Below are 71,023 nucleotides of genomic sequence, written 5' to 3'. Positions count from 1 at the left end.
CGGGGGCGGGGGCGGGGGCGGGGGCGGGGGCGGCGGGGGTGACGCGAGCGCTGAAACGGGGCTGTGAGGGGAACCGTCTGCTTTTGGGGCCCTGTTTGATCTGCGCCAGCTGCGCCCGGTTTTTTTAAAAAGCCGGGACGTTTTTTTTTGATTGGTGGCGTCGCTTTGGTGATGTCATGGGCCCGTCTGGGTTCCTGCGGGAAGCCCTGGGCATCTACGGGACAGGGCGCAGTGAGGTCAGAAACATAATCCCTTACAAGCGTAAGCGTGTTGCCACGGTGACCTCGTAGTTCTGAATGTTTCCCCCTGGTAACAGTAATGCTAGCTAACGTTAGCTAGCTCGCTTACTCGAGCAGCTTCAGCTGGTTTAAAGTGGACACACTGGGGCAGTTGCAGAGGATTTGGGATAAAAATGTAAAAATGGGGGGCGGGCGGGTGGAGTGAACACGGGGGGGTGGGACGGAGAGCAGGGATCACGGATCCGACCTCCGAAACCCAGCTCTCCAGGGAAGAGTCACAGACCTGCCCGTTTCACCACTCATGCGGTTTTGGGCTTGTCTGACCGCCTGTGCGCCCCCCCCCCCCCTCCGCCCCCAGGTGTGGCGGGAGTTCCCTGACAGGCTGGTGGGGTACCCGGGCCGGCTGCACCTGTGGGACCACGAGATGGGCAAGTGGAAGTACGAGTCCGAGTGGACCAACGAGGTCTCCATGGTGCTGACCGGAGCGGCCTTCTACCACAAGGTACCGAGCCCCGCCCACTACAGAGCCCCGCCCTCTACCACAAGGTACCGAGCCCCGCCCACTACAGAGCCCCGCCCTCTACCACAAGGTACCGAGCCCCGCCCACTACAGAGCCCCGCCCTCTACCACAAGGTACCGAGCCCCGCCCACTACAGAGCCCCGCCCTCTATCATAAGGTACCGAGCCCCGCCCACTACAGAGCCCCGCCCTCTATCATAGGGTACAGAGCCCCACCCTCTACAGCACCCCGCCCTCTATCATAAGGTACCGAGCCCCGCCCACTACAGAGCCCCGCCCTTATCAAAGGTACGAGCCCCGCCCCTATCACAAGGTACAGAGCCCGCCCTCTATCAAGGTACGAGCCCGCCCCTACAAGCCCCGCCCTCTATCAATCAAGCCCGCCTCTACAGAGAGCCCGCCCTACAGAGCCCGCCCTCTATCATAAGGTACAGAGCCCGCCCTACAAGCCGCCTCTATCAAGTACAGCCACAGAGCCGCCTCTCAAGGCAGCCCCGCCCACTACAGAGCCCCCCCTCTATGCATGACCATACAGAGCCCCGCCCACTACAGAGCCCCGCCCTCTATCACAAGATACAGAGCCCCGCCCTCTACTGGTAGAGAGCCCCAGCCCCAGCTCCTCCCCCACCCCTAGGTCTAAGCTGTGTGAGGTCAGGGGTGGGGTTAGGTTAGGTTATCCAACCACAAGGAGCGGCCATTCAGAGTCATCAGATCTTCTCAGATGGAAGCCATTTGGACATTTCAGTCATCCCTAGATATTCTCATTGTTTGCAAATGAATTCTACTTGATAAAGAAACTATCAATATGTGTAACTGCTTCCTTGGTCATGTAAAGGAAGCAGAGGACTTCAGGATAATCTGGTCTTGGCGTGAAGCAGTGCTGGATGCTAGACAGATGGTACATGGTGCGTGTAACAAGGCCAGAATAGCCTGTTCTCATTATTATGTGTTAGCTGCTTGTGTTTATGGATAGTATGAAGGTTTTGGCTTGAATTTACTTTTCATTTTCACTTTGAAGTCTTCAGTGTTCATTGGCTTGTTTTAAAGAGGCAGAATCTGTAACTGTGGAAACTTTGCTCAAGACTGACGGCCCTCTCCCTCTCTCTCTCTCCCTCTCCACCCCCTCCCCCTTTCTCTCTCTCTTCAGTACTTTAACTATCTGTACACCTACAAGATGCCTGGGGACATCAAGAACTGGGTGGACAACCACATGAACTGTGAGGACATTGCCATGAACTTCCTGGTGGCCAACATCACTGGCAAGGCCCCCATCAAGGTACGACCTGCGGAGGGAACAGCCTCTCCAGAGTGTGTGTACTGCAGGGAGTGTTCAGAGTGTGTGCGCTGCAGGGAGTGTCCAGGGTGTGTGTACTGCAGGGAGTGTCCAGAGTGTGTGTACTGCAGGTAGTGTTCAGGGTGTGTGTACTGCAGGGAGTGTCCAGGGTGTGTGTGTACTGCAGGGAGTGTCCAGTGTGTGTGTGTCCTGCAGAGAGTGTCCAGAGTGTGTGTTCGCACTGCAGCGGGTGTCCAGTGTGTGTGTGTGCGCTGCAGGGAGTGTCCAGTGTGTGTACTGCAGGGAGTGTTCAGGGTGTGTGTACTGCATGGAGTGTCCAGAGTGTGTGTACTGCAGGGAGTGTCCAGTGTGTGTATACTGCAGGGAGTGTTCAGAGTGTGTGTGTGTGTACTGCAAGGAGTGTCCTGTGTGTGTGCTGCAGGGAGTGTCCAGTGTGTGCGTGTGTACTAAAGGGAGTGTCCAGTGTGTGTATACTGCAGGGAGTGTCCAGAGTGTGTGTGTGTGTACTGCAGGGAGTGTCCTGTGTGTGTGCTGCAGGGAGTGTCCAGTGTGTGTGTGTGTACTGCAGAGTGTTTTTTCTGTGGTATGGAGAGTGGTGCATTGTGGGATACATGTCTGTGGTCTTGGAGGCTGTTTCTGTGCTGAGCAGAGGCAGCAATGACAGGCTGTGTGCTGTTACAGAATGTCCCTATGGGCCCCCCACGCCCCCGCTCAGGTCTGCAGACACTCCGGGGTTACCTGGCTTATCTGTGTTTGAGTGATGTCCCGACTCCATAAACCGTGTCCCCCTAACCACGTCAGGGCGCGCTCGCTTCGCTCTTAGACAAACACCCCCCCCGCCCCCCACCCATCCCTCATCCGCCAGGCCCCTGCTCCCATTCTGGGGTACGGAGGTGGGGGTCTGGCTATAACTCACTGCTGAGGGAGGCACTGGCAAGAGACGGGTGTGCTTTTATACAACACATGCACACACACACACACACATGCACTCATGCTCACATGTTCACACTCACACACACATGCACACTTACACTCCTGCACGTTCACACATGCTCACACTCACACATGCACACTCACACACACACACACACACACACACACACGCTCACACTTCTGCTCACACACACACTCGCGTGCTCTCACACACAGGCTCACACACACACACACACACACTGACTCTCATACATAGATTCATATACACACACACACACATGCTCACATACACACACGCACACACACACACTCACAGGCTCACACACGCACACACACACACACACACACACACACACACACACACACACACACGCTCTCACACACACGCACACACGTGCACACACACGCACACACACGCGCACACATGCACACACACACACACACACACACACACTGACTCTCATACATAGATTCATATACGCACACACACGCTCACACACACACTCGCATGCTCTCACACACACGCACACACACACACACACTCTGGTACAGCGGAGGTACGCTACCTGTCACTCAAACACAGGGCTGATCTCATTAATAAAGCGCTTTTATGAAAGGCCTGTCAGCCCTGTCTTTATTTATGACATAACGGCAGAATAAATCTGCAGGAGGGGAGCTGCTGGGGCTCCTTATGTACTTACAGGGGACGGAGGGGAGGTGGGGGGAGGTGCAGGGAGGGAGGTGTGGGAGTTTTGACATCATGACTGGTTCTGGGCTCGGAGTTTGAGAGGCTGTCCTACACAGAGAACAGGGGCGGTTGTTTTCGCGAAAGGTAGAAGTGCTGTCTCTGCTGCTTTTAGGTGACCCCTCGGAAGAAGTTCAAGTGTCCCGAGTGCACGGCCATCGACGGGCTGTCCCTGGACCAGACGCACATGGTGGAGAGGTACGTGCTCCGGTCTGAGCATGCTCAGTAGCTTCAGTGTGGGAGAGGTATGTGCTCCGCTCGGAGCATGCTCAGTAGCCTCAGTGGGGGAGAAGTATGTGCTCTGGTCTGAGCATGCTCAGTAGCCTCAGTGAGGGTGAGGTATGTGCTCCGATTGGAGCATGCTCAGTAGCCTCAGTGAGGGAGAGGTATGTGCTCTGGTCTGAGCATGCTCAGTAGCCTCTGTGGGGGAGAGTTTTGTGCTTCGGTCTGAGCATGCTCAGTAGCCTTTGTGGGGGAGAGGTACATGCTGTGGTCTGAGCATGCTCAGTTGCATGAAATATGCAGTCAACCAAAAAAATCTCTCAACATGCTATTTGGTACACAAGTGCAGCGTCACACGTATTCCACCAAAGAAATTTACAGAGGAAAGTGTGTGTGAGAATGTGAGTGCACATGCATGCATGTGTGCTTGTGCGTGAGAGTGTGAGCGTGTGAGCTTGTGTTTGCATGAGAGCGTGCGTGTGGTAAATGATGAAACTCTCGGTCTCACAGTTCGCCCCTCTCTCTTCTCTCTCCAGGTCGGAGTGCATCAACAAGTTTGCCTCCGTTTTCGGGACCATGCCCCTCAAGGTGGTGGAGCACCGCGCCGACCCCGTCCTGTACAAGGACGACTTCCCCGAAAAACTCAAGAGCTTCCCCAACATTGGGAGCCTGTGATAACAGCCCCCCCCCCCCAAAAAAAAACGGACACGTTCCAGACTTTTTTTCATTTCAGATCAGACAATCCCCTGCCGTTCCACAACTTTACCCTTTCATTTCCTTTCGCTCGGTACTCTTTCACAGAGAGAGGGGGATGGACTGTCTTCTGCTGCTCCTGAGACAGAGAGGGGGGGAGGGAGAGAGTAGAGAGAGACAGAGAAAGAAGAGAGAGGGAGAGAGATATAGGGAGAGGGAGAAGGAGAGAGAGGAAAGGAGAGATTGTCGGAGTGAGAAGAGGGGTAGAGGTAGAGAGAAAAAGAGTTGGGGAAAGGGAGAAGTGTAAGTATTTGACTTTGTTGGGTTCCAGAGGAAGCGGAATGGGGACTCAGATGTGGGGACTGCTGCTCCTCTGTCCTAGTGGACCCCAGTGTGTACCCACATAACCTGCAGATCATGAAACAGTGTGCTTTTAATGAGGACATCTGCCCCCCCACGACCGGGGGTACCCCTTACCACCAAGTCCCAGTGCCGCAGGACCAGGAGTACCCCTTACCACCAAGTCCCAGTGCCGCAGGACCAGGGGTACCCCTTACCACCAAGTTCCAGTGCCCCAGGACCAGGGGTACCCCTTACCACCAAGTCCTAGTGCCCCTGGACCAGGGGTACCCCTTACCACCAAGTTCCAGTGCCCCAGGACCAGGGGTACCCCTTACCACCAAGTTCCAGTGCCCCTGGATCGGGGTACCCCTTACTGCAAAGTCAGAGAGCACCGCGGCCAGGGGGTACCCCTTACTGCTAGTCCCAGTGCCCCTGGACTGGGGGTACCCCTTACCGCCAAGTCACTGCCACACCCGCTCACCACAGCAGCTGTACTGAGATCAGCGTCCCCACCTGGGCGCTTCTGCAGCTCTGTCCATCTAAGCGCAGAGCGGACTGCGGTGGACACATCCGGCCCGGACAGCGCTCCGCATGGCCACGCCTAACGCCCCCTGCTGAAGAGTCCGGTCCCCGTCAGGAAAAATCTGCTGTGCGATCCGTTCGTTACTGTATATAACGTATAAATAACGAGTTCTAGGACAAGAGGTTTGGCGAAACTGACTTGAAAGACAATGCTGTTTACGCCAGTCTCTCTCTCATTGCTGGCATTATTCACTTACTGCTTGTCTCAGACTGTTTAAATAATTCTGTGGCTTGTTCAGACGCGATAACCAGTGGCAGGCTAGTTCGGGACGTTGTGTACTTGTACATTTCCTGTGACACATTTCAGAGTGGCTGCCTCACAAATATTAACTCGCTTTTTTTCCTGGTGGGATTTAGGCAGCTTGTGTCCTGAAACACTGCCTATCGGAAGGACTGTTGGCAGGAAAATAAAGAGAAGTAAACAGTCCTAATGGCAGAAGTGCATTCCGTCCCACCAATCAGCTTAGAGAAAGAGAGGTCAAAGGGCATACAAGAACAAATGAGGAAGTCAAGGCACAGCTACTGAACGAACCCCCATAATTCTCCACAGGTGGTAAGAATGGAAATTTGATGAGCAGATTCATCACAGCGAGGTCAGAACTGTTATTTAATGCCGCCCGTTTCATTGGAACAGGACAGTTGAGAGGTCGTTGCTGTCTGGCCTCGTTGATACAGGAAGTTGCCAGAGCTTCGTCCTGTTGTCACCGTGGAAACAGGTAAACGGTTGCACCTCTGTCCTGTGAGGTTCTTTGCGCGAGCACAGCTGAACGGTCTGGTGCTGGAGCCGTCTTTGCGAAAAGCCCCCCAGCCAATCACAGAACGGTCACTGCACAGTTAGCCCAGGGTCTTCCATGCAGGTTTAGCACCGAGTTTCAAACAAACACTTCAGATGTATTAAAATTAGTTTTATTTAATGTTGTTTTTAAATGTTATTTTAATGTCAGTTTTTTTTTTCTACTCCCAACTGTATTGCAGTTAATTAAATATGTGTGTCAAAATGTTTCCTGTTGAAGAAATGTTGCCTGACTTTTTTTTTTTTTTTTTGAATAGAAAGTAATTAACTGTGAACAACGGCTCATCATTTATTCTCAAACATTTGCCCTCTGGTCACCTAGAAAGTGATGCATCCTGGTCCGGTAAGCCGATGTCTGCGAAGAGTCTGCGGTTATTCAGATAGGAGAGGCGGGGGGGACGGAGACAAATGCGCTCTTTCCTGGGGAGTGAGCGTGTGGTGAAAAATGCGGCATTTCTCTTGTGACTGCACTGCCCCCCCCCCCCCACCCTCCCTCCCCCAAAAGGAAAATAGAAGGCAGTCAGGAGGTGTCAGCGACAGGTTGAATATTGGAAATGCCAGAGAATGACCAATGGCATTGTGGGATTGCGGCAGATAATGTGTAATGTGTAGCTTGCCTGCTGGAGGAGTGCTTCTAAGAGGGAGGTGAGGTGTGTGTGTGTGTGAGTGTGTGAGTGTGTGAGTGTGTGTGTGTGAGTGTGTGAGTGTGTGAGTGTGTGAGTGTGTGAGTGTGAGTGTGAGTGTGAGTGTGCACATGTGTGCGTGGGTGGATGGCTGGGTGTGTTTGGGTCAGAGAGTGTGCGTGAGTGTATGTGCGATCTTAAACTTGTCCTTGTGTTTAAATCACTGCTAGATCAGACTTGTGCAGTGCTGGGTCAGGCTTGTGCAGTGATGGGTCAGGCTCATGCCTTATTGGTTCAGGCTCATGGAGTGCTGGGTCAGGCTTGTGCAGTGATGGGTCAGGCTCATGCCTTATTGGTTCAGGCTCATGGAGTGCTGGGTCAGGCTTGTGAAGTGCTGGGTCAGGCTCATGCCTTTCTGGAGAAGGCTCATGGAGTGCTGGGTTAGGCTTTTGCAGTGCTGGGTCAGGCTCATGCCTTGTTAGGTCAGGTTCATGCCTTGCTGGGTCAGGCTTGTGCAGTGCTGGGTCAGGCTCATGCCTTGTTAGGTCAGGTTCATGCCTTGCTGGGTCAGGCTTGTGCAGTGCTGGGTCAGGCTCATGCCTTGTTAGGTCAGGTTCATGCCTTGCTGGGTCAGGCTCATGTAGTGCTGGGTCAGGCTTGTGCAGTGCTGGGTCAGGCTCATGCCTTTCTGGGTTAGGCTCATGGAGTGCTGGGTCAGGCTTTTGCAGTGCTGGGTTAGGCTCATGCAGTGCTGGGTTAGGCTTTTGCAGTGCTGGGTCAGGCTCATGCCTTGTTAGGTCAGGTTCATGCCTTGCTGGGTCAGGCTTGTGCAGTGCTGGGTCGCCTTTGGGGCTTCAAGGAACACGCCACTAGGCCTCTGGCCCCGCCCTCTGGCCATGCCCATTGTGGCCTTTTGGGGCTGTGCTGCTCTGCGTTGGCTGTCACCTGTTGTTAATATTGGCTGTGTAATCTACCCTGCTCAATGTCTGCAGTTCAAAAGGGCACTGTTAGTATTTTTGTCGACTTCAATTAGTGTGAGATTCTCAGAGGCTTTCCGACCCCACCCGGGGGGAGTGGGCCTGAAATGAGATGGGAAAGGCTTTGGATTGGGGGAGAAGTTTTGTGGGATTTGGGGGGGGGGGGGGGGCAGTTGGAGGAGATGAAATAGAATCGGGCACAGTAAGTTTTGACTTTTTTTTTTTTTTTTAAAGATTTCTCAAATTTTATTGATGACCAGTACATTTAAAAAATGCTTGCAATGAACAACATCAAACAGAATGAACATCAGTACAAACAATTCCCTCCCTCTGAGCCAACAAGAGAGCGAGGGGGAGGTGGGAGGGGGGGGGCGTGGGGGTCAGAAAGATAAGATCAGATCTTTGAAACAATCTGAGCCCTGAGAATGGGATTATGGGAGTTTTGTTTGCTGCACTGTTGTGGAGGATTATGGGAGTTTTTGTTCTTCTCTCTGCACGGACTGTAAAGCAGACCAAATAGGGCTCTGCTTCTCAAATGTACATTTTGCAAAAAAAAAAGAAACAGGCTCTTGTATTTTTAAAAATAGGCCCGTACGCGCTCAGTGGGAACTAAGCTCGGAGAAATGTCACTCCCCCGCAGAAAATCAGTGGGAATCGCTGTCCCGCTGTGGGATCACCTTATGTAAATACTCACATTCCCGCTCCTCAGCTGCAGAGCGAGGAGAGGGCGGTTTGGTGAAGCTCGTTCTCGAGAGCCGGAGGGGGAATGGAACAGCCCTGTGATTTCACTGCCCGATTATTTATTCACTGGGTTTAAAAAAAAAAAAAAAAAAAAGTTTATTTCATTTCATTTTTGCCATTTACGGGACATCTCTGCCCTACATGCCAACCTGGAGGGATGAGAGGACAACATTTTTTTTGGGGGGGGGGGGGTTGGAGGGTTGTGAGGCTCTCTTAGACCTACTACGGCCCCCAAAAAAATCAGCATTCTGTCACTGTGAAAGTCCAGGTTCATTCTTATCAGCGTAAACGGTCACACTTGAGTTTTTGAATTGCAAGCTGTGGAAAATAACTGTTGAGTTGTCCATTTCAGACAGATCTGGTCCAAACTCAGAGTGAAAATAACAGTTTTTAAAACATTTTTGTAAGTGCAATAACTTATTGCTCACACACGCCAAAAATACTTGAACACAACAAGGTTAAAAGTATAACAATATTTTAAAAGTATAACAATATAGCTTAAAGCCACAAAAAAAAAACTTATTTTAACTTTCATGTACACATTTTTTTTTAAACCAAAATGTTTTTAAGCCATTTAAGCCTGGGTAAAAATCCAAATGTAACCACACACCAAATAACTTTAGAATTCCTTACGAGGATGTAGTAATACTGTACAACAAATTAGTTACATTTTCAAGGATCTACATTTCTCACTGAAAATCAATACATTTACTGTAGACAAAACAAAAAAATGATTATTACCCACGCACACACAACCACAATAAAAAGCATTATATTACTAAGGACCTTCCTGCTTCAGTAGTATTAGAACTGGGTTGAGGGGGCAGCAGAGAAGGTATTAACTGGGAGACCAGAGACGAGATCTACAGCCCAGCTATGAACACTTTGAAGTCCGTGATCGTATGTTGTGGAGTACATTTGCACAAGTTCTGGACTACGCTTCCCATGACCACCTGCCTGTAGAGCGAACCTCAGCGTGTAGTAGGGGCGTTGTGATTGACGTGCTCATAACTGAGATTCTCCAGACAACTCACCTGGAGAGAAAGGACACCATCCCCCAAAATTTGTAATCATACCAATAAATAGTTTGGCTTGGTTTTTGAGTTAGGTTAGTAGGGGAGGGAGAGATCGCTTACATTGCGAATGCTGATATTGTGCTGTTTGATGCTGTGCGTAATTCAGCCCAAAGGCGCATGTGTATGTATTAATATAAATGGTAGCTGAGCTGTTGTTCTGACACACATACGTATTGAGAAATTGAGTGCTTAAACCTGATGCCCAAACCGTTTTTAAGCATTTGAATCATTCTCTCTTTTCTTCTGAACAGAAACTAGTGGGCTTTGATATAGAACACTAAATGAGAACCGAGCACCGATATAAATAGGCAAATAAATGTACAAAACAAAAACGCACAGGAAATGGAGACAAACTGACCGTCCCGCTGGCCGCACACCACGCCCTTTCTGTGCTGCCCTTAAATGCCGTTATGGCCACAGATGGCCGCGACATTAATTAAAAATGCCGGCTGAACCCGGGAGGCACAGGGGGAAGGGGCCGGGGAAGCGATATGAATGGCGGTGGTGTTTGGCGCGCGGGTTTTGCGTCCCGGTGCACCGCGGGGGGCTTTGAAAGCCGAGCTGAGACAGCTGAGAGGAAGCGTGCCCGAGGCGTGTTTGTTTTGCATTTACGCGACGCGCAGCTGCTGCGCCTGTCCTCGTACTGCCAGAGAGAGAGAGTGAGTTGAAGAACGCTCTGGGATTGTCCGAGAGAATAACAGTCTTCAAAATGTGATCTCCTGCTTTATTTAGATGTTCCCCGTTCAGGCCTGCTGTGAACACTGATATTAATAGAAATTAATTTATGATTTGATATCAACAAGTAGAAGTGCTCGCGCTGTGCTACACTGCAGTTTTGGAGCCATCGTCGCGCGCAGGGGCTAAAGCGATAAGTGCAAAAGGGAGGAATATCTGTACGTTATTATTGTTCATTTGGAGTTCTGTGAATTTCATAAATGACAGTTAAATAACGGAAAGTTCTGCGCGGGGTTCGGATGACGATGTTGGCTCTGGGTAATTTCGGCTGATGGGCTGAGTAGCAGGAAGTGGTGGTGAACCTGAAGTGCTCTCCTAAACTCTCTTAACTGCTGTTTTCTTTTCGCTCGGCTGTGTTTGCCAAGCAATTTACGCTCAAGCGTTTCCTCCTCCTCTCTCGTCCCTCTTGAGTGGAGAGGGAGTTTAGAGGTTCACGTGTCAGGCCGGCAATCAGAGGACCGTTAAAAAGATCATTCTCTTTGGTGTTCGTCGCTTTCTCTCAGGCGTTTGATTTGACGTTGTTTGGTTTAAATTTCTGGATTTTCCGGCAGAGGGGGAGGGAATGTGATTTTGCATTTGGAAGTTTGGAGCTGCTGAGCTTGCTCATTTAAAAAAAAATATTAAAACCTGACCCTAGCTTGATGTAGGAGCGCAGTTTTAATTTTAAATTTTGTTTTTGTTGGGGTGCGTCATCAGTGCGTTTGGGAGATACGAAGCACCCCAGTCTGTGCTATTCCCTTCCTGACACGCGTGTCCTGTAACTCGCGGCAACCCAAAGTCCAATGGGGACGTCTCCTTTGAGTTGCAGCTGCAGGCAGTTGGGGGGGTGGGGGGGTGTGGTACCTTTCGAAAGGCCAGTGGAGGAAATGGCATGTCTACTTTACATCACTGCCAATCTTCAATCTCTAACCCCCCCCCCCCCCCCCCCAACGCAAACAGTGCTGTGCTTGTCTGATGTACACTTTTCCCCCAAATCTTAAAAGCAGGGTGACACACGCACACACACACACAATCTGGCACATGCGCGACCACCACCCACACAATCGACTCCACACATCACACACCTCTCACACATCACACACCTCCACACCCACTCACACACTCACACATACTCCCACGCAGACATAGAGACAGAAGTCTCTGCCCTGTCTACCATATGTGAGCTGGTAAAAAGTTGGAGAACAAAGAGAGTGCGGTGTCTGTTAAATGCGCTGACCTTTCTCCTCAATCTTAATGGTTTCCTGTAAGATTAAGGATTTTTCCAAGAGTGGTTGTGTCTGCCTGAACCCTGAACCCCTGAAACACCCCCCCCCCTTTTCCCTGAGCGATGCTGACTGCATCGGGGAAACAGAGGGGAATGGCAGCCGCTAGTTTTCGGGGACGGGTACGAGTGTGGAAGTGCACAGATTCTGGGGAGGCAGCAGGCAGCCGAAGGTTCTGTCTCCCTGCTCCTAAACCCGAAATTAAATTTTGCTGCATCTGGTTGAAAAACGACGATGGGCGACCTGTACTGTTACACGGCACCGTTACGTGCTGGATCCCTCCGTCTGTAGTTTAGAAGGAGAGAGGATAGTATGAGCTGAGTATCCTGTGAGTAAGCAACCAGAGGCCGATCAGGGTCCATGTTTAAGGGCGTGCGCTGCATAGTGTGGCCCAGTCTGATTGGCCAGTTGGGATTGAGTAGCGCACACTGGGGGAAACGGGCAAGGTGGGGATGAGAATGAGTGACAAAATGGTGGCAGTATAAATATAGTTGAATAGGAAATCAAAATGACTTTTTATGGAGAGATTATTTGCAGAGCGCACAGTCCAAACAGCACTCTGGAGTGAACCACTACTATGTGCTCAGTTTGTTTTTACTCTTATCCAACGGAAACCAAATGAAACGTCTTGGAACAGCTGCGATGCGAGGTACTTCAGGATGGATCGTTTTGATTGGTTGATTTATTTTTGCTTTTTTTTTTTTTTGGGCAAGTCCAGTGGACGGTGACACATTCAGCTCTCTCGATTGTTGACAGGAGGGAAGACGCAAAAGGAGTGAAACGCGTGGGCTGGCAAAGAAGTCCAAGGTGCAGATTTTGCTCAATCAAAAAAAAAAGAAAAACGTTTTTTAAAATTTACACAACACTCCTCTTTCTCTCATCTCCCCAGGTCTGCTCTGTCAGTCCGTCTGTGGTTCCCGACGTGATTTGTTGGCGATAGTTGTCGTAATTACACCCGCAATCTCGTCTGGCTCTCCTCTTCCTCGCTGGGTCTGACGGTGGGCTCTGATTGGACGATGGGGGGGGGGGGGGGGTTGAGGGCGGGTCAGTGGGCGGAGCCGGGGCATCATGTGGCCCAGGAGATGGCGGCGCTGTGCTCCTTGGCCTTCATGCGGAGCGCGGCGATGCTGGAGGACTTGCGGTCGGGGTCCATGTTGAGGTCGTAGCCGTTGAGGCCGCCCCCCATGCCGGGGCCGCCGAACAGGCCGCCCATGTGACCCTCGGGGCTGGACACGCCCAGGAAGTCGGGCACCCCGCCGGCGCCCCCGTGGGGGTGCGAGGTCATGCAGGAGGTCACGGTGTCGCAGGGCACCATGTAGCCGGGGACGGGGGACGACGTGTTGGGGCTCCCAATCCAGGACGGGTTCTGGATCTGCCGCAGGGAGAGAGAGAGAGAGAGAGAGAGAGAGAAAGAAAGAGAGAGAGGAGGGAGAGGGAAAGAGCGCCACCTTCAGAACCAGTAGCACAAAAACCTCCCCTACACTGCAGCTGCGTTGCCATACCAACACATTAATAACCAGCATACAAAGACTCGTCCTAACTGCGCAGTCAGAATAATAAAACCCTCATTTGCATTTTTGCCTGAGGAGACAGACACATATGTAAAAGCTTCCAGTATGCATGGCGATTTGGTATGAGGTGCAGCGTGCAGCGTCACAGCATCGTATCACAGCACAGGAATACACCGACGGAGCCCGGAGAAATTTGGAGTGACGTCACAGATAAAACAGTGATGTCACAGTGTGATGGAGTGATGTCACAGATAAAACAGTGATGTCACAGTGTGATGGAGTGATGTCACAAATAAAACAAATTCTATTGGGATAAGAAAACCCCCTGCGGGAGATGGGTTGGTGGAAAGAGGGCATGACGTTCGGCTCCACGTGCGTCCGTCTGGCGCTGTGAGGAGCAGAGGTGCGGGGGGGGGCGATTGGTGCTGGGGGTGCATGTGTCTGTGGGGGGGGGGGTAGTGAAGAGGGGGAGATGAAAGCGTGCTCTGGGAGACGCCCCAGATGTGCGCTGGGCTGCATTCCGCAGCTGCGGCTCTGTCTCCCTGTGACCTTTGACCCTTCTCCCCCCCCCCCCCCCCACCAGATTAACAATAAATCTGGGGATTGGCCCGGTGTCCTGCGAGGGTGTGTCTCTCCAGCAGGAGGCCTGTCCCACACTGTGCCCCTGGCCCCATGCCTGAACCTACCCCTCCAATCAGACCTACAGTATCTCTCTCTCTCTCTCTCTCTCTCTCTCTGTATCTCTCTTTTCCTCTCTCTCTCTCTGTCTCTCTCTCTTCCTCTCCCTCTCACACTCTCTCTCTCTCTCCCTCACACACTGTCTCTCTCCATCTCCTTCTCACAGTCTCTCTCCCCCCTTCTCTCTGTCTCTCTCTCCCTCTCCCCCTCTGCCTCTCACACTGTCACTCTCTCTCTTTGAAATTTGCATTCCTATTTAAATGCAACTATAGATAAATAATTACAGATGTATGGTGACAACAGGGAAATAAAAGAACTGGGATCCTTCATGTATTATGACTTCTCTCTCTCTCTGAAGTTTCAGTCTGAGGTAACATCCACACCCCAGGGGATCCTCAAGTCTTTTAGCCTCTGCTTTTTCAGCCTGGTGCCAGCAGCTGTGATTCTGTTCTGCTGTCTCCACTAACACCGTTAGAGCTGAATCAAAGCTGTTCTGCTAGCATTGTTAAAGCTGTACTGCTGGCAGCCTTAAAGCTGAATCAAAGCTGTTCTGCTAGCATTGTTAAAGCTGTACTGCTAGCAGCCTTAAAGCTGAATTAAAACTGTTCTGCTAGCATTGTTATAGCTGTACTGCTAGCAGCCTTAAAGCTGAATTAAAACTGTTCTGCTAGCATTGTTAAAGCTGTACTGCTAGCAGCCTTAAAGCTGAATCAAAGCTGTTCTGCTAGCATTGTTAAAGCTGTTCTGCTAGCAGCCTTAAAGCTGAATCAAAACTGTTCTGCTGGCAGCGTTAAAGCTGAATTAAACCTGTTCCACTGGCAGCATTAAAGCTGAATTTAAACTTGTTCTGCTAGTAGCCTCAAAGCTGAATTCTACAAGTCGGCCTCCAGTAGACCTGCCAATGGCTGGCTGTCTATGGCGTGTTTGGAAGTGTTGTGTTCAAGGCCTGGATTTACTGCTGATAATAACACCATATTGCTGTCTGATTTGTCCTGAGCTTGGCTGGCTCAGTCACCCCCAAAGCCTCCTGCACCACTCACCCTGACCTGTGACCCCTGGCCCCTTCCCAGCGTACCTGTGCGTAGTTCTCTGGCCGGGACAGGAGCGGCAGCTCGTAGGCGGAGGAGAAGTGCGTGCGGACCTGCTGCATCTGCCCGAAACGCTCCCTCTTCCTCCATTTGGCCCGGCGGTTCTGGAACCAAACCTGCGGGAGAGGAGAGGTGAGGAGAGGAGGTGAGGAGGAGAGGAGAGGAGGTGAGGATGGACCTGAGCAGTCTGCTGTAGACAGAGGGAATGAGGTACCACACGGGCTTTCCTTAGAATGAACACTTTCCTGAGCATTTCTGTCCAAATATCCAAGTGAAACAGGCTTTACTTAACATTCCTATTCTGAGTTTTATAAAGCTTTAAAAAACAAACAAAAAAAAAACAAAAAAACACTGGTATACTTCTGGGGGGTTTTGTGAGGTTTTTTGGAAAAAAGTTCGCATCCAACCTTCTTCTAAATTCCAGCCCTCCATTGCAGATGTTACACCTGCTGCAGCGAGGCGGTGAGCTGCGCCGACAGTAAATTCATTCAGACGGAGCCGCGGTTTTAATGCGAAACAGCGCCGCCGCCGCCAAACCCACAGACGGACGGACGGGCGAGGAGAGGGGAGGGGAGGGACGGGTCGATAAATCACTCTGGACATGAAAGCCTGGCCGCGGGGTTCTGGCCGTCTGGTCTGTAACGCGCCGTCCGCGGCGAGCTATTTATAAAAGCGGCGGAACTCCGGTCCGTCCCTGCGCATTCGCGCTGAACTCTTTGATACCGCACCACGTGATTTCTTTTTTTTTATTTTTTATTTTACATCCGTTCAGAGCTACGTGATCAACGTTTTGAGACGCTTATAAGTTCTGCTCGGTTTCCAAAAAGAACCACTTGGACGTTCGGTAGGGTTCAGGTTCAAGAGGCAAGCGTAGAGAATCCCAACATTATTATGATGATAAATGTAATTGAGAATTCGGCTGGCTCTGTATGAATGTTCATTAACTAACATTATCTGTAGTAATTTTACGGCAAATAAGAACTCCTATGTTTTCAATATGTTCGTTCATTGTATATCAATGAGGCATTTGTTTAATGCATCATCATTTTTATTATAAAGTTATATATCCTTTCTTTATTTTATGTGGTTAGAACTAGTATTAAGACTCCTTCCTGACCAGCCGGGGTTTGGGGATAATGGTACTGCCACAACTTACTAACCTTTCTAAAGCTGAAGTTAAAAATATAAAATCTTCTAGTGCTTTCTATGGTTGGCAACAGTGTCTGCTGTTGTTTTGCAGTACAGAGCATCTGTTGCCACATTGGTCACATCCTTTAATGGATTTTCTGATGATGTATTTAAGTGTTGGGTTGTATGATGATATCAGAGTTCTTTCTGTGTCAGACCAATGTGAAGGTCATGGTGGAGAGTCTACGCTTTTGATTCACTGCTGATGCTGTAAATTAAGGGAATATTTCATACTCAGAATGTGGCATAATCATCCGAGTCTTTCATTTATTTTGAATGTATAAGCTAAAGTCACAAGCAAAGCTATACAGACTCATGCAGTCTGCATAAATATAAAAGTAAGGAAGATGAGTATCTGGAATGTGTATATAGTTTGTGCTGAGGTCCATGTACTGGTACTCTAGGGATAACCAGAGTAGAGTATCTGCTGTGTGTATAGAGTCTGTGCCGAATGGATAAGCAGAGTAGAGTATCTGGTGTGTGTATAGAGTCTGTGCTGAGGTCCTTGTGCTGGTATTATGTGAATAAGCAGAGTAGATTGTCTGGTGCTGGTGTGTGTATGGAGTCTGTGCTGTAGGGATAAGCAGAGTAGAGTATCTGGTGTGTGTATGGAGTCTGTGCTGTAGGGATAAGCAGAGTAGAGTATCTGGTTGAGTGTGTGATGCAGGAGGTATGGGTTACTGTGCTTGTTGGGATGAGCAGAGTAGATTATCTGGTGAGTGTATAGAGTCTGTGCTGTTGGGATGAGCAGAGTAGAGTATCTGGTGTGTGTATGGAGTCTGTGCTGTTGGGATGAGCAGAGTAGATTATCTGGTGTGTATATAGAGTCTGTGTTGTAGGGATAAGCAGAGTAGAGTATCTGGTGTGTGTATGGAGTCTGCTGTTGGGATAAGCAGAGTAGAGTATCTGGTGTGTGTATGGAGTCTGTGCTGTAGGGATAAGCAGAGTAGAGTATCTGGTGTTTGTATAGAGTCTGCGCTGTTGGGATGAGCAGAGTAGAGTATCTGGTGTGTGAACAGAGTCTGTGCCGGATGGATAAACAGACTAGAGTATCTGGTATGTGTATAGAGTCTGCGCTGTAGGGATAAGCAGAGTAGAGTATCTGGTGTGTGTATAGAGTATGTGCTGTAGGGATAACCAGAGTGGAGTATCTGGTGTGTGTATAGAGTCTGTGCTGTAGGGATAAGCAGAGTAGAGTATCTGGTGTGTGTATGGAGTCTGCGCTGTTGGGATTGCATAAGCAGGGCTGTCAGCAGCAGCAGGTTTATGAGTCTGTAGGGGATCGCAGATGAACTGTGTGCAGACTGAGTCTGCAGAACACTGCGCCAACACTCCCAAACATTCAAGAACCGGCCCCCGGGGGTAATGCACAGTACCCTGGGGGGGGGGGGGGGGGGTGCTTAAACCTGGCTGTCTTTGAAGTGCAGGGGCTGACAGAACCTGTAAAAGGTCTCGGTGTCCCCCCCCCCCCCTCGGGCCCCCCCATCAACACCAACGCAGGGCTTGCAGGGGAGGGCAGACACGGGCTCCAGCCCTGCCGATCCCCCCCATCCTCCCCGCCCCCACCTCCCCTCCCAAGTATTCCACAGGGAAGCAGCACCGGGCTCTGCCAGTACTGCGTCTTTCACAGATGAAGTGCAGAATCTGCTGACGCTACTTTCCTATCATGGTGTTTTCAGTGCAGAGAGCTGAACTCCAGGAGCACCAAAGTTCAGACGGGTTCGAATCGATTACGCGAATGTACTGCCCGTGAACGTTGCTGTATACTGCTAATTGGACGTTCCAATTTTGGGAGGCGATCGGTCACAAATTTCCATTAAAAATTCTGTAGCTCTGTTCGTTAAGTCTCCTGCTGGCAGTAGTCGCAGACACATCCACGCCTGCCTCCTAAATCTCTGCTCTGTCAGACAGATGCTTCTTTACTATGGCGCAAATTCTTCAGTCCTGAACTGTAGAGTTCTTCCTTAGCCTGCCAGCCCCTGAGCTCACCGGTGCCCTCTTTCTCCTTAATGTTGTTCACGCTTTCTTGGCGAAAGAATCGCCAAATCGCCAGATTGTTCCCACAGCAACGTATCCTCATATGGAAACCGGACTGCTTTCTGTCGGGCAGAAATGCCTCTGGTTTAGATTTTTTTTTTAATTATTCAAATGAGCAAACACAGAAAAAAATCATTGCTAGTGCCATGACAGCTGTGCACTGAAGAGAGGGCAACAAGTTTAAAGATTTACGGAGTCCAGGCATATTTTTCCCTATTGTTTGAATCAAAAAAGTTTGTTTTTGCTAAACGTTTGCACGTTAATCTTAACCATTAAACATTTGCCTTCAAAATAAATCAGTTTCACATTCAAATAAACAGCGGGATGTTCTGCATGCCATTTCTTTTCTCGCATCTAGAAATTTAACGGGTGAACAAAAACCAAACAAAAGTTGGACTGCGTCCAGGTTGCGCAACGTGTTCCGATGATGGGTGTGGCGGAGGCATGTCATTGTTCCGCTTCTTTTTAAAAAATTTTTTTTTTAGACTTGACGTTGAAACCGGACCGCGGCTGGCCTGGTGCAAAAGCAGCGATCCACTAGCATGGGCGCCAAAAGGAAGCGGACGTCACACGATGTCCGCTACACGCGCACCCCGCTCCTGCCGTCATTCTGGCCGTAAGGGTCCCGCGTTCGCCGCCACCTCTCCTCTAAATCAGCGGTTCTCCAACCTCAACTGCAATCCCAGAATTGGGGTCCCCAGTCTTATCCAGGTAGGGCCAGTGTGGGTGCACACACACCCGATTCTACTAATCAAGGTGCTCAGCAAAGACTCAAGTGGTTGATTAGTAGAATCAGGTCTGGCCCTTTCTGGATAGGACTGGGGACCCTGGGGTTGCAGTTGAGGTTGGACTGAAAACCAGCTATAGATCTATCCATTCTGGCCATAAGCGTTCTGTGTATCCTTACCCCACCGCCTTCTCCACAGATCTGCCCAGGTCGCTGCTAGTCTGGAGTTTGCGAACGTGTCTCTCCCAAATGTTTCGCCCCCTCCCCGCGCAGCGCTGGCAGGAGCCGGTCCCCCGGGTGTTTATGGGGACACGTGTCTGTTGCATGCTGGGAACAGCTGCCGCCCAGCCTCCGAGCTTTTCTCCCCCGCTCGGGAAACGAACGCCACCGCGTTTTGCGCTCCTTTTTCCTGGTTCGGTTACGAGCTGGAGCCGGCGACGGAGTTTACGGCCTGGCGTGACGCTGGGGGGGGTGGCTGGGGGGGGGGGTTGGTGGAGGGGTGCTGGGGGGGGGTGCAGGCGTGATCTCGCACATTAACGGATACTGCGGGGAAAGCGCGATCCCGTCTCTCTCTCTCTCTGTGAACATGTTTTATGTATCTAATTTATTTCATCCCTGCATATTGCACAATGCCTCAGGGTGCTTATGGGTAAACCACAAGCCATTCCTTGGGTTTTATATGCAGTATATATGAACTTTCCCGTGCGTAATGACAGCAACACGTTAGAAAGTTTTTTGAATTTATGTTGAGACTTCATAAATGTAATTGGGGCGGGGGGGGGAGGGGGGGAGGGGGGTGGGGGAGGGGGAGGGGGGGGTTATCAAAGCCTGTGACATTGAGGCCCTTTTCCCAGAGCTGCTGTTCCTTTAAAGCTTGTTCCTCTCGTGGGGTAAGTGGGCTCCTCAGAACACTGAACCCATCCTGGTTTGTCACAGAGCCTTGAACTCAGATCTGGGGATGAGTCTCTCTGTAATTAGCGTCGCGGTTTTCAGCCGACATTGACATCCTGCGTGTGTGTGTGTGTGTGTGTGTGTGTGTGCGTGTAGAGTGTCTGTTTGCATGTGTGCCTGTGTGTGTGTGTGTGTGTGTGTGTGCGTAGAGTGTCTGTTTGCATGTGTGCCTGTGTGCCTGTGTGTGTGTGTGTAGAGTGTCTGTTTGCATGTGTGCCTGTGTGTGTGTGTGTGTGTGTGTGTGCGTAGAGTGTCTGTTTGCATGTGTGCCTGTGTGTGTGTGTGTGTGTGTAGAGTGTCTGTTTGCATGTGTGCCTGTGTGTGTGGGTGTAGTGTGTCTGTTTGCGTGTGTGTTGTGTGTCTGTTTGCATGTGTGTGTAGTGTGTGTTTGTGTTTGTGTGTATAGTGTGTTTTTGCATGTGCGTGTGTGTAGTGTGTCTGTTTGCATGTGTGTGTAGTGTGTTTGTTTGCGTGTGTGTGTGTGTAGTGTATGTGTTTGCGCTCGTGTGTGTGTGTGTCTGTTTGCGTGCATGTGTGTGTGTCCTCCCCCCTCCCATTCGTGTCTTTCATGGGGCAGTTAAAAAGATAGTTAACTATTGACGCCACACACCACATTCAGCAGGCTGGGAACACAATCAGGGGGGGTGGGGGTGGGGGTCCGCTTCTTTAACGCAGACAATGTGGACGAGCATCTTCTCCAGCTTTCTGCAGATAAAACGCTAACAGACCCGGCAGAGCCAGCAGGCACCTCACGCACTCTCATGCAAAAAAAATGAAGTCATTTCGGGGGGTGATGAAAGTGTCGGCTGATCGCTCTGGACAGGCCCGCTTAAAAAAAAATAAATAAATAAAAAAAACGGTCGTTTGAACATGTTTATTACGAGCATTATCAAGCTTTAGTTTCTGTCGAAAGCCTTTAGAGAGTGATGCTAAGGGAGGGGGGGGGTGGGGGGTGGGGTTGGCGTTGGGGGGCCCCCCCCTTGCTGGGGTGGGCAGTGTGCCAGGGTGCGGGGGACCCCGAGAGACCGGCGCTTCCGCACGCTCCGCTAGCGTGCGCTAAAGAGCTGTCCCTCTGCGTCTCGTCGAGTTTGGGAGGCGTAGCCGCCTGCTGTCACGCATCGGAAGCCTTTCGCGGCGAATCCTGTCCTTCGCCGCCCCGTTAATCCCGCCGATTTCGGTCAAAGAAGACGACCGTCGGCGCGTCTAACTCACATCTGAAACTCGTGAAATGAAAGGAGCGCTGTTCCTGCCGTGCCGTGTCAGCGCTGTGCTGACGAGGGGCTACGACCTTTAACAAAAAAAAACGAAAAAAAAAGAAAACGGCAGAATCGCTGGAATCCGGACAGCGAGACTTTGTGAATGAATTTTTTTTTTTTTTTTTTTTTTTTTGAATTGAAAGTTTTCAGTTTTCGGTCTTGAAGTTTGATTGGTCGGGTCAGAGGGTCGGTCCCGCCGCTGCGCTGTCAGGCGCGACCCTCAATGGTCCCGTCTCATTCGGCGAGGGGCCGAGACCGGACCTCCGTGACCGGGACGGAAACCGCCCGTCTCTCCCCGTGAATGCGACCGCTTGTTTCCCTCAGTTGAGTTCTTTGATAATGTTGGATATGGGAACCGGAGGGACTGGGTTTTTGGTTGGGGCGCAAGCCAGTGGATGTGGCCCCAGTGAAACTATGGGAACCAGAGGGGGGTAGGGGTTGGGGGGGGGGGGGCCGTAAATAATCTCTGACCGTTGAACGGGGCACGAACGAAAGTGGTCGACCCCCCCATCCGTCTAATGTGGAGCAGAGTCAGGATTCGGGAGGTTGAATGCTTTTTTTCCCCTTCTTCTTTCTTTTATCTCTGACTCTCTCACTCTGTACTTTCTCTCTCTCTTTCTCTCTCTTTCGCTCTCTCTCTCTCTCTCTCTCTCTCTCTGGGGAAGTTTTGGAAAGTGAGATGGGGGAATGTTCAGATCGTAGCTTGTTTTCATTTCATGTTTAATTTCCTGAAGCCAAAGCCCCCGGCTTTCCGTCGCCGACCCCCCCAGCCCCCCTCAGCCCCCCCCCCCCAGCCCCGGGGAGAAGAGCCGACGAGAGTGGCGACAGCTACACTTCCCCTCTCCTCCCCTCCTCTCTAATCCCCCTTTTCTCTCCTCTCCTCTCATCCCCTCTTTTCCCCCCCTCTCTCCTCTCCTCTTCTGTACCCTGCCCCAGGCCCCTGGGCCTCTGCTCTGCTGCGGTCACCCCAAACCCGCGGGGAGGAGATTGCTGTCCAATCCGAGGAGATCACTGTCCAATCAGGGCAGATCACTGTCCTATCAGAGGTGATTGCTGTCCAATCCGAGGAGATCACTGTCCTATCAGAGGAGGTCACTGTCCTATCAGCCCAGCGGGCATCTGTACGTCCCTGTCCTCTTTTAAGGCTCACTGAAGATTATTTGTGTACTAGTGGGGGGGGGGGGGGGCTTTGATGGGGTAGCACAGCATTAACAATTTAAACAGATTTTGCTGTGGCAGTTTGATTGAAATGACCCCTAACACTGACTCAAGCCAATCCTGTGAACACTTCTATTGGCAGATAACAGAAATTTGTTTCCATTTTAGCCCTTTCTGTAGAGAAAATATTAGTCATTCCCACACTCTGTTATCAGTTCCATACTAATTTAATATTATCAGGATGGAGAGGGGAGCGATGATGAATAAATTGGCAATTTTACTGTAGCGTCTGCCCTGGTTTCTCTGTCCAAGTGAGAGCGTTTTTATTCCTGTCATCTCAATGCCTCATTGTGCTGCTGTCTGGACACTTGACAGGATGTTTGGCAGAACTCTTGACCTCTGACCTCTCTTTCTCCATCTGAAGCTGGTACACTGAGTGCTGGAGGAGCCCGCTAACAGCATCGCACGTAACACCCCCCCCCCCTCGTCAATTCTAACGTGTTTAAAGAGGGAATTCTTAGATACATGCAGGGAATTCATACACGTGCACAGATCTACATACCATAACCGATCTGCCCATAATGCACTTTACATCTGCGAGCACGGTCTGTAGAAGCCATCGGTTCTGTTTTTAGCTAGCATTAGCATTGGCGTGGGTGCGTTTCCCCAGCGCGTGGAACCAGCATCGGCCAGCATAAGGAAGGAAGGAGGGCGTTTACGGGAATGGTGGTACAGACTCGGACTGAAACGGGACTTTCGAAGCCGCAGAGCGGTAAGGCTGATCTTGTACAGGCCCGGGACCCGTGGGCGTGTTCGGGCAGTTTAGGAGGGGGATGGGGTCACCTCTCTCGGGGCACAGAGCGCGCTCCGGCCCGGCGGGCTGACTTGTTACCGCCATCGAGAGCTGAGGGACTTCCTGTGCTTCATCACGCTGCTCAACGCCATTGTGCCAGAGACCATCCTCTCAGCCAACAGCCTCCCTCACTCCCCCCCATCCTCTCAGCCAATAGCCTCCCTCACCCCCTCCCCACCCCCATCCTCTCAGCCAATAGCCTCCCTCACTCCCCCCATCCTCTCAGCCAATAGCCTCTCACCCCCTCCCCCCCCATCCTCTCAGCCAATAGCATCTCTCACCCCCCCCCCCCCATCCTCTCAGCCAATAGCCTCCCTCACTCCCCCCCATCCTCTCAGCCAACAGTCTCCCCACTCCCCCCTATCCTCTCAGCCAATAGCATCTCTCACCCCTCCCCACCCCCATCCTCTCAGCCAATAGCCTCCCTCACTCCTCCCCATCCTCTCAGCCAATAGCCTCTCTCACCCCCTCCCCACCCCCATCCTCTCAGCCAATAGCCTCCTTCACTCCTCCCATCCTCTCAGCCAGTAGTCTCCCTCACTCCCCCCATCCTCTCAGCCAATAGCCTCTCTCACCCCTCCCCACCCCCATCCTCTCAGCCAATAGCCTCCCTCACTCCCCCCCATCCTCTCAGCCAATAGCCTCTCTCACCCCCTCCCCACCCCCATCCTCTCAGCCAATAGCCTCCCTCACTCCCCCCCATCCTCTCAGCCAATAGCCTCTCTCACCCCCTCCCCACCCCCATCCTCTCAGTCAATAGTCTCCTCACTCCCCCCATCCTCTAAACCAATAGCATCTCTCACCCTCCCCACCCCATCCTCTCAGCCAATAGCCTCTCTCACCCCTCCCCACCCCCATCCTCTCAGCCAATAGCCTCCCTCACTCCCCCCCATCCTCTCAGCCAATAGCCTCTCTTACACAACCCCCCCACCCCCCATAGTATACCTTTGCTGGTTCCCGTGGCAACTGATACATTGATGTCAAATGACTAAATAAATTTGGGTTTCCTAAACAGGATAATGGATTCTTCTGCTAGAGAGGGGTCTGTCACCTGCCCTTGAAGCTCACTGGGGGGGGGGGGGGTTGGGTTTGGGGGCACATTCTTGCCCTGTGAGCTGTTGTGGGAGTGGGGGCTTGGGGCATTAATGAAAGACAAACAGCCCATATCCAGGGGGCTCTCTTGGGAAAGGGCTGGGGGGGGGGGGTCACAATCCTGCCAATCAAAGCTGGAATGTGTCATCAGTGACACAGGGATGCACTTCAGCAGTGGGGTCGGAGGCTCTGTGGGGGGGTGTTTGGGGGGTTCAGGGGTTCAGGCATGCCGCAGGCGCCCTTCACTAAAACTCTGCTCAGGTGACACACATGCACAAGTACTGATCAGCGGCTGTCCCCACCGCCCCGCATGTGCTTCTCAGTCTCCCTGCGCAGCGTTCACAGCCGGACAGGCACAGGCTCAGATACAGCACAGGCTCACAGGCCCAAATACAGCACAGAGACACAGGCTCACAGGCTCAGATACAGCACAGGCTCACAGGCCCAGATACGGCACAGAGACACAGGCTCACAGGCTCAGATACAGCACAGGCTCACAGGCCCAGATACGACACAGAGACACAGGCTCAGATAGAGCCCAGAGACACAGGCTCAGTTACAGCACAGGCTTAGATACAGCACAGGCTCACAGGCTCAGATACGGCACAGAGACACAGGCTCAGATAGAGCCCAGAGACACAGGCTCAGTTACAGCACAGGTTTAGATACAGCACAGGCTCACAGGCTCAGATACAGCACAGGTTTAGATACAGCACAGGCTCAGATACAGCACAGGCTCACAGGCCCAGATACGGCACAGAGACACAGGCTCACAGGCTCAGATACAGCACAGGTTTAGATGCAGCACAGGCTCAGTTACAGCACAGGTTTAGATGCAGCACAGACTCAGATACAGCACAGACCTAGATATGGCACAGACTCAGATATGGCACAGAGAAACCGGCCCCAGCACATGCTTCCAATGGAAAAGAGCCTGAAACGCATATTAACTGGATGATAAACAGAGTGCTGTAACGTGACCAGGGCCTAATGCAGGGATACTGAATAATGTGCACAGCTCATCCACATAAGCTGGACAGTTCAGCTCATCCACATAAGCTGGGCAGTTCAGCTCATCCACATAAGCTGGGCAGTTCAGCTCATCCACATAAGCTGGGCAGTTCAGCTCATCCACATAAGCTGGGCAGTTCAGCTCATCCACATAAGCTGGGCAGTTCAGCTCATCCACATAAGCTGGGCAGTTCAGCTCATCAAAGTAAAACTAATGTGAGCGCTAGTGGGATGAAACAGCAATATTGCATCACGAGTGACATGAGTTCTATCTTTATGATAAGATCCTTGTACAGGAGCATGGAGTTTTAGCCATTGTGCTATTATATGGATTGTTACCAATGCATTGCCACCTCGGTGTTAGTAAACCTGTTATAAAGGTGTTATAAATTTTAGATGGACAATATCAGCAAAGACCACTGCTTAGCTGCAGTGGAGTCTTATGAGAAGTGTTGCAGTGTTGTGAACAGCTGTTGACGTTGGTTTCTGCTCTTGGTGTGTCACACACAGGTGACAAGTATGTTATATCTCCCGTGGTGTGATTTAGACACAGGTGACAGTGGTGCGGTGTTTTAGACACAGGTGTGGTACAGACAGGTGACGGGCGGAGCAGTGTGATTGAGACTCAGGTGATGAGTGGGGAGCAGTGTAATTTAGACACAGGTGACGAGTGGGGAGAAGTGTGATTGAGGCTCAGGTGTGGTACAGACAGGTGAGGGGCAGAGCGGGCGGTACAGACAGGTGAAGGGCGGAGCGGGCGGTACAGACAGGTGAGGGGCGGAGCGGGCGGTACAGACAGGTGAGGGGCGGAGCGGGCGGTACAGACAGGTGAGGGGCGGAGCGGGCGGTACAGACAGGTGACGGGCGGAGCAGTGTGTTTCAGACTCAGGTGTGGTACAGACAGGTGAGGGGCGGAGCGGGCGGTGCCCACCTGCACGCGGGCCTCCGTCAGGTCGGTGCGCAGCGCCAGCTGCTCGCGGGCGTAGACGTCGGGGTAGTGCGTCTTCTGGAACACCTTCTCCAGCTCCTCCAGCTGGTAGCTGGTAAAGGTGGTGCGGTTTCGCCGCTTCTTGCCCTTGTTGCTCTCGCCCTCGCCCTTGTCCAGCGGGCCGGTCAGCTCGGGGCCCGGCCTCTCCTGGGGGGCCTTCGCCCCCCCGGCCTCCTTCAGGCCCAGGTAGGACCCGTCCATCCCGGCAGGGTCTGCGGTGGGGGCGAGCTCAGAGTCCGTCAGCCCCGGGCTGTCTTTGGCTGAGGAGAGAGGGAGAGAGAGGAGAGAGAGGAGAGGATTGAAGGAGAGAGGGAGAGAGGAGGGGAAAGGAGAGAGGGAGAGAGGAATGAAGGAGAGGAGAGGAATGAAGGAGAGAGAAGAGGAAAGGAGAGGGGGAGACAGGGGAGGAATAAAGGAGAGAGGAGTGGAGAGGAGAGAGGGATGAGAGGGAGAGGAGAGGAGAAAGCAGTGAAGAGGTTGATAGGAGAGAGGTGGGGAAAGGAAGGAAGAGAGAGAGAGGAGAGAAGAGGATGAGAGGAGAGGGGAGGGGTGGAAGAGTACAGCAGGGAGAGAAGAGAGAGAGGCTGTCAGTGCATCACTGAGTCACAGCTGCTGGTCTGAAGGCTAACGCCCCACTGCAAACGATTATTTGTTATAATTCAGCAATATGAGTACTGTAATTCAGAATGGTCATGCAGTCATGGTTCTGCTTGGCCTGCTCACACTATTATGTGTTATTAAGGCTGGATGTTTGTCACGGAAAACATTGGCTGAAGTCACAGAGCAGTCACAGTAAAACTGTTGAAAATCATGGAAAACTGAAATGAAGTGGCACTCATTATCATACATGTAATCAGCCTGTCCTTGGTTTTTTTTTTAATGTTGCCATTTACAAACCAACTGTCACTAAGCACGTTGTGGTTGGCATGGTGACTACAGCGAACTCCAGACCTCAAGAAGGACACGACTCTGCTGTATGTTTTGATTATAGGGGACGGGTCACTTCAGAGTTTGGGTTTGCAGACCTCGACATTTTGTGCTTCCGTAAACTCGTTCCAGAGCTTGGGATCAAAATCTTCCCTGAGTGAACAGACTGGAGCACTTTCAGCAGCTGGTCAGTACATCTTTCTGCTCTGATTCTAATGAATATAAAACATGAAAGCTTTTCAAATATAACTGGGTGGAGTTTATGCAAATTTAGTCAAGTAGGTAAAAGATTAAGCTGAAGAGACCCCTTGTGGGGTAAAGAGTGTGACAATAGGACTTTAATGAGTGTGACAGTAAGCCAGTGGAGTAAGAAACAAAGTTGAAGTTTTAAAATGTTGATTTTTAGTGGTGTTTAGCAGCCATGAACTGCACCCAGGGGCCTGAAGGGGGCGCTGCAGCTTGCAGATGTGCAGTGCAGCCCCAGTGTGGTTTGGAGTAGAGGAAGGATGATGGAATAAGACCTCAGTTGTGAAGGCTGAATATGGATATTGGCAGGAGTCAGTGCTGCTCCTGCTCCCGGTAATGCAGTGATTGATGGCCAAATCTGGCTCTCCAGGCATCTTCCCAGTTGAAATTTGTGTCTCGCTGATTTATGATCATTTATGATCATCTATTTCAATTCCTTTAAACTGCCTTTACTCTTTCATAAATGGAATATTACGCTGTAATGTAGAGATGCAGACGCTCCAGTGCTATAAATATTTGGCATTTTGCATTGAGGGGCCAGCCCACCAGAGGAAACCCAGCCCATATTCTGGTCTCACGCACGTGCATCCACGCAAACACATGTGTCTCTGGTGTTGTCCGTAGCAACCACGCCTGTCTCTGGTGTCGCCCGTAGCAACCACGCCTGTCTCTGGTGTCGCCCGTAGTAACCACGCCTGTCTCTGGTGTCGCCCGTAGCAACCACGCCTGTCTCTGGTGTCGCCCGTAGCAACCACGCCTGTCTCTGGTGTCGCCCGTAGTAACCACGCCTGTCTCTGGTGTCGCCCGTAGTAACCACGCCTGTCTCTGGTGTCGCCCGTAGCAACCACCCCTGTCTCTGGTGTCGCCCGTAGCAACCACCCCTGTCTCTGGTGTTGTCCGTAGCAACCACGCCTGTCTCTGGTGTCGCCCGTAGCAACCACGCCTGTCTCTGGTGTCGCCCGTAGCAACCACGCCTGTCTCTGGTGTCGCCCGTAGCAACCACGCCTGTCTCTGGTGTCGCCCGTAGCAACCACGCCTGTCTCTGGTGTCGCCCGTAGCAACCACGCCTGTCTCTGGTGTCGCCCGTAGTAACCACGCCTGTCTCTGGTGTCGCCCGTAGTAACCACGCCTGTCTCTGGTGTCGCCCGTAGCAACCACGCCTGTCTCTGGTGTCGCCCGTAGTAACCACGCCTGTCTCTGGTGTCGCCCGTAGCAACCACGCCTGTCTCTGGTGTCGCCCGTAGCAACCACGCCTGTCTCTGGTGTCGCCCGTAGTAACCACGCCTGTCTCTGGTGTCGCCCGTAGTAACCACGCCTGTCTCTGGTGTCGCCCGTAGCAACCACCCCTGTCTCTGGTGTTGTCCGTAGCAACCACGCCTGTCTCTGGTGTCCCCCGTAGCAACCACGCCTGTCTCTGGTGTCGCCCGTAGCAACCACGCCTGTCTTTCGTGTCGCCTGTAGCTAACGTGTGTTGTCAGTATCGGCCATAGCAAACACGCGTGTCTGTGGTGTCCTGCGTGGGAGCGAGCGGTGGGGATCTGAAACTGAAACCTGGTCACTTGGCCGTTTTTGGTCGTTCTTGGGGCCATTTTTCTGACATCCAGCATTTCAGCTGTGAAGACTCAGCTGTTCTTTATTCACCACAGCAAGGGGTCACGGATTCACAGAACGCGTAGAGACTCCGTAGAGTAGAGTTGTTATGATGACATGGCAGATTTTCTTATCAGAAATTATGCAAAATATGGCAACCATTTATATATTTGTTTATCGCTAACCGCCCTCTGCGCTTTAGAGTGGGGATTGTTGGGGGGGGGGATTGGTGAGGGCGGGGGGCTGTATTTGCAGTTAAACTCTCTCAGAGCCCCCAGTTAAAGCCCTAATCCTCTGGGTGGGCCCTGAATCCAGTCTGCCTCTTTTGAAGGGGGTGGGGGGGGTGGAGGGTTGGTGATAACCTTTACCTCAGTCTGGCTGTGTGTGTTGCGATGGGGGTTTTGAAGGGGCGGTGAAGATACACTTGTTAATTTCATTTCGGGAGGGGGTATGAGGGTAAATCCATCTCCGTTCGAGGAGGTGAACAGGAAGGGGCGGGACCTCTTTTTCCCCACTTCCCTCAGTGGGAGTATCTGCGAATGGGCGCCATGTTGGACTCCGGCTTTCTGTAGGACGGGGTTACCCTGGATCAGCATGACCCCCCCCCCCCCTCACCTCCCCTCCGTGACTCCAACCCCAGGGTACTGCCCGAAACAACTGATCTTATCTGACCCCACCCCCCCCCCCACGGTCCGTCACCGCAAAGCACAAGCCGTGCGAACCTGCCTATCTGTGCGGCAGAGTGGCTTGCACTTCACGCAGAGTAAAAATCTAATTCCACTCCATGAAAAAGACGCTTATTTTTGGCCATGCTTCTGTCTTGCAGAGGAAGGGGGTTTCCAAAACAGACGTCTTTTTGTCACTTTTGTCACCTTTTTTCCCCCCTCTTTTCCCCAAAGCTACCTCTGCTTCATCACAAACATCTGTCTGTTCATGGTTCTGAGTTAGATGTTATTTTTTTGAAAATTTATATATTGAATATGAGGGATGCAGAACCTTCCTGCTCTGCACACAAACGGGCTTCTAAACGCACGGGCCTCCGGGCCCGGTTCTGAGCCTTGCGGAACACCGAGCTCAGCGAGGGCCGTGTCGCCCGTCCCCGGGCCCCGCCCTTTCAGCGCTGGAGTAAGAGCGAGCCAGGGGCCGAGCGGGGCTGGGGGGGGGTGGGAGCGGGGATTGGGGGGGGCTGGGAGTATAATGGCTCCCACATTGCCCCTCGCCTGCTCCTGACACATCCTGTTAAGTGTGAGTGAACGAGAGTATTTATCCAGACCCAAATATTTTGAAGGCTGGGCCTCCAGATGCTGTGCACCCCCTGTCCCGATGGTGTGGAAAAGCTGTCCGTCAGGACTGTTTGAAATCAGGGGTGCGGGCCCATCAAAGGACCGAGTGTATATCTGGAGTGGCTGATTGTTTTTGAGCAGGGGGAGGGTGTTGGAACAGCGTGTATATCTGGAGTGGCTGATTGTTTTTGAGCAGGAGGGACAGGGTGTATCTGGAGTGGCTGTTGTTTTTGAGCAGGGGGAGGTGTTGGAACAGCGTTGTATCTGGAGTGGCTGATTGTTTTTGAGCAGGGGGAGGGTGTTGGAACAGCGTCTATATCTGGAGTGGCTGATTGTTTTTGAGCAGGGGGAGGGTGTTGGAACAGCGTGTATATCTGGAGTGGCTGATTGTTTTTGAGCAGGGGGAGGGTGTTGGAACAGCGTGTTTATCTGGAGTGGCTGGTTGTTTTTGAGCAGGGGGAGGGTGTTGGAACAGCATGGTGCATGTCCTGGAGTGGCTGATTGTTTTTGAGCAGGGGGAGGGTGTTGGAACAGCGTGTTTATCTGGAGTGGCTGGTTGTTTTTGAGCAGAGGGAGGGTGTTAGGACAGTGTGGATAACTTGAGTGGCTGACTCAAGTTATCCACTCTTCAATTTACCCTCTTCTTTTCACCTGTTACCATACCCCCCCCCCCTCCAAATCTGGGGCTTTTTTTCACTTTCTGTATTTTTCCATTGTTTATTTTTTATTTTTAAGCTCCTCTGTGAACTCCTGGGGCAGAGTCCAGTCACATGGCAGCTCTTAAGTCCGGTTCTGTCAGAGTAGCGGTTCTCACGGTAACCGTTCGTCGCTCTTTGTTGCTGAATCTGTTCTTGTTCTGTGATAATGCACTGAAACAAAACCGTTGAACTTTTTTTATTTTTTTTTTTGGAGAGCATTTCTCAGCCAGCATTCCACAGCAGTTTTCAGTTCTCTGGCTGCTGGGGGAAAGAGGAAAAAAACTGCTTGTCTGCAGACAGCAGTCTGTCTTTGCCGTCCTCCAAACCATCGTAGACTGAGTGATGTGCTTTGGTGCGATTCTAGTAACCCAGAAGCAAGGCAACAGCAATATTTTCATCCCTGGTGTTTGATTAGGTTGCACTGACACAGAGAGGTACACTGTATGACCAAACGTATCTGGACACCCCTTGGTCTGGGGCTGTTTTTCATGGTTTGGACTAGGCTAGGTTCCAGTGAAGGCAAATCTTAATGCTCCAGCGTACAATAATGGCTGAACGGAAGCAAATCCCTGCAGCAATTGCTCCAACATCTAGTATAAAGCCTTTCCAGAAGAATGGTCATCATTATCCCAGAACAGGGTGGACCAACCAACCACATTAATGCTCATAATTTTTTATGGGATGTCGGATGTCGGGTGTCCGCATACTTTTGGCCGTGTAGCGTAGACTGAGCCGTTACCAGAGTCGTCAGAGAAACATTACAGAAAGCTGAGTTCAGCAGTGGAGCGAGGAACGGTGAGGTTGTACGGGGGTGCTGACTGGCAGTCTAAACCTGCTGCATTCACACCTCCCTGCGAAGCGAGAGCGAGGCTTGTGAACGGTTTTAACGGTGTCCAGGTTCCCCCCTGCTGCTCCCGCATATCTCTCCTGAGACTGCGGTCACGTTTTAGCGGCTGTGTGTGAAAACAACCGCATCAGACGTCCACATCCCACAACGGTAAAAACGGCAGTTATTTTAGAATATTCCTATGTTATTTTACGTCACGGCTCCGTCCAACGTCATGCGAGATTCTAACATTTGTGTCGTATCTCATCCTAGTATTTTTTAAAATCTTTGACCTAAGGATTTATCAGGGTTCACAGCAAGGTGACAGTGAACTGCAGGAATTTATGCAGCACCCTGCTTCAGTATATGTGTGTGTTGTTTAGCTTCATTTTGTGTTGTATAATAATATCATAACTTTTGTGTTATCATTGTCTTTAGACTTTACATTACATTGCATTTATTTGGCAGACGCTTTTATCCAAAGCAACGTATTATAAGTGCATGCATTTAGGGTATAAATGTTGTGTGAAAGGTGCTCTACATACATTATTATTATTATTATTATTATTATTATTATTATTATTATTACTACTACTATTATTGTTATTGTTATTGTTATTAATAAACAGATGCATGAATGTGAGTGAAGTGAGAAGCATGGTAAAGTTCGTTCCCCCTGTTTCCCCGATGAGCCTGGTGATGGAGACGGGCTCCAGGCCTGCACCACGCTGTAAAATGCCCCCTGCCTTAGTCGGGGTCACAGCTTTACGAGGGGCGGCCATTTTGTCGCTGTTGAAGATGAAGGAAGAACATCAAAGTGTAATTTAACTGCCTGTTTACCGGCCGGGGTCCCTCCGCCGCCCCCCCACCCCCCACCCCCCGACAGCCTGCTTTGGAATGCCGTGGCTGGCTTTTGGAATGTTGTGACCAGGGTCAGCTGAAGGCACGGAGGAGAGACACTATAAATTTGGCGCTCCAGATCCCCCCCCCCCCCCAAAAAAAAGGGGTTAATGGCGAACTGTCCCAAAAGCAGGATGGGTCACTAAAAATACATAAACAAGAGATTGTTTGCCTGTTATTCTGAGCGCGTTCAGACCTCAACTTGACCGGAAGGACTGCACAAAAAAAGCAATGCCGCTCTTTATTTTTCTTTATGAAAATTTGAGGAAAGGCAGTTTGCTAGGCTGAGTGTGCTTTGCGGAGTATTTATTTGCGTCTATAATGGGTTTGTTTTGTCTTCCTAAAACACGGCTGAAGTTGTGATTGGACGTTTGGCCTTCAGAATGCCAGCCCGGGCTCTGATGTTTCTGGGTTGTGACCGTAGGCCTCAGACTCTCCTGACGCTCACACAGGGACGGGACAGCCGGACAGGGGAAGTGGGCGAAGACTGTGATTGGCAGGTTGAGACATGGGCCCCGCCCTGCCTCGTCACATAACCTAAAGGTCACAGGTTCGATTCCCTGGTAGGACACTGCCAGTGTACCCTTGAGCAAGGTACTTAACCTGCATTGCTTCAGTATATATATATATATCTAGCTGTATAAATGGATGCAATGTAAATGCTATGTTAGTCTTTCTGGGTAAGAGCGTCTGCTAAATGCCTGTAATGTAATGTAATCTAACGGAGATCTGTTTCATTGCCGAATTTCATTGCCTTCACAATAAGAGAGCACTCTGTGCCACGTTTAAAAAAAAGACTCTCTGGGCTCGAGAATTTCCAAAACCAGAATGAATCTCCTGCCGTTCCAAATGTGTCCTTTTGCCCTCAGACTCACACTGAGTTGAACCACAGATTCTTTACACTTCCCAGATACTCTGCTCTTGCTTCTAAACTACAGGTTCTTGATGGGAGATACTGGTGCTGTATTACAGCTCAGAACATCCATTGCTGTGAGCCCCCTAACAATTTTTTCAGAAGGTGCATCAGCTTAGCATTCAGCTCCACTGGTACGGAGACAGAGCTTTCAGTGTTCCGAGCATAGAGTTGAGTATCTGGTGCGTGGAGAGAGTCTGTGAGCCACCACAGGTCTGGAAAGAGTTCTGCTTTTACACATAGCTAAGCTAACATGCTAGATGGCGCAATGCACAGCTCAGGCCTTATAAAAGTTTGCAAATGAGGAAGTACAGAGGAAGTATGTTTATGCTCATACCAGAAGCTATAGCCACTGAATTGATTCTTCCATACCTATCTAGACCAATCACCACTCTCCCGTAACTATATTTGACCAATCGCCACCCTCACAAAAGCTACATTTGACCAATCGCCACCCTCCCAAAAACTACATTTGACGAATCGTCACCCTCCCAAAAGCTACATTAGGCCAATTGCCACCCACTCAAAAACTATGTTTAACCAATTGACACCCTGCCAGAACTTCATTTTATTAATCATCACCCTTCCAAAAACTCCATTAGACCAACTTCCACCCTCCCAAAAACTCCATTTGCCCAATCACCCACTATATTTGACCAATCACCACATTCTCAAAAGCTACATTTGACCAATCGTCACCCTCCCAAAAGCTACGTCTGACCAATCGACACCCTCCCAAAAACTGCATTAGGTCACTTTGACAGTATGGCGGTGGTTTTGCTGGAGACCCCTGGAGTCAGGCCAGTTCCTGCCAGGCAGGTTGAGTTTGATGGAAATCACTGCACCAGAAAAAAGGAAGGTGAGCTAACTGGGTAAAAGGATCCGTGCCCCCCCCTCCCCCCCATGTCAGTAACCGGCCGAAATGCGACTTGCGTGTTCTCCAGGCACCCGCCTCTCTGGCCCCTTTGCCACTTCTCATTAAATTCTGTTCACATTTCAACTACTGAAACTGGGGTCTGGGAGGGCAGGGGGTTGGGGGGGGGAAATGCTGAAATAGTGTTGGGTTAAGGCTAAGAGAGTCTGAAAGTGAAAAGGCTGTTGAACCCCCCTGAGGGGGGGGAGGGGGAGGGGGGGGAGGGGGTGACCTGGCTCCTTCATGTCCAAGCCCAAGCGCAACTGAATCCCTGCTGCCTCCGGTCAGTGACGGGTAACTGACAAACAGAGTCCACAGCTGAGGCCTCCTCCGCCTCTATAGCCTCACAGCCAATGCACAAAATGGAGTGTTAGGGAAATACAGATTGGACATTACAGCAGAGCCTTCTCCTTACGATCCAGGTTTTTATTTGACACTTTTTTTAACTGCGGACTTCATTGGACACCCATTTGAGTGTCAGAAGATGGTGGTTGCTTTCCCCCCCCCCAAATAAATCTGGAAGATTTGGTATTTCATTTTTCATGATTAGTAGCCCTTTGACTGGAGTGAAAACATCCCCGTATTTCTCATAGATCAAAATCAAAGCTTTTTAAATTGCATTTTTGAGTTGGAGTTTTCCTCCACTGTAATGCTATGTTAAGTTTATGCACTGAAAAACATAATGACGCAGTATATCCAGGAGGGGTATGATGGTAATTATTTTGGATCAGATTACTTTTTTTTTTCTTGCAAAATATGTTTGTTAGTTTTAACCAGGCAACTACAAAGGAGCATTCAAACACACAGGCATTCATGCTTGTTTAAGGTTGCCTGAATGCCTGTTTGTTTTTGTCGGTCTGAAGGTTGGATTTAGGAATGCCCCCATGTTGGACCAGCCTGTGTCTGATTAAAGAGCGGTGAGTGTGTGTGTGTGTGTGTGTGTGTGTGTGTGTGTGTGGCTGCCCTATCCACAGCTCCAGATCCAGGGGGATCAATGGCAGGATCAGCTGCTTGCTTTCCAGCCTTCTTCCCTGCCTGTGTGGAGGCACCGGTGGACCCCCCTCCTCCCTTCGCAGCTGTGAGTTTCTACTGCATTACCCAGAATCCTTCACTTTCCAACCCTCTGCTCTCCATCTGAACTTGTTCCTCTTAAACCTCAGAAGTAAAATCCAAACTTTTCTGTGATCAAGAGCTTGTACCACCGCTGCCTCTATTGGTTTTCTACATTCTGAAGAGATTTGTGTTTGGAGGGGAGGAGGAGAATGGTGGAGGAGAAGAAAAAAGATAAATAAAGTAGGCCTCACGCTATTCACTAGCTCTGGGGATTTGTTGAAAAACTTCTAAAAAAAGATTTAAACGTTTGCCGGCCTGTTGGTTTTCATTTTGGAATCGATTTTTTTTTTTGCCTTAATGCTCTGCGTGGGGGTGGGGGGGGGGGGGGGGGTGTTGGGGAGGGGGTGGGGGGGGTGCCTGCACTTGAAAGGAGATGGCAGGAAGTGGGGGAGGTCAAAGGTGATTCTCTCACCGGCCCACAGAGAGCACTGCCAGGGGGAGAAAAACATGAGCGAGAGAACAAGAGGGGGAAAAAAAAGGCATTGTTCTCTGGAAGAAGCAAGGGATTTAAAAAAAAAAAAGAAGAAGAAATAATGTGATGACAGGAGGTATGGAAGTTAAATTTATTTTATTTTTATTTTTTTTGCTTAGGGCTCCCTGAATTCGCTGTAACTAGGTACCGGGTCAGTTCCCATGGCGACGGCGGTTCCGTTGCCGGGGCCCTGTTTTTGGCGTGTCGAGCCGTCGGTTTTTTGACCTGCGCTGCGCTCGCCCCCGTGTGTGTGTGCGTGACGCGTGATCGCACGCACACACGCGCCCCCGTGAGCGCTTCCGCAATGTGCTGGACACCGGTGCATTCGCAAACCGTGACATCACCTCCTCAGATCATCATCTGACACGTATCACGCTCGCGGTATGACTTCTGACTCCTCTCTGCCGAACATCTTTTAGTCTCTGCCAAGTTTTTTTTTTTTTCCAGTGCTTTGTTCCTGAAATTCCCACTGAATTTCTGTTGGGGAAAATATTTTGGTCTGTTTGCTATACTTTATGCTGACTTTGTTGCTATACTGTTTTTTTGGGGGGAGGGGGGGAGGTGAGGTATGTATTTTAGCATAGGAAGGACATTCAGGATTTCCAGAAATTCAATCAAATAAAAGTGGGGGGGTCTTTGCTCTGTAGGCCTCATGCGCACCACAAGGCTCAGAAGCTCGTCACTCGAGCCAGAGGGAGTCCTTCAGGAGCCCCCCCCCCCGCAGTCTACCAGACCTGCCAGGAGTCTGCCGAACTGGGGTGTCAGGTAAGCCGTCCGACAAGCCTCACCTTGGCAGAAGGATTTGGGGTCCTACACCTGTGCTGGATTCACAGTTCAGAAACCTTCAAGGTTTCCCACAGACTGAATTCTCCACTCTCACACACTGCGTAAAGTCTTATTGAAATGGTTCATTATCACGGACCTCCTCTCTGATTCCGCTGGTCTGCCTGACTCACTGGAACAAAACACCTCTCTGATGTACTCAAATCTGAAAAAACACTCCTGTCTCCTGGAAACGGTTTCCGATAGAGAGGGCAACCTACTGTCCTCACCCCTCACATCCATGCCGGGGTGCAGAGGGACCCCGGGCACGGGGGCAACGATTAATCTTTACCGTAGAACGCAGTGCACACCCGGCCTGTTCTGGGCAAGCGTGTCCTGGTTCTCATTCATCTCTGTGGGGGAAGGTGCATCCTCTGTTTTCGGGCCTGCGGGCTGTTTCTGCGGCTACGCTAGCCTTTCTAATCCCTTCCGAGTGGCGTCTCCATCTCCAGCGTTTTGCGTCTCTGTGGGGACGTCGTGCCTCTCGGAGTTATAGGGAGTGAAATTCCCTGTCTGCCGTTTTACGGATACGTGATTACTGTCCGTTAGGGACAAGGCCCGTCTCATGAGAGGAGAGGTTTTTTTTTTTTGTAAACATTCACACGGGCGGAAAAGCATTTTGGAGCCAGCGCCCTTCGTGGCGATATCTACAAGAGTGCGCTCGGACCTCTTGGGCCACTCGAAACTCAACGCCCGGCCAGACACCCTCTCGCTGATCCGTAGTTTATTTGTGCCCCCACTGTCGTATAATGAGGTTATGTAAAAAAAACACTCACCTCTTTGCATATTTCTGATTCCCTACGCTTTTCTGGCTTGTTTTTTGAAAATATAGGGGATGGGGGGGAGGATGTTAGGTAGAGAAGTCTGTACTGTAATCTCGAGTTCACTGGTAATGGTGGGAGGAGCCTGTTGTTATAGCAACATATTATTGCAATTTCATCTCTCCGTTCTGCAGCATTTGAGGTCGTATTCACCCCTAGCTGCTGGGCAAAGGTGTGTTGCTGAACACTTTCCGCTCTGTGTGGGTTTTTGAAACCTGCCTGGTGGTCTGCCTGTTTTATTCAGCCACCTTTTCTAAAACAGAACACAAAAATTAACAGCTGCCCAGTTACTGTGTCTGTCTAATGGGAGGCCAGTCTCAGTGCTGCTGTTGTTGAAAAAATGTCGTTTCAAAACGGCATCTTTAAAAAGGCTTAGGACTTCAAAGATAAACAGTTAAACAAAACGAAAAGTGTCTACGGCATGACTTTTCTCTGTCGGGCCGCAGCTGGGTCCGTGTCGTTAAGGAACACAGTCGTCTGGCTGTTATCTCGCGGTTCGCCTCGCTGTTATCATCAGCAAAGCCCTCCGCTTTCGAGCGCTTTATTATGGTCTCAGATGGGGTGGGGGGGGCGACTAAGGCGGGGGTCGCCGCTCATCCCGGCAACAGCGAAAACAAACCGTCTTCAAAGGGCCCCGCGGCGTTCGCGGGAAATAAACCAAAGGCGCCGCGACTCCAGGAATGTCAGCATACCTGCCGAAGTCTTGATTGAACTAATAACTCACACACAAGGGTCCCGCCGGAGTTTTCCTTCCGAGGACTGGGCGGAAGACGATCCGAGAGATAAATAACACGGATGGCCTTTTTGAGAAACGGCGAAGATCCGGAGAGAGGTTTGTCCCGCTCGAGAGTCGGCCACCGGACCTCCGTGACGTTGTGCAAGCTAGCTTTCGCCAGGCGCTGGAGGCCAGATTGTATCCATCCACGGTGCATTTTTTTTTTCGGTCCTTTTGAATTCGATTACGTCATTTTACGGGGAAATGTGGGTTTCATTGTAGCAGGGTGACTTTGAGATCACCGAACGAAGCAAAATGTCCCACAAACTGATAAGCGGCAGAGGTACTCATTCGGCATTGATTGGAAATGTCTGCAGATTTTGTAGATACAGCCTCTAATGAAGAAATGTCTAACTGATACTGTGTAAGCCGGTTTAAAAAATAAATAAATGACATTAATAGAAAACACTTCTAAAAGTAATTTGTTGGTATTAATTACTACGTATATTCAGAAGAAAATAAATTATCATGAAGTAGGAATGTTTTGATTTCCTAAACAAAATTTTGATAAACAACATTAAATATTAATAAAAACTTACATTTAAGATTATGTAAAACATTTTTACTAAACTACAGTAGTTGAATAGAAAATTAGGGTCATTTTCTCCCCAAAGGAGTAAAGTATTCTCTGCCGTTTATGTTAGTCACTGGTGAACTCACCATAACAAAGTTAAGATCCTAGCAAGTAGTGGTTCGATTGAATTACATTATATTTCATTACGCTAATTTAGCAAACGCTGTTATTCGCAATGAAAGAGAACACGGGTGCCTCCAGAGCTGTGTGTGAGTGGACCCGACTAACATTCCCACACCAGCGAGCCTCAGTTCAGCATCGATAAAGCACTGACACCCAAGTTAAGCCGTGCCAACCTGGAACCATGAAACACACTGTAGATTCATGCAACTAATACCCGTATGAGCATGAGCATAAAGCATGTTGCATCGAGCCCAAAGTACATCCCAGGTGAATGCTTGACTTGCGAGGCCCAGTCTAAAGATGCTCCCTGTGGTGGTTTGTGGGGGCCCTTCTCAGTGGACTCGCATGGACTGACTGGGCGGAAGTGTAGTATAAAGGTCACAGGTTCAATTCCCAGGTAGGACACTGGCGTTGTATCCTTGAGCCAGGTACTTAACCCGCATTGCTTCTGTATATGTCCAGATGTATAAATGGATGCGATGTAAATGCTGTATCACTCTGGATAAGAGTGTCTGCTAAATGCCTGTAATGTAATGTAATGTAATGTATTGGCTCCCTTGTCCGTTGAATTGAACCAGGAGCAGTTTAGCTGCCTTTTTATGGCCCTGCATCAGTGCCGGATTCTCATCATCCACTCTTTATGCTTCGGGATTTATGGGTTTTCTCCCCGTAGCCAGCGTGTACTCCCCGAACGCTGAAAAGCGCACTGTGCTTATCATCACATTGACACAATTAGAAGCGGTCCCGACTGCGCCGGCCGGGGCTGCAATCGGAGCGCGGCCAAATATTTTAGAAAAATGCGTGTTTCCGTTTCGTGGAAACTTTCAGCGAGCCCCCCCCTTTTTTTTTTCTTCTCGCTGCCGATTCAAGAATGCGAGGCTGCGAGCCTCCGAGCGCAAGCGCCCGACCTCTCCGCGGCTCCGGAGTGAAATATTCCCACTTCTGTGGAAAGTGTGAAACTTTGGGGGGGTCCGCATCTTTCCTATCTTATTGGTTTTTTTTTTTTTTTGGTTTCTTTTTTTTTTTAAATAAAAAGCTGGAAATGTGCTTTCAATTTGCGCCAGATTCCTGTAGGCTGCGCCTTTCCAGTTCAATTAAACTGAAGGTCCGTTCCTCGGGCCTGTTTTAGAAACGTTCCCCTGAAAGCCTGTCCTCTCCTATTTGCAGCGTGAATGACGTTTGACGCACCAGTGCGTTGCGTGTGTACACATTCCGCAGGTAGGCTATGACACACCGCTATGAAAATGTATGCAGCCTTTTATGGGCACTAGGTATAAACATTGGTGTTGTTTTCTGCATCTCCACCCTGTTCACCTTCTCTATTCCGGGAAGATATTTTTTAAGAAGGGGTGTATGCAGAGTAAATAAGAATCGTCAAAATTAAAACCACGAAGGCCACGGTTTCCAATAATGCAGGGTTTGTTCTGGGGGAGGGGGGGGTTCAGCTCAGCCCTGTAGTAGGCCTGCTTCTCCAACACTACTACCTTCTCACCATTTCCTCTTTTGCTCACACTAAAACACATTAAGCTACGGCCATGTAGCTCAGCTGGGAAGGGGAAAGGTTTATTATTTTGTGATTTCAGCAAATTGACTCCGTGAAGTGTGTACTGCATTCTGTTCAAAGGGATTGCCTATCTGAATGTCTATCACGTTTTGGGGATAATAATCGGAGATGATGACGGTTTATGTTAAGAATTAAAGATCTGGCTCGCATTGCTTGCAGTCACGAGAGTGCGGCCTCATTGATCTTTATGGTGACGTAGTTTGGCATATAACTCTTTCCTCCGTGAGTAGCAGGCAGCCGGCAGCCGCGGCCATGCGCGGGCCAAACTTAACCAACTGTCGCCCAAATCAAAAGGCTCACTATAAACCTCCCCATCACTCTAAAGTTTGTAATTCTGAATAATGTGCCATTATTTGCCAGTAATTCAAAGAAATATGGCGTTGTATTGTGGGCAGAAAAGAATTGAGAGCCTAATTTTACTCTGCGGAGTCGTTTAACGGTAATAATTTGTTTCAACTCCTATCAGTATGATGACACCAGGCATCAGCAGCTGGCCACCGTTATGTCCAGTTAGGTGTTGGGTGATAACTAGTGTGAGCGTGGTAGTGTCAATCGGGCTACATCGCGTGAGATTATTTTTTCACATTGATAAATATATCTGTAAATAAGTGAATACTGAAAATCCATCAACCTTAATAGCCACAAATCTGCACAAAATGAGAATGAATTGTGTGAAATATATGTTTGATCCCTGTATTTCGCATGCGCCTTGGTTGACCTCAAAGGGTCGGCGGGACAGTATTCGTGTGATCCAATTAGAAGCGACCTAGGTACCAGACTGAAACGGGATCGGTTTGATGTTGGGCTATTACATTTGACTGTATGTGGCGATGTTTTTACAGATACCTCGCGTAAATGCTGTTTTAAAAGAGGCAATCAACAGTAAACAACTGATGTATGATGTGCATGCGTCATAGAAATTCGTCATCTTAATTGAGCACTTTTAGGCGCCCCAAACAGAATTAACGTTTTCGGCAAAATGAGACAATCTGCTAAATATGCAAATTGTATGTTTTAATTGATGAGAGTTCCTGTTGTAGGCTGTTTCTCTTCAGGTTACAGGTAAGGCGGTTAATGAGGTCCAGCTCATATCGCCTAGGTCATATGTTCTGTTGGCATATATTATTTCGTCGAAGACTCACTTTTGCTTTATAGTACTTTTTTAAAACCTTAAAACAAAGTTAAACAAGTTTATTGAATGCGCTTGAATTTGTATTCGTAGTTCACTAAACTGTGTACCATGAGCAGTAATGTTTCTCAGGGAATACACTGGCCTATGTTGCAGTTTATTTGGCTAGCCTGCGTAAATGGCGACCATAATTATCTTTTTAAAAATCTTGTTGTGTTTGTTGAACACCGGTTATGTAAAAAGTTTGTATCTTAAATAAAACAGGATATGTACTGCTATATAGCCTATGTGGCACTGACTTTAGGTCCGTCAATGGATGTCAACTAACGAATAACCATTTCTAAAATATGATTTTCCTTCTCGCAGATTTAAGTAAGATTTTTGTTCTTTATGAACGGCGTACAGTCAAACAAACCGTTGTCTGGTATATGACCAGTTGTGACGTGATGCTACCGTATCCTCTGATGTGCCAGTAGGCCTATTTTTAAGGAGATGTGCCAGTATGGTTATTTTTAAGGAGAAACTGTTAAAACCGCATCGAATGTAGTAAATTTAGTTTTTCCAGTTCCAATGGGTGTGCATTTTGTTGAATATTATTATTATTATTATTATTATTATCGTCACCATCTTTATTATTTGTGTTTTATTGTTGTTTGTGCCATCGGCCTACGTCACATATACCATTAGTTTTGTGAAATCTGGCATTAAATGGCACCGCCTTTGTGTGTCGTTTCGTTTCTGTGTATTAGCGCGGCGTCCTCGGGTCCGCTCATCCAATCAAAGCTCTGTTTCTCTTCTTCCTCGTGAACGAGGTCTGGTTCTTGTAAAGATGAGTGAAACTTCGTCAAAGGAGCCGTGTGTGTTGAGTAAAATCGAATCCATTCGGTGACATCTGTATCGCAGCCCGCCGTTTAGTTAAATCGTCTTTCAATGGGGAGTGGGGGTGGGTGGTGGGGGATGTTGGTGGCTGATTTGGTTTATTGCTTTATACTTTAATTAAAGTTTAAAGAAATCTCACGATCGCTTGGGTTAAGCTATTTGCGGTCGCGCGCTGTAAATCGTTCCAAACCGCCCTGCTAGGTGATAATGGAAAAAATAGTACATTTCCTTGGTTTTAATGTTGTGAATTACTTGCACTCATCTACCTCTGGTATTAGCATCTAGTTACTTTTACAAGTGCTTTTTAAAAGAGCCTAATTGTTTTCTTGGCCTTCCTATCTGGCTTCCTGTCATATTTTGCCATGACTGTTAGCCATGTGAGCAGTTTCGAAGCGCCAGTGATCCCCGGCAATATTACCTTTGATATCATCTATTAGTTATTCATGTATTATGGCGACTACTGCCAGGATAATAGCTACCAATACTTCTCGATTTTATGAAGCACGTTTTTTTTTTCATGCTTTGGCCTCATCTGCGAAGAATCCGGAATAATTTATCCGTGTCCCTCAGTGACAGCACACATTTCTTTCTGAGGGGAGTTAACTTCACCCGACTTCGGTTTGTAGGTATGTCCAAGAGGGAACGGCACCGTTGCACTCAGTTTTGGTCTTTGAAGATGTAGTCCCATCCATTTTAATTAGAAGAACTCAATAATAACAATAATAACAATAATAATAATAATAATAATGTGATATAATAACTTCTCTTTGGCAATGTGAGTCACAAATGTAAGCCGTCAGAGGATAATTGCGGTGGCTGCATTCATTAATCTTTCTAGCTTTACATTAAATCACTTTAACAGTGCCCCGACTGTGCGTTTTTGACGATCATCTTGACATTGATATCTTCCCCTTCATATCTTTCGTTTGACTTAAATCAGTGTCACCAAGCGGAGACCTAATTTTACGCGCATTTTTTTATGAGTAGCATCAACATAAATTGCTTGCCCAGTCGGGGGAAGCTTTAACATTTTGATTTAATATAATTTTTTAAGGATAGAAGCACACACTGCTGCGGCGTTTTATTGTCGGAGAAGCGCTTTAAAAAAATTTATTGGAGGCAAGGTTATAGTATTTGGGTATCTTCGGCTCAGAGCACACATGGAAGATGTTATTTCAGAGCCAGATGTTTCGGGGGCTTAAACTTTCTTTTCAAAATTCTGCAGCACACGTGGATGGCAAATGTCAAAAACATTTTTGCAAGGTAAAGCGTCACGCGACTCCGCGCTTCGTTGCTAAATTGCAAACTGCAGTCTAGGCGACAGAACTCTGGAAAATTCGAACTAAAAATCATGCAGGTGAAAAGGGTGTGTAATTTTACTACAGAAACTTCAGCTGTACGCGAGGCGACTTACATGTCTTTGAGGTTGACGGGCTCGTGGTAGAAAAATGTGCTTTTGGGTTTGAAGCTGCTCAAATCCGCGCGGCAGGCTGACATGGGTTCAGTTCTTTTGGAACCCGAGCGAAAAATATATCATGATTATATTGACACGAAACATTTTCAAAAGACTAGATGACGGTATGAGAGATCACCAGTCTTAGGGATTGTTTGTTTGATGAGATTTAACGTTGAACATTGTTATTCCTCTCGTCATAGAAGAAAAAAAAACGCACGGAGTGCAATGTTCAGTGTCAAGTCAACTCTGACAAATTTCACGTTTTACCTTGCGCCTCATTTAAAGCGTTTAAATTAATGAATGCTCAGGCACTGTGTGAATATATGTAGACTTGCATGGCGAAACACGGGGATAACCTCGAATGTGTTTATTTGTGTGGGGTCCAGATTTTTCATACAAATGAATTGCATATAACGAAAGGTTTCGTTTTAATCCACGTTTTGTTTTTGTCTTTCGCTTGTCAGTGGTGAAATTAAATGTTCAAGGTATGAATGTCACCTGTGTGTCCTTAAAGATAATATTTTTCGAGTTACTCCCCCGTAGAAATGCATATGTAAACGCCTGTGTAAAAGTGATCATATTTTGCTAACACGATTAATTAATTTATTTGATATGGCTTGTCTTTAGTTGAAATATGGAAAACCGAAAATGTTTATGGTGACAGGATTACAGAAGTTTTTTCCTAGCGCTATTTTAATTTCATAATACATTAATTAAGAAAACAAATGCTTTGTGCAAGAATTTGTGGAAACTTTGAAACATGAGACCAAAATAAAATTGTCAAAAATGATAATAATAATAATCTATGCGCTAATTGGGTTATTTACTGCAGAACATAATCGGTTTTATATTGGTATGGTATTGACTGTTATTTATTTTATTTATTAATTTATTTAGGTTTCACGCAGCATTTCCAAGTGTTATCACACATGTGGAAATGTGGGCAAATGATTGCGGCTTTTCTAATGTCTGTATTTTAGTTTCTGTTCATGGCCAGTTCCGAAATTAAAGGCAAGAAGGTAATATCATTGGGTGCTGTAGCCTAAATAACGATAACAGCGATAAACATGTCCCAGTCACTGCTTCTTAGAAAATATGGTTTATATATGTTATGTTTAGTTGTTTGCTTTTGTGTGAGTGTCCTCACACCAAAGTCTTTACCCACGCTGCCAGGCTTTTAATTTAGCGGCAGTTGTGTTCATTTTTTAACTGTAGAAATGAACTTTCCAGCCATAGAGCTATAGTTTCACTAAAGAAGGGGACTGTAAACTATCAAGTAAATATCCGACATGCTGCTATTGTGGCTAACATTAATGGCAACCATAAAAGTAGATTTCTACGCGCGACGTGCTTTCTTGTTCTTTATGGTTTATGTTTTGTGAATATAGCAATGTATTGACTTTTGCAGGTGTGTAAATGTCTTTGTTTATTAGGCAGGGTGCCGCAAATTAAAATAATAATTATAAGGTAGCCATGATTTGACAACTCATGACCATTTTCGTTCGTCCGTTTTTGTTTCTTTTCAGTTAAGCATGTGTATTGACATTATACAAAGAGGAATCAAAATAATTTTGTTTGCAAAAATAAAATTTGTCCAGCACGTGTTTGACATTAGTAGAGTACCATCAGACCTGTACTCCATCATGTAAAGTAAATTATTGACCGGTGGCCTAATGTAAGTTATGAATGTATTTTTAATCATTGCGGGACGGATCCATGTTAACACTCTTAGTTTTACGCGTAGCTTATTGTGGAATTTCAGTGTGACCTACGTATTTTAGCACGATGACAATTACTACATGAGGGTACTGAAACTTTTAGAATCGTTTGAATTCTGTTAATGAATTTGATGTCAAGGTTATAGTTGTGTTTTGATGGGCTGGATGACAGTACCATTGTACTTAGCCTAATTATTTTCCTGTAATTAGCTCTCACTTCCCGTTTTGTTTAAAAATGTAAGCATAATATCGTGGGCCATGACAAAGTGACGAAGCTATCCTTGTATCCTAAAAGTGCCGTTATAATTTGCCCTTGCTTTGTCCTTGTTCTAGATGCGCCTGTCTGTTCTGTCTCGTTTGTGGAAGCAGGGTTGAGCGATGATCAATGGCTTCTTTTCCAATGGGAAGCCATACTCAGTCTCAGATGGAATGTTTCGCTGAACACTGTAACGTTAACTTTGTGAAATTAAGTAGAATTGTGTCAAATTTAATATAGCCTATCTTGCATTTATATATTTTTAAAAGTATTCTGCGAGCTGTTGGAATATTGTATTTTTTTGCTTGCTTCTTTTCTAATAACCGTCGCAGGGCTGCTTATGTAATTGCGACGCTTCGTATTTATTGTCTCTGTCTGCAAACGTGTTAATTCAATTGTCCGATTCAGCTCCAGTATTAAGGATTGTAATGTAGATTATCGCATTAAACATAATTTAATTCATTCGTTAAAGGGAAAATTTAATAGTCGGTAATGTTATGCCTCTTCATAATTGTGTTACTTGCATAGTTGTGGCTATAATATTGGTAGTAAGTTGTGAAGTACCCTGCATTTGTTTTGGAAATTATCATTTAGTGTCCGATGCTTTGATGCAGTTGTTAGCACTCCGAATAACAGCGTCAGTGATAGCGACAGCAAGACTGGGCCTTGGACCTGCAGCTCCCTACCAAACCGAGTACGTAATTGAGATTCTGTAATAATTCAGCTGGGATTGGTGACATGCAACGGCACATCAAACATACCATGGGCAAACATGCTGTCGCTCCGTTTATTGAGAAAGGCGATTATATCGAAAATTAATGGCAAGGGTGTCATATCATGCCCCTTTGCACTCTAGATCAGCTCCTCCAGGACGCATCCCACACAGGTAAAAATGCGAGCTCTACCGTCGCTGATAAGGGAACTGCGCCCTAACCCTCCTCGCCTGCTTTGCTCGTATGCACCATTTGATGACCCGCGATGCACTTTTTTTCCGGAGTTGTTTTATTTGCAAACGTACAAGCTGCAATGGCCTGTTCTGTGGAAATGGGTCCATACTACGGCTAGGGACGCAGATTCCCGGTAATATGCATTTAGATGGGGGACTCTGTATATCTTGGGTATTAGCGCGCAATTTATCGTGGCTCTCGTGGGTAGGCGACTTACCATAGCAGGAGATGAGCGCTCCGTTGTGTCCGCTTTCCTGGTGGAGTTTGCTTCCTTCGGGAGGCGTTTTACAGGACGATCTCTGCACGAAGAGGTGGTATTTGTTAAAGGTGCCTTCCGCCACTGTGGCATCCAATGACTGGCAATCCTGCTGGAACGGGCTTCGCGACTTTTCCCCATAAGCCTGTCCTTTGTTGGTTAGGAAAGTGGGGCTGTATTTGGTGTCACTCGCTTGGAATGTCCTAAACGGGTTCGCCTGGTGATCCCTAACTTGCGGCGCAGACGGGCTATAATATGAATCCATGGATGTCATATCGCAGTATGAGACGCACGTCTCGGCGTTCATTCCTAAAAAAAAATGAGGCGAAAAAGGATGTCCAGTTTTTCCCCCCTCTTTCCTTTCTGGAGAGCGGGGCAAACAGATACTCTCTTCCCTCTTTCCCTCTTCCTCACGGAAAAACAGACACACACACACACCACCCTCACACACACGCACACACACACACACACACACAGGCGCAGCAGCTGGGGTTGGTTATAAAATGATTCAGATGTTTTCCAGAAACTTCAGGCTGACCAAAAGCTAGAAAGCCCCCTTAAGGTTTAGAGAAGAAACAAAAAATGCCTCTTTCTGCCGAAGACGCTGCCCAGAACTCCCGGGTTTAAAGTATAAACTAAGGACCTGGCCTCAGTTATTATGTAGATGCGATGAGTGAGTGAGGTCAGATCTTGACTTAGGAGAGAGAGAAATCAGTTTTGTTGTAAATGCGCATGTGGGGGAGGGGTACACAACACATGACATTAATATAATTAGGATATGAATATATGACTGATTGGATGTGAAGGCCAGAGAAAAGAGCAATTTAGTGACCCAGCTCATTCGCAATGGTTTATCAAGTGGGGCACTTGATACCTTTTTTTTCTTTTTTGTCCAGGGAAAGGAGAACTGAGAAAGAGAATCTTCCTCTGAACTGAGCTAAATTTAATTACATGTCTGCGTATGTGCTGTTTGGACACTTTTAAGATTGGTTTTCCACTCAGCGTTTTTGTGCAGAAAGTTTTTTTTATTTTGGGGGGGGGGGGAGGGGGGGTGGTCTAAAATGTACAAGAATCTTCCCGGGGAGCGACTCAAGTGTCCTGCGTTGTTTATTCACGCCTTGGAAGCTCGGCGGGAAGACAAACCCCAGGTTTATGAGAATATACGCGTGCGTATGGATTTCAAAGGCTCGTGGAAATAACGGTCCCTTGAGTGATGCCGTGGCTCGAGGACGCCAAGAGAGTTAGATTTGTTATTTTGTAGAAGTAAAAAAAAAAATCATCCAGAGAGCAGCGCTTTAAACTTGTCCACAAGGATCAAATATATTTGTTTGAGAATCTCATATCAGAGCTTTTACAGGAAATTATTTCTGGCGCTAAATTCCCATCAGAGGAAAAGGTTGCGTCCCCTGTCGCTGTTTTAATAATACCACACTTTCAGTGCCCGCGTGAATACAACTCATATCATAAAAGCATCTCAGCTGTTGTTGTTGCATTGTAATTATGAGCATGTAAGTGGTATAATTTTATGAGTCCGGGTAGTAGTAGTATTTCAGACTCTTTGAAAAGCAATATGTGATCTTTTCCTCCGCCCCCGGTGTGTCTGTCAGTGCCTTCCTAATTTTATGCGCATGCTTAAACGTTGCATTTATTTACAAGTGAGTTGTAGAATGTATCCAGTTTTGTGTGCCCCCGTTCGTAGAATTGCTGCATATATCAACTTGAGGTAAACCCACGCGCTGCCCCTTGCGTGCCAGAAACCCGAAACCGTTGTGCGCGAGAGGCCAAGCAGTGCAGTTTAAACCAGAGAGGAAATCCGACAACAAAGGTGAACTCAATTCTCACCACTGACATTAATGGCGCACGTCAGTTATATGTGAGTACTGTTATTTATTCTGTGGGTTCCCCCCTCTGCCGCCTCTTGACGTGCTGTAAGAGCCCTTTTTTAAACTAATGAATGAAATGTTAAATATGGGTTATCTGCAAACCCACTGAATTATTATATGAACGAGCTATGAATGGATTTATGTCGGCCTACATTCCATTTAATTTTGCGAAAATAATTTACGAAATGAACTGGAAAACATTCCAATTAGGGTTATTTTTGCAGTTAATAATCGTGCCACATAATTCTGGAGCTCTCCCAGTAATCTTAGTGTTTAGATTTCATACAGACATAGACATGTTTTTAAAGATAATGAGACTGCCGACCTCTTCCCATATTGTGCCGTGGGCGGCCCAGTCCCGATTCAAACATAACACAATACCGCGCATCAGCATTTAAAATGTTTATTTCACAAACAAATGCAATCAGAGTTTACATCGGCGTGCCGTCAGTGCGTTATAGTACATCTGCCAAGCTATCTTCCACTTTATCAGTTGGCTGGGTTCGTGAGCCAGAACGATGCCAACATTGAGGTTTTAAATTGAAAACATTTCAAAATGGGTTGTCGTCTGTACGTTGAAGGTGTCCTTTTAACATATTCTTGAACGCTTTGCGGTACAACAAGTGAAACATGCAGTAAGTTAAGCAGAAAAGTGCAATTTCAGGTGTTGAACTCAATTTTGGAATTAAAGGTGGCATTGCCATCTGAAGTGGATAAATCGTCTGAAAATAATTCAGGTCTTGCAGTGAAATTGGTTTTTCATTTATTTCTTATTTACTTTTTATGTGTCCATATTATGTTTTGTTATCTGTGTTAGCTTACCCTCAGGTACATGGTATGCAATTTTATGGCCTTTTTCGGAAACACTGTGGACGTGATTACCCCCATGGAGTTACCTCACTTGACGGTCAAGTTTGTCCGGTGGTGCTCACACCTAATAGCCGTAATGTCGGTTTTCAAAGTTTGTAAATAGGCTCCCCCCGAATACAAAACAAATGTTATATTGTCTTCTTTCGACGCGCGTAGGAAATAATTGTCATTAAAGGTTTCCATCCGCGCAGCAGATTTTCTCAGCAGCGTGGGGGGAGGAGCGGGGGGGGGAGAGAGGGGTGCGGGTGTCTGTGAACATGTTATACATTCATATTCCAGGGAATTCTTCTGTCTCCAGTCAGGTGGACGCTGGCAGTGCCTGAACACAGAAGTCAAATAATTCCAAGCTACTAGCGTTTTTTCTTCCATCCTAAAAATTATACCATCATAGACACCAGTTTTCTATAAACCGATATCAATAGATATGGTTGAAACTGCTTTTAGATTTTTATGCAACATAATAACATTGCACTCATCTGTAATTTTACTGGTCTTGAGCAAAAACATAGTGATCAAAATCTATCTATGCCATTTTTAGAATGTCGGCACGTTATTTAGAATAAAAAGTTTAGTAAAAGTTTGGTTGAGCCGTTTCATGTTAGATGTACCACGTAATCCAGTTTATTAATTTGTGCGTTAACTGCGAAATTTACCGTTGGTCCTGTTCTTAGTGGAGTTTCAGACCCATTCACTGCATTACATGCAAGATCAAAGTCAGTGTGGTATTTCTTAAAAATAATAAAAACCGAATGAGGTGAATTAGCCGGCGGTTTTTCACCCTACAGAGTGATAGGATCGTATTGCATTCCCGATGTGTTCCTTCACGGTAACTTCAAGAAGTACAGTAGACTATGTTTCAAAATCATAATTTCCACAAATATGCAAATTGTACACTTGAAGAGGCTGTAATTAATTTGTTTTATTTGATTCGATTTCTTCACATTTATTAGGATGGCCATAATCAGGAGAATTAAACGCGCTCGAATGTCGAATGATTTCTTAACGAGTGACTGCAATGCGGCCAAAACGGGAAATTACCGCGTGAGAACTAACCGAATTACTTTATTGTGGAAAGAGCAAATTCAAAATAATCGTCGGTGATCCATTTTTAGTGTTTTTTCAGACTCTATTTGGTTATTCTCATCCGAAACTATTATTCTCATCTGTGATTATTTATGAACTTTGTACCCTCGGAATTTTGGATATATTCAGTAGACTACAGTGTAAAAGCTATGGTGTTTAGCAATTGTTTTTTATCTAGAATCACATCTATAGCGTGGCTTTTCAATAGGGGTTATCCGTTTCCGTTAAACGTTTTTATATCTATTTAACTATTCTCTTAATCCACTTTTTCTTTTCAAGATGATGTTCATGTGTGCTCTGTTGATTGTTGACCAGCAAGTTGAAGCAAAGCATTTGGCATTGCTATGAAAGATGGCATAAAGCAAGTTATCGACAATTGCGTTCCTTATAGGTTTAAATTGAGCACATATCCGTGAGGCCGCTGTAGCAGAGCTTTCCCCAGTCGCTGTTCTGAGTATCAATAATTGGGGGGATGCATAAGCCGTGGTGATAATTTCCACCGGAAAAGTTTCCTTCACATAGGCTGATTAATCATGTTGCTACACATTATTGATCTCGACATTTCCACGCGGTAATATCTTTTTTTATTTGTTGCAAATCTTATTTGTAACAAAGTTGAGATTTCATTAAAAATCGGAATTTACGGTTGGCTAACAATACAATATTCTGTTTCACCAGTAACAAGCTATTCTCAAATTCATTCATCATTGCTGCCCTTACCATTATAAATTACCGTTATTATTGTTAACTGAGTACGCTGACTCTGAAGTTCGTGCTTCATTCTATATTGAGCGGTAGCCCATCACAAAATAAATAGTAGCCTAATAATTGGTTCACAAACTCTCTTCTCAGCAAAATAAACTACTGACATGCGATTGGGGGAATATGAATCAATCGTTTTTATGTAAAATATTCTTATTTTCTTATTTTTTAATGTTATGTATTATAGATAGGCATCTCCTTTTAAATTTAATTAGTTACAATTGCCGTAAATTTAATATAGGTGTTAGGCATTTACTGAGAACAGGGCTTTAAAATACGCAAATCTCTTATTATTTATGTTGCACCTGTCAAGATGTTCGTTGGTTGCTTAAATGTAGGTACATTTTTCCCGCGCGGCCCGCTGTATTAGAATATCTTTCTCCTAATAACCCCTAATATTTCCGTTTTCTTTAAGAATTCGGTGCTTTATATTAAAATCTTTTTTTTTTTTTTGCTATATTCTGTTTGCATTTTTTCCAAACTCTTGCTCAAGCAACAACAACAACAACAACAACAACAACAATAATAATAATAATATTAATAATAATAATAATAATGAAAGTAGTTGTTGCATTGGGCCACTATTCCAACTACAACTGAAATAACATGTCAAATTATGGTCTATGTATTTTTTATTTTACTCGGTCAAGTAATTTAGCAAAAACTATATTATGATACTCAACATTTTATGATGTGATGACTAGAAGATGTGGTTGATGTTTTCAAATTAAACCTAAAATTAAATCAGCTTCAACAGGTTAAATCGGTTTATCCTTTTAAAATCTGTTTATTGATTTCATCTTTTTCAGTTGGGCATATACTATGAGTCCTGGGCAGACCTGGGTTTAATCAGTGTCAAATTTAAATAATAAAAATATTAACTTATTTTATTTGACACATTTGCGTTGGCCTTTATATGCACGGTATTTAAATTATAGTCCTAAAATGTCAAGCAAAATTATTGAAACCTTGTGAAATCTGCTGTCATACATATATAATAGCCACAGTAAAACTAATTTGAAGTTCTTCAGAATGATGCAATGTCACAATTATCCTGAGTATGTTCTTATACATTGCTTATTATGATTGACTTATTTCTTTTGCGGGATAACGTGGAATAGGTCAGAGGTCATGTGAAAGATAGCAGTGTCTAGCTCTATGTACTGACAGGTGGGTGGTGTTCTGTTAGTTTAGCATTTCATTTTACTAAATTGGTTTGCGCAAAAGCGTCTGTTGGCTAAACGGGAACCGATTTATATGTCAGGTTCTCTCAATCAGAACATTAATACGAATACATTTGCAGTGTTTTCAACGAAGTTTAAAAAAATAACATCTTACATTTTTATCAGGCAATCCTTCTTTTGTATGAAAAACGTTACAGCATAAAACGAGATGCATTTCCCACACAAAACCTTGACCTTTTCCCATGTGCACCCTATAGATCTTTATATCCCATCTGAACTGCCTACTCAACAAAGATGTTTTGCGTAGCCAAATGCAACTTGTGCTCTTTTTCTAAATGCTTTGATGGAAGTTCCCCCATCCAAACTCCAAATCCTCCACAGATTTCATTAGGGGAGCAGCCTGGAAACTCTCATTGTGTAGCTCATGTGGCCAGCTTATTCTCATTTTCCTGAACAGGACACAAGTTGTTGTTTAAAATTTAAATGTTCACTTTCACTGTATCCAATAAAATGTACGTACACAGCATCATTCAACATACAACAAAATTTGAATATTGAAATGCTGAAAGGCTATAAAAAACCTTCCCTGGTTCTGTGAGTAAAATATTTTCCCTCAAATTGCTGCAGTCTGCCCTTGAACTTTAAATTAAGATGGACGTTTTCCAATATTTTACCTTGTTCCTGCTTCAGTCCCTCCGGCCCATCAGTATGACCAAATATAATCCTAAAAAATTTGCGAGTACTGCACCATGGGGCACTATGAAAGATTCAGATTTTTTTTTCTGCATACTTTTTCTGTTTGATTGTTTATCTTCCCGTATGCTGTGTTTATACTGGACGCCTGCACTTTGTGCTCTGCTGAAAAGCCAGCAAACGGTAGGCCTTTTTCGACATCAGCTGTGTACACTGCATGTATTTAATGCCCTTGGGCTAAATTGTGGCGCGACGCTGATTAACGTCCCCCGGAGCACTTCCTGCCACTTTTGCTCAGTGGCACAGTTTGGGGTCCCGTCAGTGCGTGTGTGTACTGAAAGCTGAATTAGCCGGCCCGCGTGGTGAATCTCAGTCAGGAGTAACAGACGAATGCATTCAGCGAGCTTCGGGATGTTTGTCTTCGGAAATGTCCGTGGCCAAGGCTGTGGAAGCCACAGAAGCCATTTTTTTTTTTTTTTTTTTTTTTAAATGAAAAAGACCGATCCAAAGAAAGGAAGTGGCGGAACTTAGTGTCACCCTCTTATAGGCGCTAAAAATGGGGCACCGTGACTTGGCTTAAAGAATGACACTCTTCACACTTACATTCACATAATCAGCCAGCTGAGACTGCTTTTGTGGGTCCAGGGATGGATCCGTTATGGCTGACTCGGGAACAAGACATGAGGGTTTTTTTATATTTATTTAAAAATCAAACTAAATATAGACAGGAAATCTTAAAATAGACCAGCACAGATAGAGCCACAGTGGTGGCATGGTGTTTTAAGAGCAGGGGCCCCCAAATCCCCTCCCTCCCGCCCCCGCCCCCCATTCCTAGCAGACATGGCTGTCATTCTGCGCAGGTTTTTTCAGATGTGATGTCATGTTTGTGTTTTTGCATCACAGCCAGAGACAGGTCACGTTGCATTGCTACGGTTAGGTCCTCTGTGCTGTACAAAACAGTCTGTTTATAAGGAGGGCGCGTATGCACTGTGTGTGTGTACACAGGTGTTTCTGTGCTTGGCCTTGTATCCGTGTGTACTTCCGTGCGTGCCTGCATGTACGGAGTGTAGCTCAGTGGGTAAGGAACTGGGCTTGTAACCGACAGGTCGTAGGTTCGATTCCCGGGTAGGACACTGCCGTTGTACCCTTGAGCAAGGTACTTAACCGAAATTGCGTCAGTATATATCCAGCTGTATAAATGGATACAATGTAAAATGCTATGTAAAAAGTTGTGTAAATCGCTCTGGATAAGAGCGTCTGCTAAATGCCTGTAATGTAATGTAATGTAATGTACGTACATAGGACGAGTGTGCAGCCGCAGCTGATGTAGCTACTCTGCAGCAGTAAAAATGCAAAACCACCAGACAGAGCGAAACACCGGGGTGCAGGACCTCTCTCCCTGTTTGGACAGGGACAGAGTTAGGTGGCTAAAAAAAGTGCCTGTCTGTTTACGCACTGGTGTCTCCAGATAACAGGCAGAATTGGTCTGTGTCTCACTTACGTGTGACTGTTTACCCTTCCTTTGAAAACGGGTTCTGTTCCTGTTTCCCTTCTCTTCATAGGAGAACATTACATTCGGTATTATTTTTTGTCGTTGTAGTTGTTGCTGACTGACAGGCGCTCACTGTGATGTGCGGGATGTGTCACATGCATTCCTGTAACCGGATAGTTTTTTCGAATGTATATCTGATGCCGTGGATATGAAGGAAAGCTCTGCTGGTGAGGTTTTCTGGCCTCCTCCCCTGCCGTGACCTCATTCTTTTCCCCGAGGAATTCTGTATGGGATCGCAGATGGAGGAACAATCTTCGTTTTGGTGACTGATCCTTTGGAAAGCCTGAAGACGAATGGACACAAAAAAAATGCCTTGTATCAAAAAGGCGAACGAAAGGTTTACCAAAACAGCCAAAAAATGCATTCATGTTCATGATTTTTTTTTGTCGTATTCAAATGTTTTTTCTTTGTAAATCAGACACATGGTTTGAGGCTAAACAAATAAATAGACAAAGAATTTTGTCTCCTGAACCTATGAATTACCTTATTTATTATGATTAATTATTTTATTAATTATTAATTAATATGACATTACCCTACCTTTGAACCCTCACCCGGCTTGTCAAATGAAAAATGATTGGTTTAGAGCTTTGATTGTGTCATCCCAAGCAATTTTGCAAAAGTAGGCTGCTTTGGTATAAATGCATGAACACATGACATTCAGGTTTGGTCGTCATCCAAAAAGCAGTCGAAAATACCAAAGCTGATAGAACAGAAGAAACGACTCCAACATCACCTGGTTACTCTAGAGGCCAGACTGGATCAAGAAGTCATCAGCCAATGGGACCCGGGGGGTACAAATGACTCTCTCTCCTCCTGCTCCTCTTCAGTATCACTGAAGAAAGGGCAGCCATGTTTGCCTGGTCCTCTAGCTCTGCCTGTCTGAAACACAGTTGCTGATAGAGCAGTACCATAGATATCTGCCTGTCAGAAACACAGGTGCTGATAGAGCAGTACCACAGATATCTGTCTGTCCGAAATGCAGGGACCGATAGAGAAGTACCATAGATATCGGCTCAACAGATGCGCCTTGGACGTCATGTTTCTATTTTCAGCCAATACGGAGGAACTAATCAGGAAACATTCATCTCTGTTTACTTCCACTTGTATGCCACATCTCATACATCTCATGACAAATACCTCTGCAAGCCGCAGTAATATTAAAAAACGTAATGCGCAGCGAAATGGGGTTTCATCTTTAAGATATTACACATGGCGAGCTCTGACAAACGCTGCAGCTGAAGGTTTTATTTTTGGTAGTGGCTAAGTGGAACAGCAAAGTCATTGTCCTCACAGATGACAGAATGCTAAATAGTCCCTGGTACTGCAGTCTAATGGTGTAGCAGGTCCCTGGTGGTGGTGCTGTTCGTGAAGCGCCATTGTACACGTGGAGGACGTTAGAAAACGTGTGTGCCAAGTCTGTGAGGTCATGAATCTTCTTCAGTTTTTCCATCCCAAAGGGGTCATTGGTGGCCTGCGTCACTTGGAAGTTTCTCTTATTTGTTAGAATATAAATCTGCTCAGTTGCTGCACTTCAAACCGACTTCTTCTGTTCCCCCTCAGAGTTGCCAGACGCCTGGAGTTGTATTCCCACAAAAATAGTCCCCCAAAATCCCCAATATTTAGTTGCTTCGCATATGAAGCAGTGAAGAGAGATCCTCCATCCATACCTCCCTGAAATCCCCCCACCTGTGTTGATTCCCAGGCGATCCGCTCTGAAACATTCCCCAAGAACCTTTCAAGATTCCCCTGCGTTTGGGGGATTGTTCCCCGCGATGGCAACCTCGGTCAGGCCTCATCTCGAGCCAGACATAAGTCCTGCCAGATGAACCTCGTCTCAATGGTGTGAAAAACCCCTGCCTGTTTCCCAGAATGCAACTGCCGTCTGAGAAACAGGGTGGTGGGGAGGGGGCAGGGAGAGTGCAAGCCTTTGGAACAGCCCGTGGCGCTAAGTAACTTATTACTGGCCCTCCGCAAAAAAAATGACATGGATTATATGTTTATGATACGTTTATCATTATATGTTTCATATTTCCACTGGCATGGCCAGAGTGTGGTGTCCCCCCCCCTCCATTTGCCACAAGCGTCATTCCATCTCCTTTCATTCTGGGGGGGGGGAAACGTGTCCCGAGCCTCACTTACTGTAATCGTTTTATTATAAAAACCATGTGCCCATTCCATTCCTTTTTCTTTTGGGGGGGGGGGAGATCAGGGGCAGGGAGGGGGGCACTTTGCCACCATTTTGTGGGCTCCTCAAAGCGTGTTCCTGGGTGATTGGAGGGTTATTGATACGTCTCTCTCTCTCTCTCTTCTGGCCCTATTGAACAAACCCGCCACCTGCCCCTAAATAACTGACGCCGTGTGCGCGAGCGTCATATTCTCATAAAGAGGAAACCCCCGCTCAGCCTACGCCGGTCTAATTACTGTAATCTGAAGCAAACCCACGATGGTTTTGGGGAGCCGAGCTCTGAGGCGGTCGGGGTGGGGGGGGGGGGGGCGCTTGTCTGTCCTTCAGCCGGCTGTACAGTACGCATCGGCACGATCTACAATCACGGTGAAAGTTAATCTGAAAAAAATTCACCAAATATACGGTCTGCTTAAGCGTATGAAAACATCTCATGTTTTTGCAGGAATGGATGGATCAAAAAGGCCTTAAATGTGTAACATACATTTCCTGCCCGCGCCTAACTTTCTGTATTTCATAATAACTCCAGTAATATCATAAATTTGTAAATGGACCGCTAGTGGTATGAGAGAGTGTGGACATGACTATTTTGTAATGTATACACATTATAATAGATGTGCACGTAGTGATAGCGAATGTTTTATTTTCCTTTCCGAGTTTATCATTTCGATTTTTGATGTTTCTAATGTATTTAATCACGTGTGAAGGATACATATGCTTTTCTAGTACATAGGCATGACAATTGGAAAAGATTATTTCCAATAATTAAATGCTTTAGCTTCTTTCCAATCACCAATATCTTCTCTGTGAAAAAAATTATTTCACAAAATAATTTTCTGTACAAACGCATTAGTTGTACTAATTAGTAGTGTACATTTCACTGTCTAGTGTATTAGTTGTACTAGTTAGTAGTACACATTTCACTGTGTGGTGTTAGTTGAAGAGGCAGTGATGGAATATCTATTGGTACTCCATTTTAAACATTTGATTTGCGGCATTCTGAGATCATTCATGATTGGATTTGATTGTAAAATGAATCGATATGCTAGTGACGTTGTGCTATTTTTGTTTTATGTTTTTACTCCCGTTATTTACTGTACTTCTGTAATGTCACATTTCTCCAAATGTATAAAACTTTCTTCTTAAAACTGAAACTTTTGACATTGTGTAGAACCTTTCTAAATTTTCTAAATCATCTTGTTTTTTTCTTTCTTCCGCGCAGTAGATATATGAACAGACCAGTCCGACAGTAGGCCTCTTAAGTTCTCAAAAACAACATTAGGCCTCATATTCACCCCAACGTTCACCAGTAGGTCAAACACAGAAAACCAAAATGGCCGCCCTCGCAAAGGCAACTGAATACACGGAGGCATTTGTCAGCTATGAATACATCAAAATCTTTCTTTTTTCCCCCCAAAACAAATAAGCGCGCTGGCGTGTAATACTCCGCAGAAGGACAGGCCGCCTCGCTGCGGTTGGCTCACTAACGATCGCACAGCAGCGCCCCTCGTCGTGACAGCGAATCGATTATTTCACCCGTTCTTTAAAGAAGGGAGCGGGGGGGGGGGCGAGCGAGCGCGGGCGAGGGGGTCGGGTTACACGCCGCTCTGCCGGCGAAAGCGACGAGCCGCGGCCGCGGGTGATTTCTCTCGTTTTCTCATGAAGCGGAGCGGGCGGCCGGTGATGAATCGGAAAGGCTGAGGGATTACGTGCTGATAAAGAGGGAGAGACTCTGCTGCTGAGGGAGGGAGGGAGGGAGAATGGCGTCTGTCCTGGAACATTTGGGGTGCGGAGGGTTTGGGGGGGTGGTGGTGGGGGGGTGGGGTTTGATTCCCCGTCCCCCCCCCACTATTTCCCCTTACTAGCAGCGCAAGCATCCATTAGTGAGACTGCGCCACATTTGTCATCATAGTTTTAATATTAAAAACCCTCTGGTGGATTTTCGAACCCTGGCCCTATGAACTGCATGCCGTATTAATCTGGCTCTGAACTGCAAGGGCTCATTTTCTGTTGGTTTATCTGTGAGTTAGTGACAGTTCGCTGCTGTTTTGTGACCCTTATGACGGATGTCCGATTGAATTTAAAGATATTGTTTCCTTGACGACCGTCCTTGGAAAACTGGCTATTTCCGTTTCATAGAGGAGAATCCAAGTAGATTAAAAAAGGCGATAATAAAGTGTGAAAGTGGGAAGACAGGGCGAACGGAGTGCATTGGGTTTGTGTTTCTGCGCAGTGCATTCCGCAAGTATTTTAAGAGTGACACAATTTTTTTTTGTTTTGGCTCTGCACTCCAGCACGTTGGATTTGAAATGAAACAACAAATATGAGCTTAAACTGTCGACTGTCAGCTTTAATTTTTAGGTGTTTTCATCCACATCTGGTGAACCACGTAGGAATTCTAGCCCTTTTTATATGTGTGTGTGCCCCCCCCCCATTTTGGGGGACCAAACGTAAGAGGACAATTGGCAGCTCAGCTGTTTCTTGGCCAGCTGTGTGTTTTGGGTCATTAGTTCATGCACAACAAAACTAAAAAAAAAAAAAAAAGGTCTAGAGTTCATTCCGGGGGTGGAATTTGCATTTGGAGTTTGTTGCTGTTGTCTGTCAGCATGTCACAATGACAATGTTATGCAAGCCATATTGGGCTGGTAAAATCAGAACAAATCGATCAGAGACATGGCCAAAATATTGGGTGTGTCAGAATCAACCTGTTTTTGCACATTGCTAAGAAGCAGGAATGCACTGGTGAGCTCAGCGATTGCAAACGAACCTGGCAGACCACAGACGACCACTGCAGCCGGTGACCGAATAATACCTTCAGTTGTGAAGAAAAACCTCTTTTTGACCGCCAAACAGATCAAGAGCACTCTCCAAGATGTAGGGATAGATGTGTCAAAGACGACCATAAAGAGAAGACTACACCAGCATAACCTGATGTTCTAAGCAGCCTGAGCTGAGTTCTAGTGCCTGACGTTCTAAGCAGCCTGAGCTGAGTTCTAGTGCCTGACGTTCTAAGCAGCTTGAGCTGAGTTCTAGTGCCTGACATTCAAAGCAGCCTGAGCTGTGTTCTAGTGCCTGACGTTCTAAGCAGCCTGAGCTGTGTTCTAGTGCCTGACGTTCTAAGCAGCCTGAGCTGTGTTCTAGTGCCTGACGTTCTAAGCAGCCTGAGCTGTGTTCTAGTGCCTGACGTTCTAAGCAGCCTGAGCTGTGTTCTAGTGCCTGACGTTCTAAGCAGCTTGAGCTGTGTTCTAGTGCCTGACGTTCTAGGCAGCTTGAGCTGTGTTCTAGTGCCTGACGTTCTAGGCAGCCTGAGCTGTGTTATAGCGCCTGACGTTCTAACACCTGACATTCCGAGCAGCTTGAGCTGTGTTCTAGTCCCTGACGTTCTAAGCAGCCTGAGCTGTGTTCTAGTGCCTGACGTTCTAAGCAGCCTGAGCTGTGTTCTAGTGCCTGACGTTCTAAGCAGCCTGAGCTGTGTTCTAGTGCCTGACGTTCTAAGCAGCCTGAGCTGTGTTCTAGTGCCTGACGTTCTAAGCAGCCTGAGCTGTGTTCTAGTGCCTGACATTCTAGGCAGCCTGAGCTGTCTTCTAGAGCCTGACGTTCTGTGTTCTAGCACCTGCTTCCAGGAGAGACCTGAGCCTTTCCTTGTCAGACTGGCCTCTCATCTGTATGCATTCAGGATCTGTACTTTGGTTCCGTATTAATCAGGTGCATGTACAGTGCATTTCTCCTATTGTAAGCTGCTCTGGGTGAGAGCATGTTCTGTGTTCAGTGAAGGAGGACGCTTTCTGATTGGTGCCCACGTGTCTGGGTGCATTCTCAAACAACGAGGCCATAGTTGCGCAAGTTTTCCAAAAAAAGAAAAAAAAACAACGAAAATAATGTTTAGGAGAGATGGTGGTGTTGGCATATTTATTTTAAATCAGCGTGTCCTTGAGAGATTGTTTTGGCCTTTTATAATGGAAAACTAGATCTGTCAACATCTACCATCCAAACAGTCCAAGTCTAAGTACAATACTGTGTTCATCAACAATAGGAAATATAGTTACTAGTACTTAACTCGTGCTTGCTAGTACTTGTGGAACTTGCTGTTGATGCAAAGTACCTCTGAAAAGTATACTCCTTTGATCTAAAACTTTGTGCCTCTGTGTTTTTTTAGGACAAATATATGTTCTCTTCTGGCGATGGGCTGGTGAATCCCTGGGTATTGTTTAATGGAAACTTCACTGCCAGACTGCCATTGCAGGAGCTCCCCAAAACCTCAAGAGCCCACTTTGTATGCGCACCGCCGAGCTGCGATAATGGGCGGGAAAATGGCCAAAACTACTCCGCAGCCGCAGATATATCACTAGATTGTTTCCGAGACTGCGTCTGGAACATCCATGTAATAATGTTCCACACGCTTGGAATTACGTCCGAGAGAAATAAAAGAAGTCCTTTTGTATACGGACAGCGAACAAAAAAAAAATTAAGAATCTACTTGTAAAAAAAAAAGAAAAAAAACTTTCATACACTTAAAATAAATAAGGAAAGACGTTAATAAACCGTTAAACATCAGAATTTCCTCTGCATTCATTCCCCTCTCTCTTAAGCGCTGCAACTGATTAGAGTTATGTTCCATTTAGCTCGTGTCATCAGTGATTTCCAGTAGACGGGCGGGTCTGCTATTTGTGTATGGTGGTATAATTTTTTTTTTAAAACACGGATATGAGTGAGACAGCGACCCGTTTCGTAGACTGAGAGATGGATCTCACCAATGTGAACCATAGCCCGTGGCGAGGGCCTCCCATTCTCCCCTTTTGGCTGAAATAATACGTCGTGGCGCGAGAGAAAGAAGAATTGGCAACGTTGTTCTCAGACGGTAGCCTGTCGCCCACAAGAAACGTCAGGGGAAAAGAGCATCCGTTCAATTTTGAGTCCTTGATTTCAACATAAATAATTTTGTTAAACGCTTGGTGTGTCGATTTGAACGCCACGTACAATTCTTAGCTCAACGTGTTTAAGCCGATCCGTTCCACGGGGTCAGGCTTCTGCGACCTTGGAGACGCAGCTGACGCACAGCGCAACTGAACGACTCTGTTGGGAGTCACAGGAGCACGCTGGAAACCGGTCACGCTGTGTTTACCGCACGTGCTGGGTCGTGATCTTTCAGCGCAAATGCTGTTTTGAGCTGTGAACATGCGATAACCTTACTCATATACGACCGAAACAGGATCATCTGATCTGTACATCCAACAAGTAATGTCATTATAGGAATGTTTTGTGTCGCCTGACTGCGTAACGCGTTTTCTGCGCGCGTCTGCCGATAATTGGGTCACTGTGGATGTTTTAGAATGGTGTGGAACTCCGACGATTACGCAGCAGCTATTGTGTAAAGACAGGAGCATCTTCTCAGTGAGTTGGAGTGAATTGTGTTCTTGGATGAACGCAAGTTTTTAAACTGCTTTTTAATGTGGTGTTTTTATGGTCAACTGGCGAGGAAATTAAAGTAAAATAAACTGCTGTGCAATTTCGTGTCCAAGGTGTCATTATCTCCGTGGATTCCCCAATTAATTCATCCGGTTTGAAATCGACTTCTATGATTTAAGTTAAATAGAAAAAAAGCTATTTTCTGCAGTTTGTAACATTTTATTGCACCACGGCATGGTTTTCAGTCTTGTAAAATGTTAGATATGAAAATTGCATACGACATAATTGAACTCCGGACTTGTCTGTAATCGAGCGCTATTGTGTAGCACTTCAAGAAAAAAAATAAAGAACGTTTAGACTCAGCGATTTTTCCTTCTGGTTTCAAGTGACAAATGATTTTTGAAGTCATATCTTACTATTTATTTGAGTTGTTGAACGCTTAGACGTACTGGTCGAGTCTAGAGTTACATACGACTCCTGTTTTATTTTGGCGAGACCACTGATCGGTGCCATTAAGCAGCCTGTTTCTAACACAAAACACACCACCATAACAAGGCCGGGCACGAGCACAACCGATCCGCACGTCATTCAAGCAGTGACATTTTAAACAAATGTTTTTTTTTTCTTCTTCTTCTTCCTCTTCTCAAAAGGACCACTGTTGGCGTCGGCTCGTTTTCCCGTTCTCGTTGAGGAAACGTGGACTATCCATGTAGAAGATGGCCTTCGGCTGTATCGGATCTCGCTGAGCTTCACAATGCGGCTCTTGTGTTATTATTATTTATGCGCGATGTACCAACGATTCCATAATTGTTGCATTTAAGAAAAATTATGGAAAACCCCTCATACTGTGCATAAACGCAAGAGCGAGGGTGAACAAATAAAGGTGTTTTTTGTGTTTTTTCTTTTTGCCATATTTATTTATTTATTTATTTATTTTTTTGAAGGGTGGGGGGGTAAAATGAGCAATGCATTGAATGTTTCCCAAATATATAGTTTAGTGCTAAGAGATCACATTTTACTTATTTAGTTAAAAAATTCAAGCGAAGATCACAGGACACGTTGACCGTCATGTGATGCAGAGGAAAAGCATTCATTATTTTTTTTGAAAGGTCAGATTTCACAGTCTCCATTGCGGCAGATGTTCTCTTGAATAACGGAAACGTTTTGCGCACCGGTGTAAGCGACAAACAACACTGTGGTCAATGAACAGAGAAAAGTTGTGTGTTGGGCATGCCAATTCTGTTGCCATGCCAACCTCTATCTGACGCCTTATTCAGGCGCAGGAATGCTGGGAATTCCTTTTTCAATTTCTCTTGAGCACTCTAGTCTGTACTGTAGAACATCGTGTTGGCTAGCTGGTAGTTATGCCTGGTGAAGCTTATGCTTGTAGCGGTAGAAAGTGGTTCACTAGGTTTGGGAACAGAGCCCGTAACCTTACATTTTGAAATTTGAATGTTTGATATCGTACCTTTCCAATGATTAAATATTAATGAATTTTTATGATATTACATTACAGGCATTTAGCAGACGCTCTTATCCAGAGCGACGTACAACAAGTGCATTAGTTCAAGGTGCAGAGGTGCAAAAGAAACACACTAGAAACACACTTCATGATATGAACACTATGAAATTTTTTTACACCGCGTTCAGTGAGTGAGCATTAGGGTGAGGGGTGGATATTGTGAGAAGGTGATTGACAGTGGGCTGACTGATAAACCAGTGGTAATCCAGTGCTGAAAGGGGGCTGTGGGTGTGCAGGTGGCATAATGTATAGCGCCCTCTGCAGGCTGCTCTCAGGTCCATTTGACCTTTGACCCCATTAAGGTGGCAAGTGGCCAGTGCCCCCACATCTCCCTGTCCCCCCCCTCCCCCATGCTATGGCAGCCAGGGGTCTTTGGGTCAGATTTGGGATGCAGGACGAGCCGATTCTTCCCCCAGCCCTGGATTTGGGGTGAAGGATCTGTCTCTCAGCTCCAGATTTTGGGGAGAAGGATCTGTCTCTCAGCTCCAGATTTGGGGAGAGGGATGAGCCGATCTGTCTCTCGGCTCCAGATCTGAACGTGTAGCTGAAATTGGTTTCACATGAGCTGGGGACAGACTGCGTCAGCAGATTTTCTGATCAAATTAAACTGAGAAGGGGGGGCAAAGGGGGGGGGGGCAGTGGTTGTACTGATCTTTAATTTAATAAACGGGACCAAGGCAGGAGACCGAAAAGTAGTCAGTATTCTCTTTTTTTTCCTCTCCTTTTTTTTTGGTCTAAAGTAATTTAACCCTTATTCAGTGAATAGGGGGCAAATTGTCCCCTTTTTATGTGCACAAACGTATGGTATGTTTACACCCCATTCCGTTCCATTTCCACTCCGTTCTATCCTGTTCCAGTTCCATGCATGCAATTCCAATTTCATGCCGTTCTGTTCCTCTCCATTCATTCATAACTTTCGGCGAGGGAACCATTTCGGGCTGCGGTACGAGTCTGTAGTGGTGAAGTTTCGAGGCTGACGTCGAGCTGCTTTTTTTTCGAGCCTTTGGGTCCTGCCTGGGTCTCTCCCGGACACCTGGTTTAAGTCCCTCACGTCAGGTACGGGAACGATGTCAGGAGGCCCAGGCTGGCCCGGCACGGGAGCGTCGCCCCCCGAAAGATGAAAGGTTATTTAGGATTTGCGAAAATCAAAATAAATAATGTGGCCCATGTGCGATTGGTTTGGGAATACTTTTTTCCCGAACTGCAGATTCATCTTATAGCGATATTATCAGTTAGTTCTGGGGGGTGGGGTCTGGGTTAGCCCACTTCATCAAATTCAGAGCACACCCTGCCTGGGTTGCGGGGGGCTGCACATTGAAGATCCTCCATCACACTTAAAGTGGGGGGGTTAGGATGAGACCCCTACACCCCCTCACCATGGCTCTCATACGAGGCCGCACTGGAAACCATTATCTGATGCGTTTCTGCTTATTTTACATTCAAGAATGGCGTACCCGCCCCCCCCCCCCCAAGGAAAATCCCTGTTTAGTTCTGAACAGTAAGTTAAACTTGCTGCTACTCAAGACCAAATGAAGGCAAAACCTCAGAAGTCCCAACCCCCCCCACCCTGCTCCTCTCTCATGTTGCCCAAAAGTGTCATCTATAAAACACAGCACACCTCAGTCTCACCTCCAAAAAAAAGGTGGGGGGGGGGGGGGGAGAAAGTTTGGGTCAAACAGAACCGAAAGGTACCACAGTGGGTGCTGGCCTGGTTCTTCCCGGATTTCACTGCCGCAGCAGCAACAGCGGGATTTTTCGGAAAGCAGGGAGAGACGGAATAGCGAGTTCGATCAATCACACTGCTAGCGCTTAACAATCAACCACCGGCATGTGAATGGCGCATGCTTCACATATTTTAGCAGCGCTGCACGTATGGCCGAAGCTCTCCCCTATAATTTAGCTCCTTAAAAACTGCCGTCCTGGTTGTTTGGGTCAATGGGATTTGGAATGGGGGAGTGGGGGCTCCCTAAAATAGCTTCAGTCCCTTGGAAAAAAAAAATCATGTTTTCAGTTTCCATTGTTGTATTGTTTTTTTTTTTTTTTTTGGGTGGAGGGATATCTGGTGATATTCTTTTGTGAGATCCATTGACTCCAGCATACAGCTTTCTCTGTTTTCAGAGTTGTCAAGCACCCTGGATTGTGACTCATCCATTATCCAATTTGTCTAATTTGTCGATGGAAAATGCCCAAGCTCTTATGAACCGTTGTTTATACAGGGCTGCTGTTCGCGTCCTTACTGTGACCTGAGGAAGACCTCTGAGGTGAAATCTTGTCGGTTTGTTTGCTCGTGTGTAAATAAGCGCGGTGTTGAGCTCTACACCAGTGAGCCAGCACCTTTTCCCCTCTCAGTAGATCCTCTGCCACACACCTGTACTCAAAAAGAATGTGCGTGTGTGTGACGTGGAAAAACAGTAAAAATCCTGAACTCGCTTTTAATGCGATGAAAATCGGTTGCAGGCAGGCAGAATATTCTGAATAAATGTATATATATCCTGTATATACTTTTAAAAAATATAATATATGATACATATTTATTGTAAATATAATAAATATCATTTTATTAAGGCTTTTTGGGAAAAGCCAGATGTTAAGTTCTTTGCCAGTGTACTCAGTGCCAACACTACAGGGTATTTCAGGGCCCTGAAATGTATGTAAATTCAGGTGAACCCGCAGCCTTTGAGAACAAACTTTATCTGGCCGACGCTCCAGTTGAAGGGGAAAGCTGAAGAAGGTCGTCGGGCTGCCCCGGGGCATTCTGGGTAGAGGCGTCCGATTTTTGACGTGTTTTTAAAAGCGCTGAGGCTTCGGTGAGGGTCAGGCAACGTTCAGCCTAATGCAGCAGGCTGAGAAGCCGTGCTTTGGGTCTTTTTTTTCCTTTAAAAAAAAATCGTGATTCACATTCAAGGACAGCTAATTGGAAGCCGGGTGCTCGCAATTGGGAAAAAAGGAACACGGAGCTCCCTCTTCCTTTCCCTCTTCGTCTCCATGAAAAATATATTTTTGGTTGTGAGAGAAGTCCTACCCTGGCTACCTTTATACTTCCGACCTTTCGTTGGCTATCCCAGTTGTTCATTTCTTCTCCTGGCATGTTTCTCCATGTACTTTATTTTTCTTTTAAAAGGAAAAAATAGCTTTAATACCATTTAAGCCTCTTTTCCCCGACACCAGAACTTGCCTGTCCAGATTCTTTAAAATTAAAATGTCATTTAAAATATGACATTTTAAAGCTTATTTTAAAAATCTAAAAAAAAAAAGTTTCATTTGGTTACATTTATCGTGAAATTCATATTAAGTGACATTTGTATTAATGGTCAAATGATTTAAACTGGTTTTAGCGTCCCACACTGACAGTACTTTTTATCTTGCGTAATGTAATGATACTTTTTGTCTGTAAAGAGAGCTGGTAATGTGTTACTTACCCTGTAAATTACAGTATTAATTTGCTGTAGTAAATGTACTTTGGGTGGAGTAATGTTTTTGATTAATTAGTTTGTGGTGATTGTCTGTAATTGAAGGAACAGTAAAATGGACAGGACAGTGAAAACATGTGAACCATAAACAGAAATACTGTGCGACCTTTAGGTCTTAGAAGACATGTAGTCAGTATGTACAAATATAAAAATTCTTGACGTTGTACAGGAAATAGTGTCATACCATTGCTATACTTTCTTAAACTCATGATTGCAGAACAGATTTTAGTTCTGTTTACTGATTTGTTTTGTTGTGTCGTTTTATTTATTTATTTATTTTTGGGTCCCCATATTCTCGCCAGATTGGAACCTCAAGTTTATTTGTTCTCTGTTTAAGTTTTTTCTTCTAAATGAGTGGGTCAATATTTATGGCGAAAAGCCCAGTGTAGTTAGATTTAATCTGGGTGTCGGCTAAAATGGAATGCATATTTATTTGTTGCAAGCTCCAGTAAAATTCACGTCTTTGGACTCTGAACACAGAACTCCAGCGCTCCAATGTGACTGGAAATTCGGAAGATATTCACTGTAGCAGTAATGATGGGTTTGTTTCCTGTTTTAAATCTGAAGGACAAACAAACAAAATAAAATCCCAGTTTCACGCCAGCACTAGCACAAGTGCATCTGGAAACGTGTTTGACTATTTGTTTTTTGTTTTTTTTTTGCTCAGGGACACCAAGAATTATGCAGTAATTGTTTTTATTGTAGTTAAACATAATCAAGTCAGAATTTAGATGAACTCTGGCCCCATTTCGTGTGTTTCACATTTGATTTGTTGTGTGTGTGTGTGTGTGTGTGTGTGTTTAGAGAGAGACAATTCAAAAATTTAATTGAATTTAATTCTGTCTGGTCTAATGTCCAAACAGTCTAATAGCCCAATTAAATGAAAATGGAGTTTACAGAAAGGCATTTTGTTTAAATAAATTCACACTTCATAAATTCCCTCCAACGCAGTGACTGAGCTGTGTGTGTCTGTCTTGAATGCGAGCATGCGTGCATGTGTGCACATATGTGCATGTGTGTGTGTGTTTTCATTTGTATGTATGTGTGTCCATGCATGTGTCCACCTGTGTGTGTGTGTGTGTGTGTGAATGCTTGTGCACATGCATGGGTATGTGTGTGCATATATGCGCATGTGCTTTTGTGTGTCTGTATGTGCGTGTTTGTATGTGTGTGTGCGGGTGTCTGTGTGTGCATGTGCGTGTGAGTGCTTGTGTGGGTGCATGTGCGTGTGAGTGCTTGTGTGGGTGTGTGTGTGTGTGTGTGCGGGGGTCTGTGTGTGCTTGTGCGTGTGAGTGCTTGTGTGGGTGTGTGTGTGTGTGTGTGCGGGGGTCTGTGTGTGCATGTGCGTGTGAGTGCTTGTGTGGGTGTGTGTGTGTGTGTGCGGGGGTCTGTGTGTGCATGTGCGTGTGAGTGCTTGTGTGGGTGTGTGTGTGTGTGTGTGCGGGGGTCTGTGTGTGCATGTGCGTGTGAGTGCTTGTGTGGGTGGGTGTGTGTGTGTGTGTGCATGCGTTCATGTCCCAAGGCTTCTAGTATCTGAGTGCATGTCGAGATCTCCGTATGTGTTTAGTAGAGCTCCGGCCATCGGGAAGCTCCTCAGCAGAGAGAATGGCCACTTAACCCTGAGATGGAGGAGAGGTGCAGAACTCTCTACGGTGCTAAAACAAGCGGTCGTAGGTTTTCCCTTTATATCACCCACGGAAACCATCTCTTTTTTTAGGGTGGGGGTGGGGGGGGGGGGGGGGAGAATGTCTCTGTGCCAGGAGTGCTGTTCTGAAAATGCCTTTCAACAGTAAGAACCCACTAATGGGAGGGTGCTGGTGTTCAAGGCCCCACCACACACTTCAGCGCTCGGCTTTGAAACCCCATCCCGGGGCCCTGAGGAGAGTCGGAGAGTTGGGGAGCTGGGCTGGTGGGCCTGTGAGCGCTCCTTATTGTGCTAACGCTGTCCTCACTGTGCTAACGCTCTGCTCACAGTGCTAACGTGCTCCTCACAGTGCTAACGTGCTCCTCACAGTGCTAACGCTCCGCTCACCATGCTAACGTTTCTCCTCACCATGCTAATGCTCTGCTCACTGTGCTAACGTTTCTCCTCACCATGCTAATGCTCTGCTCACAGTGCTAACGTGCTCCTCTCAGTGCTAATGCTCTGCTCACAGTGCTAACGTTTCTCCTCACAGTGCTAACGCTCTGCTCACTGTGCTAACGCTCTGCTCACCATGCTAACGTTTCTCCTCACCATGCTAATGCTCTGCTCACAGTGCTAACGCTCTCCTCACAGTGCTAATGCTCTGCTCACAGTGCTAACGTGCTCCTCACAGTGCTAATGCTCTGCTCACAGTGCTAACGTTTCTCCTCACAGTGCTAATGCTCTGCTCACAGTGCTAACGTGCTCCTCACAGTGCTAATGCTCTGCTCACAGTGCTAACGTGCTCCTCACAGTGCTAACGCTCTGCTCACAGTGCTAACGCTGTCCTCACAGTGCTAATGCTCTGCTCACAGTGCTAACGCTCTGCTCACTGTGCTAACGCTCTGCTCACCATGCTAACGTTTCTCCTCACCGTGCTAATGCTCTGCTCACAGTGCTAACGCTCTCCTCACAGTGCTAATGCTCTGCTCACAGTGCTAACGCTCTGCTCACTGTGCTAACGCTCTGCTCACCATGCTAACGTTTCTCCTCACCGTGCTAATGCTCTGCTCACAGTGCTAACGTGCTCCTCACAGTGCTAACGCTCTCCTCACAGTGCTAATGCTCTCCTCACAGTGCTAACGTGCTCCTCACAGGGCTAACGCTCTGCTCACAGTGCTAATGCTCTGCTCACTGTGCTAACGTGCTCCTCACAGTGCTAACGCTCTGCTCACAGTGCTAACGCTCTGCTCACAGTGCTAATGCTCTGCTC

At 47.1% G+C, this 71,023-nt stretch overlaps 2 protein-coding genes across 8 annotated transcripts in view; one reads left to right on the top strand and one right to left on the bottom strand.

The window, feature by feature from the left end:
- The window catches only part of ext2 (exostosin glycosyltransferase 2), a 30,072-nt gene extending 23,500 nt beyond the window's left edge, over positions 1-6,572 (top strand). For 2 of the 7 annotated variants that reach the window (XM_064312235.1, XM_064312234.1), the window contains exons 12-15: positions 598-741; positions 1,907-2,035; positions 3,847-3,929; positions 4,490-6,572. In XM_064312235.1, the coding sequence (XP_064168305.1) occupies positions 598-741; positions 1,907-2,035; positions 3,847-3,929; positions 4,490-4,628 (495 nt within the window). In that variant the 3' untranslated portion in view covers positions 4,629-6,572. The remainder of the gene's footprint in view (positions 1-597; positions 742-1,906; positions 2,036-3,846; positions 3,930-4,489) is intronic. The other 5 variants (XR_010326082.1, XR_010326085.1, XR_010326084.1 and 2 more) reach the window with 5 other exon arrangements.
- Positions 6,573-12,268: 5,696 nt separating this feature from the next.
- On the bottom strand, positions 12,269-48,179 carry alx4b (ALX homeobox 4b). The gene is made up of 4 exons (XM_064313685.1): positions 47,478-48,179; positions 26,259-26,575; positions 15,042-15,170; positions 12,269-13,149 (listed from the first exon to the last, which is right to left on the bottom strand). Exons 1-4 carry the CDS (start codon positions 47,821-47,823, stop codon positions 12,844-12,846), a joined length of 1,098 nt encoding a protein of 365 aa, XP_064169755.1. The 5' UTR covers positions 47,824-48,179; the 3' UTR covers positions 12,269-12,843.
- Positions 48,180-71,023: the final 22,844 nt, after the last annotated feature.

Source organism: Anguilla rostrata, chromosome 16, assembly GCF_018555375.3.
Source record: "Anguilla rostrata isolate EN2019 chromosome 16, ASM1855537v3, whole genome shotgun sequence".
In the NCBI taxonomy this organism is placed as follows: domain Eukaryota; kingdom Metazoa; phylum Chordata; class Actinopteri; order Anguilliformes; family Anguillidae; genus Anguilla; species Anguilla rostrata.
The sequence above is the reverse complement of the archived record's forward strand: the minus strand, read 5'-3'. Positions and strand labels throughout refer to the sequence as shown.

Excerpts from the sequence above, each read along its gene's own strand:
- alx4b (XM_064313685.1), bottom strand. The coding sequence starts at position 47,823 with ATGAACGCCGAGACGTGCGTCTCATACTGCGATATGACATCCATGGAT. Across the intron at positions 26,576-47,477 it reads AGCGCTCATCTCCTGCTATG|CCAAAGACAGCCCGGGGCTG; the intron begins GTAAGTCGCCTA and ends CTCTCTCCTCAG. Across the intron at positions 15,171-26,258 it reads TGACGGAGGCCCGCGTGCAG|GTTTGGTTCCAGAACCGCCG; the intron begins GTGGGCACCGCC and ends CCTCTCCCGCAG.